Source organism: Aethalodelphis obliquidens, unplaced genomic scaffold, assembly GCF_003676395.1.
Source record: "Aethalodelphis obliquidens isolate GAN/ISIS:26980383/991018 unplaced genomic scaffold, ASM367639v1 scaffold16, whole genome shotgun sequence".
In the NCBI taxonomy this organism is placed as follows: Eukaryota; Metazoa; Chordata; class Mammalia; order Artiodactyla; family Delphinidae; genus Aethalodelphis; species Aethalodelphis obliquidens.
The window spans coordinates 10309865-10381953 of NW_020837960.1; the positions used below are offsets into that span (position 1 = coordinate 10309865).

The window sequence follows — 72089 nt, forward strand, 5'->3', positions numbered from 1 at the left end:
GGGCAGCAGAGATGAGTCTGCTGCCCAAACGATGCCTATTGCCTAATTCTGTGACAGAGGAAACATCAATTATAAACAACACACAGTCCCTGTCTGCCTTCAAGTAGCACAGCTGTCAAGTAGGTTGCATAGAGGCAAAGATAATGGGTGAAGCAGGAGCTAGGCAGAGTCAGTGTGGAGAAAAATTTATCCTATGGAGGCTTCCTGCCAAATGTCTTTTCAGGAGTTCTCAGGGGGAGTCAGACCTTTGGGGATAGGAGGTGATGCCACTTCCTCCAAGTGGACTAATTAGTCTTCTAGACACCAGATGGCAGTAGACATCTCAGCATTATGGGATTCTGCATCTTCTGTGTAGGGCAGTGACCAAAGACTCCAAATGACAAGCAGAGATGAGATGGTAGGCTCTCAGCTCTGGTCTTCTGCTTGTATACCATTTATCGAAGTACTGGAGTTTTTTCCAGTGCATCCAAGAATCTGGTATGACATGAACTACGTATTCCTAAATATCTTTTATTAGTGTGAAGGGTGGGACTTGAATTTGGCAGGATAAGGGAGAGGCTGTTAGATTTGAGAGTTGTAGAATTTGAGAGCATTTAGGAGCTGTAGTTGTAGGTCACCAATATGATAGGCTTAATGCTCAGAAGATGAGAAGGGTGCCATGTAGCTTTGTGAAAGGTTGTAAGGAGTGAAATTACCAGGATGTTATTGAGATTAGTAACATGCCAATAGGGTTGTCCCTGGGTACCACTGCTGACGTAACATTTGAAGGTCACTTTGGCTTCCCTGAGAAAGCTTGTCAGTTACCCTTTGTGGCTTAGAATTCCTCAACATATTCTATAGCTACAAACACTGACAAAGAGGAATAAATCCAAGAAGTACCTTGGTTAGAAAATGTAGTTCATGTATATTTGATATTCTGAGGTAAGTGTGGATGACATTTAAATAAACAATTTAGATGGTGGGAAGGAGAAATGACCAATTAGTTACCTTGGTAGTGGGAAGAGTGAGGCTGCAGATATAGCTTTAGGTCTGGCTGGTTATTTCTGTCTGGCTAGCAGTCTGGGGTGGTATCCGAGACAGGTCCATTTTGACCTGGCAGGTAAAAAAGGGTCTGTCTAAGGCAGGATATAAATAGGATGTCATTATAATTTAGTTTACGAACAGATTTTTTTGAGAAAGAAAAGAGGCATTAATAGCAGCAAAAACTGTGATTATACCAGGATTGTGTATGATTGTATCAGGCAAAAACAGGATGTAAAGTGACCCTGCATGTAAATACTGGGGCCTGGAGGGGAGGGAGTGGTCCTCAGACTGGAGCAATTTTGTTGATGCCTTTATAGAGGTAAAGCATGACCAATATGAGTATCCCAGTGGCTCCTGGCATAGGTGGAAGTGAGCCACTTGTTATTGGAACAGCCATGAAGTTGGTGTTATATCACTGAGAGGCAGGGTGTTTAATGAGGAAATCCATCATGAAGGTGGCCCAGGGAAACTGAATGCTTGGCATGGGGCACAGAAAGCCTTTGGCTTCCCCCAGCAGGTGTTTGTTCTTATGTATATCTTGTACATCATTACATCCTGTAACTTTCACTTTTTGACCTGCAGGTATTAGAAGTCATGAGTCAAGGAAAGTAGAACCCAAGTTGGCCGAGGTGGTGAACAAATGAACAGAGGGCAGGATTCATGACAATCTTCTATGGCTTGCAGGTAATTTGAGAGAGACTTCTCCCTGAGGGCAGGTGGAGGATTTGCTTGGTCTCTTCACATATTATTGCCATTTCAGGAGGAGGGACAGGAGGTGGAATACAGGCTGGATCAGAGGACGGAACATTGTGGTGTCACAAAACCCTGTCCCCAGGGGAGGTGGTGAATCAGATTGTTAAAAACAAGGAGAGGAAGCATTTGCCGCGTCCTGGCAGAAGGGACTGGTGTACAGATTCCGAATGGTATCTGAGAATCAATTATGTCTGCAGAAAGAGCTCTCTGTTTGCAAAATGGCATTGTCCGGTCGTGTTTTAATGAAGGGATGCTGTAGCAGAAAGCTGCATTGACTTTTTCGGTAGAGACCAGGTAGAAATGCAAGCACTTCAGAGGATGCTGGTGTGGAGAGGTAATAATGATCCAGAATCGAATAGGATGATGTATGTTTTGGCAGACATCAGCTGAGGACATTTTTCCCTCTTGGAACTTAGCTGAATTCTTAGAATCACGTAAAGTGAGCAAGAAATGTTCATGATAATTAAGAACAGTTATAAAAAATTCAGACTAATATTGAAGTTGGCAGGGCAGAGGGTTTGACACTAAAGCCCAAGTAGTACCTTGTAAAATGTTGACTTCTCTTTCCCATAAAAGAATGACATTTCCTCAAGCCATACACAAAAGGTGATGTGGTATTCTATCATATTTTATTTATTGCACATCTTATTTTCATCAAGAGTTTATACAGGAGTTTCAGAATAGCTACTGACCATCTGAAAAAGAGAGCAAGAATTACAGGTGGTTAGAGTGTAAAACAGGACCTCTGTAGGAATCTTGTTACACCCATTATGCCCTGCCTTTAGGCATGATGTTTCGAGATGACAAGATCTTTGTAAGAATCTTATTACAGCAACTGATAAGGATAGCAACCTGCACAATCAAATGTGAGGTAAGGACAGGCTTTAAAAAGGAAGAACTTTTAAATCAATTTAGAAATAAGAGCAAAATGTGACAAAGTCAGAGATTAGGCCCTTACCAATTTGGGCTCTAAAAAGCGTGTCTTAAAAATAAATTGCATGAGCATGAGGAAGTGAAGCTCAACGTGAGTACTTAGTCCAAAAAAGAAAAGAAAGAATACAAAAAAACAAGATATAAAAATAAAAAATTGCACATAGCTCAAGAAATTTGACATCCACGTTTATAAAGATAACCCATTGCATTCTAAGACACTGCTAATTATTTTCCGCTTTATATTTGAACTCAGATCTACTCCCTTCCCTCTGGAAGAACGGAAGTCTAAGACATTTCTTGTATGACAGTATTTCGACTTCAGTTTATTATATCCCTGTGAATCTTCCCTTTTCCAAGTGAAATACACAGGTGAAATTTTACCTATGACATATTTTCTTACCCCCTCACCTCTGGTCATATCTCACTGGTTAATGCAGGTGTGGACTGACTAACTTAGAGTAGAGTAGGGCCACCACCTCTTTTGTTCTGAGCATCATACTAGCATTCATGTAGCCTAAGGTTGCATTTTTATATTTCGGTAGCCACGTCCTTCAGAGGAAGAGGATAGTACTGACCATGAAGTGATGTAGGCCAGTAAAGCAGAGATGGTGGGTTGCTTTGAAGTTCATGAGAACTGACTATGAGGACTCCTAGTTATCCTCTGGAAGGTTGGCTGATTTCACAGGTTTCATTGCTGGGAAGAAGAGCAAATCTGTTCTAGGACAACCCCAGGGGATCCACAACAAATAGGGATCAAAACTAGTATGGGGGGGCTTCCCTGGTGGCGCAGTGGTTGGGAGTCCACCTGCCGATGCAGGGGGCGCGGGTTCGTGCCCCGGTCCGGGAAGATCTCACATGCCGCGGAGCGGCTGGGCCCGTGAGCCATGGCCGCTGAGCCTGCGCATCCGGAGCCTGTGCTCCGCAACGGGAGAGGCCACAACAGTGAGAGGCCCGCGTACCGCAAACGAACAAACAAAAAACTAGAATGGGGCTAGACTAGACATCTCTAGCACAATTTAATGGCTTAAAATCCCACAAAGAACAGGGATTTCTTAAAGCCTGGGAAGCATTCAGGGTATCTTAAAAGTTCTGTGATTTTTCAGCCTAGATTTTCACTACAGTGTTTAATGCTTCTGGGGCCAGAAGTAGGCATGCAGTATTCATATTTCGCATGTATGAGTATTACCTACTTTTAAAGATTTAATCACATAAGGATATTTCTGTTGAATTTCATGTGAGTTAACTAATGAATACGGATGCTCTTATCTCATGTTAAGTTAATGTTTCATTTGAAAAGCAAAGCAGCCAAGCAACAAGGAATGATAGTCCCAGGAACAACTTGTTCTAGGATCTGTTTTCTCTTGTCATAAGGTTATGACAATATTCAAAGGACTTCCCTTGCCCTTTAGATACCTAATCCAGGGTAAGTCATCTAATATCTTTTTTTATGTAGTAAACATATATGCTGTTGGCTCATATGAAGAGGAAGTCTATGTCACCTTTTGCAAACGACATTTTTGAAAAGTTGTACATAAATGTTTTTGTAAATTATCTTTCCATTTAATTATGCTAAATGCTTTAAAAATTCTTGATTACATTTGTGCTTCTCTGAATTAGAAAGGTCTGTAACATAAGTGTTTTATGAACCTTTGCTCTTCTATTTTATAATTAACTCTATACCAACTATTTAAAATCAGAAAGGCACTGATATTTTAAAAACTGTCTTATGAAGTAATTACATTTAGACATGATTATTTGTTTTTGAATTTCAAACAATACACATTATGTTTTCTTAAAAGATGGTATATCTGTATTTTACATATTGGAAGTTAAGTTAGTAATTTAGCTATACCTATGATGTTTTAAATCAGAAGAATTATTATATGTGAGTAGGATATATAATAGTACTCAAATTTATTTTGCTAATTCAAGATGTCTAATTTGGAGTGGCACTTCTGAATTATCACCTGTATTATTCACTAATATATATATATATGAAAACATTACTGGGATAAACCATAATGGAAAAGAATATTTTAAAAAGAATGTCTGTGTATAACTGAGTCACTTTGCTGTACAGCAGAGATTGGCACAGCATTGTAAATCAACTCTACTTCGATAAAAAAAAATTACTACGTATCATGTTATAAGAATGGTTAAGATGAGTTTTATCCTTCAAGAGACTCACTACAAAAGAGTAAAGTAAGTATAAGTTATAAACGATACAACAGACTGTGGTGTAATATACATGCTAGTAAAACAGTCATGAATGAGAAACTTCACCTTTTAAATTTAAAAAGCATTTTTGTTTTTAAATGGCTGATGAAATTATAATTTTCATATTTTCCCACTTTCCAAATGTTTTACATTGGTTTATTATTACTAAATAATGTTTGCAAAGCGACCACCGGAAAAGGTAGTCTGCTCGATTATCTTTTCCTGTATCCTTTGTAGTCAAAAGGTCATTAGGAGGATTACAATGAGTAGGTAGCTTTGTGCAGCATGCCTAGTTCTGTGGAAAGGTAGAACCAGATTGAACCAGCTAATTTTAGTCAGAACTATGACATTTAGTGCCCCCAGTGATCAAGAACAAATCATTCATCCGTGCTGGGCCATAATTCTTTCATGCGCTGATAAACCAAACGTCTTGGCTCCGTCAGGCTATGTAAACAAATGAAAGTAACATTTCCATTAAATAGCAAAATTGCTTTGGAGGAGACCCCACCAGCTACTAACTTGATTGCTAGAAATTAGCCCACTAGAATGTGTCCTGGGGACGTGTGAGGCTTTCCTAGGCATAATGTTAGGTGCACTTAGACACAGCCTGTGTTCTCTGACTTGTCACTCTGCTGCCTCAGCTTCACTGTACACCACTGGCCTTCCCCTCTCTACACCCCCTTCTGCAGGGAGCGTGGGCAGGGGACATGTGTGTCCCCTGCTACACCATCTCAAGCATGGGACAGGCTTTCTACTAATACCCTTTGCCACCGCACAGATTGAGCTTACAACATTTATCAAGACTTTACTGAAGATTCCTGGTGTTAAAAAAAAAGATTAAAGAAAACAATTTAGGTGATACAAATAAACTACCTCTTCATGAAGCAGACGGTCTCCATTCGGAGAACTGCCAAATGGAGTGGAAGCCAGGAAGCTTTTTATAGAATAAAGAATAAAGAACACGGAAAAGAAAAATAGAAAATATCTGATTGGGGGGCCACAGAGTTGATCTTGCTTGGGGAGAGAAGGAACAAGGAAATAAGTCCAGAGTTGGCTTGGCATTTGGGGATTGGCGGACTGGATATACTGTTTCTGGTCTAGTGGACAATGTACAGGGACATGAAAGTTCTCTAAGGTTTGGTTTGCTGAGGTGGCACCGTGGGCCCAAGAGCCTCCATCGTGAGCCTAAAATTTAGTTCAATTCTAGCAAAAGAGGTAAAACAGAACTCCTTTCCTTCCTTTCTTCCTTCCCTCCTTTCTCCCTTTCCTCTTCCTCCTCCCTGTTCCTTCCTTCTCTCCTCCTACTTCTCCCCTCCCTCCTCCCCCCTCTCCCCCTCCTCCTCCTTTTTCTCTCTCTCTTTCTCTCTCTTTCTTCCTCCCTCTCTCCCTCCCTTCCTTCCTTCCTTCCTTTGAATAGCTATTGAATAACTACTAACACCCTCTATGTACCAGGCATGTATAACTAAAAACAGATGTGGTTCTTGCTCAGGGATCCTACTATCTAGCGGAGGATAGAGACAGACATTAACCAAATAATTACTCCAATAGGAATCATTGTAAGTTGATGAATGCTTTGAAGAAAAAGTAGAGAGTCCTAGATAAGGAGGATCTTACTTAGTCTGGGGAGTTAGGACAAGAGTTCTTGAGGAAATGAGAGTAGAGCAGGATGCTGAAGGATTCATGGGCATTCAGAGGCTAAGGGGGGTTGGAGAGAGAAAGCACATTACTACCGAAGGAACAGCCTGTGGGAAGGCCCTGAAGCAGGGAGGGTCTGGCCCTATTTCAAGCAACCGAAAGGAAGACTTGTCCAAGAAGGAGAATGATATCAGAGCAGAGGAGAAAGTTAGGAAGACCATGGGCCGAGCCATAATAAGCCACTGAATGGTTTTAAACAGGGGAGTGACATGGTCAGATGTGAATTACCCAAGTAGAAATGCCAACCCTCTGGGGATAGAGTGTACATATTTCAAACAGCAGGCAAAAAAGACAAAGCTAGGAGAGAAGTAGCTGTGCTAGGAAAAAAAAAAAATATGGACTTTGTAAACTGGATATATTTTATTTTTTAAAGTATTAAAAAAGAACAAGCAACATCCACACAAAACTTGTACACAAATATTCAAAGCAGCATTAGTCAGATAGGCAAAAAGTGGAAACAATCCAATGCCTATTAACTGATAAGTTGATACATAAAATGTGCTATATCTATACAATGGAATCACGATTGGGCAATAAAAAGAAATGAAGTGCTGATAAATGCTACAACAGGGTTGACCTTTGAAAACATTATGTGAATGAAGTGAGACACAAAAGACCACATATTGGATAATTTTGTTAATATGAAATTTCCAGAATAGGCAAATTTATAAACGCATAAATAGATTAGTCATTGCTTAGGGCTGGGGACAAGGTGGAGGATTGACTGCTAATGGGTATGGGGGTTCTTTTGTGGGGGAAAATACTGTTCTACAATAAGATTTTGGTGATGATTACACAACTCTGGGACTATAACAAAACCACTGAACTGTACATTTTAACTGGGTGAATTGTATTGTATGTGGATTATAGCTCAATAAAGCTGTTAAAAAAGAAAATAAAAACAATCCAGGAACTAGGGACACCTGTAGAAATGGATTTCTACCCTAATTTCTTCTCACTTTACATGCGTTGGATTCAAAATAATGGTAGCTGGCAAGAGACACCACAGTGACTGTGTTGCTAGTGTGACTTGGGAGGATTTATGGCTGTTTTAATTTAGGTTAGAATGGTAGAGTTGAGCCCATTGTTCATCTAAATTAGCAGTAACAAGCAGCTGTTTCAGTTAATCATTATAAGGACTGCAAACAGCACTCAAAGGAGTACTCAGTTCCTTCAGCAGTTTAAAAGAATGATCTTAATGTGTTAAAATAATACCTTTTCTCATTCAGCACTTTTCATTTCAAAAAAAGATACAATGTTTCTTGAAATCTTATTTTCATTAAAACCAAGGTGTTAAGTTTAAAATATCGCTCCAGATCTTTTAAACATTTCTTTTCTAGTTCTTAAATCTTGATTAGGAAAAGGTGCATCATTATTCACTAAATACTACATAGGTTCAAAATAGCTACAGAGAAAGGGAGTATGAGGTTGAGCAGGTGGCAATGCTTCCGTTTTCACACTCTGAGAAGGCCAAGGTTTCTTAGGGAAACATTCCTGGTATCTGTATTAATCAGTTTCATAGTTCCTCAGCTGGTGTGTGTGTGTGTGTGTGTGTGTGTGTGTGTGTGTGTGTGTGCGCGCGCGCGCGCGCATTTCCAATTTCATTTGGCATGTGCTGACGACTCTGTTAGGTTTTTATAAAAATTCATTTCATTTCCCTTTTCAGCTTCCGTCTTGCTGGTGTGTGCATGCCAAAGTGTAATTCAGGCTTAACCACTTTGAGTGTAGGTTAGTTCATTGCCTTGTTTTATGTATGAGGAAGCTGAGATTCAAGGATGATAAGGTACTTTGATTTGGTTGAGTTAATGAGTTCTTCCAGTTGGAACTCAGGTCTCCTGATTTCTGTTTCTGTTAGTGAAACATCTTCATTTTCTAGCCTTCAACCGCTATCTTTTCAAATCTTATACTTAGGAATAAATATCTGCATTGAACATCATTTTATGTTGGTTTTTCTTAGAACTGACTTTTGGACAGAAGAGGTGGTTATCTGTGTGTTGTAAATGGAGGAAAACAAATCAAAGGTGACTTTCCTTTTGGGCCATTCATTTTCCCAAGTAACAAAATTTCCCATTTATTTCTCCAACTGTAATTAAACAGCAGTAACTGAAGGATATCTAGATGTTCTTAACAAAACAGGCAAACAGAACCAGGACTCTGACCTAATGGATTTTAGAATAGGAATGTCAAGGTCATTGGAAATTAAAAATTTTCAGGAGTCTCTCTTACATAGATTACAAATCTCCTAATCTCCCTGCTTCCTCTGTGGTCTCCTTAAGATCCATTCTCCGCAGCGAAGAGCTTTAAAAAAATTAAACCATAGGTGTCTCTCCCCTATTTAAAACTCTCCAGTGCTTTCCACTGCACTCAGAATAAACTCCCTAATTCCTTTATTGGCTTACAAAGCCCTACAGGATGTAACCAATGCTTGTTTACTTCTCCAAGCACATTTCCAAGCTTATTTCCTCTTACTTTCTCATACCTTCCCCCTCAAACCCTATTTAGGGCCTTTGAATTAGCTGTATCCTTTGCCTGGAATGCTCTTCCCTCTGATATTTGCATGCCTGTTAAGCCAACCACTTCTTAAATGTCTCCTCCTCAAAAGGGTCACCCCATCACAATCACCATCACATCATTCACTGTATTTCCTCTGCACAGAGCTTAACACTAACGACATTTTTCTCCCCTCCCCCCCATAAGCTCCCTAGAACCTAGATTTATCTGTCTTCGAGGCAGCTCAATCAAGAGCCTGGAGGAGTGCCTAACATATGTAGGAGCTCAACAAAAATTTGTTAAATGAAGAAATGAACATACGAATATACCCTTTCTTCCCTGCCCCTTTCTCCCAACCAGGGCAAAACTCATAATGAGGATACACTTAAAAACGTCTTTCTCATCTATCAGGTATTTCCACCCTTGAGGGATAGATGTCTTCGAGGAGACTGCAACATCATTGGATTCGCCCTTCTGATTCTACCTTGTTTCTACATATTAGCTTTTCATCTAGAGCTTGGTTTCTCCGTGACCAATGCTTTTACTTCCCGATTCCGATATCGCGTAACGACGGAAGGGTGAGCACTAGGGCCCGGAGATCCCTTGATGCTAATTGTTGAGGTTAGGATAGGGCAGTTGGCCTGGTGCGCTGTGAGTGATCCTCCCTAGAGATGCTGGGGAGAAGGGGCGGAGCTATCCCAAAGGATGAGCCTTTCTTGGGCCGTCCGATCTGGTGGGGCTGCCGCTATGAGAAGGGCCCCGGGAATCAGAAGAAAGCAAAGCTAGCCTGGGGCGAAGAGGGAGCCCAACTGACCCCAGGCGGTAAAACCAAGGGGACGAAGGAAAGGTGGCAGGGCCTTAAACCAAAACTGCAGAAAGAAAGCCAAGACTTGGGTATTTTGCCAGAGGAAAGGGTTAAACAGTTTCCAAGGTAACGGACCAGGAAGCGCGCAAGACGTCTGCAGCAGGTTCGAAGGTCAGCCTCGAGTTTAAAGCTCCCCTGGCCCAGCGGATTCTGGCCAATGGAGGGGCAGCTGGGCGTGGTCACATGATGCGCGGGGCGGTTCTGCTAGCTGCCCTGGAGCACGTGGGAAGGTTTTTCCTGTTCCTTTTTTCCTTTTTAAAAAAGCCCACCCACTTTTGCGCGGGCTTTGGCGCGGGGTTCTTCTCGCGAGAGGCGTGCCACCCTCTCGCGTGAGTGAGTGGGAGGCGTGAGGACTAGGAGGTGTTGCGGGCTGGAGTTGCTGCGGCGGAAGCCGGGGGTGGGCAGGCCGGGGGCGGGCCGCGGGGCGGGGAGGGGGGGGAGGGCTGGGGGGCCGCTGCGGGAGGGGGCGCCCGCCTGCTCTGCAGCTCGTGCGGCTGGTCGTTGCGGGCCGGTGACATGCCTGTGAGCTGCGGAGGCTGCGGCCCCCAGGTGAGCCGGGCGCGGATCCGCCCGCGGCGTGAGCAGCGCCGTTGGCTGGGGTGGAGGCGGGGTGTAGGGCCGCGGTGGATATAGCGGCCTGGCTCGGGCGCCGCAGCCCCTTCGTCTACCCGCAGTCCCTGCCCGACTTCGGAGCTGCCCCGAGCTGCGCCTTCGTACGGCGGTGGGAGGAGGGCGGGAGGAGCGGGGCGGAGGTAGGAAGCTCGAGGCACCGGGCCGTGGGGGAGGGGTGTCCTCGGGCTGGAGATGGGTCTTCCAGGGGTCCGAGTGTGGCGGCGGAGCAGCGTCCCCCTTGGATGACAAGCTTAGTTTCCATCCCCAGGGTGGTCTTCAGAGCCGGGTCCCCTCCGTGCGTGCTGCTGCGTATGCTTAGTTTGTGTTCGTGGTGCGCGCACAGGAGCATATGGAGGAGGAGGACATTGCACTTTGTCCTCGAACAGCATCCTTCACTGTCAGAACCCTTGAGCCCTGGAACCAGGCACAAACCAAATCTTGTGACAGAAACGGAAAGCGTCCAGCAGTTCCTCGGAGTGTTTTGATTTGGATTTGCTGTCAGATTTTCTTCAACGCTGTTACATGGCTCAAATGCTGGCCATCAATGTTCCGAATGGATTGGGTGTACTTACTCTTTTATTCCAGGCACTTAAACTGCTTTATTAAAAAAAGTGTATGTGACCAAAGTATTAAAAACGTTGGTAAAATGACAATGGCAGTAGAACCTAAACCACAGTGGTATGACGTGGTAGCAGTTCTGCTTTCCCTCCTCGGAGACCTTATTAAACTGGAAGTGGTTTAGCTTAAGATGCTAAGGAAATTTCAGGGTGAGAAATACTGCTGAGGTACATACCTAATGGCTTTAGTGCAGATTGTAGTTAAAAATTCTGGTTCTCTTTTCAGCTTCGTAATTATTCAGCCCCTTGCAAAACTCATAAGCTTTCCCTACCTTATTTCCACCTCGTTAAGGATGTTATATTGATTGATACTGATTTTGATATGTCTGGAAATAGAAAATATAGAGTACTCAGAAAATTTAGGGTACTCAGCAATGCAAAGAAGATTTTAATGTGTTATTATTATTTATGATTTTAGGATAAATGGCAGCACAGTTCCTAGCACAATCAGTGTTAGTTAAAATAGTGCCATTTAATGAATCATTTTATATACACAGTCACGTTTTTCAGTTAGTACGCTGGTTATGCATACTTTTTTATGGTCCTTCTGGCAGAACTGACCCAAAGGTTGACAGTGAATTTCACTGTTAGTTGCAGCTGTGACTAACAGTTTATAAGTGATCAGAGAATGTAAGGCAGTCAGAACAAATGGATTCCCAGGCTGAACTGGTAGTGATGAGTGTCTGTACCCACATAGCTGCACTACTAATAAGGGCCTAGTGGTTTACCTCCAGGCTAATGATATTGCCCAGCTGTTGAGGATATGGGACTTGCTGAAGTCCCTGAACCACAGTGAGAAATTCTCTGGCTCCTGAACTCCTGGGATAAGTCTAGAAGCTGAAGAAGTCTTCCTTTGCCTTTTGAGGCTGGTAAAAGGATAGTACGTTTAAATTGTCTTTCTTTTTTTAATTAAAAAAAATTCCAGGAACTTAATGTCTGGGAAAGTAAATCAAACCAAATCAGATGATACATTTTAGGTTATTCTTAGGAAAATTTCTAGTTATAAATAGGCAGTGGAGCTGTCTATACTTGGAGAAAATGTGAAAAACTTTAGCAGTGTCTTTTTGAGAATGGGCGAAAGAGACCTGTTACAGAGTTAAGAAGTTCTCTGCCATTTCATCTTGGCAAACTGATTCTCAGGGACAGAAAACGGGAATTTTTTGCTGGTCTTTATCACCGTTTGGCGAGGGTTTCAAGCTTAGGATGTAGATACTTGTTTCATAGTGCCTTTGAAAAGTAATTGAAGTCACTTCGGGAAGGATAAATATTTAGGTAAGCTGAATTATCCTTTTTCTGTTAAGTGGCCTGAATTTTAGTAGTAAAATCAGCCATTCGGAGGAAATGAGGGGTGGGACAGGTCAGGAAAAGATCTAAGCTGGCCTGGGCTTGAGTTAAGGGTGTATAAACTGGTAAAGCAAGGAGACAAAAACACTTTACCAATTTAAGAACAAACCAAACAGATCTGCCACTCATCTTTATACACAAGTTTATTTTATTATAAAATACTAGCATGAAGGCATTTGAAATGTATAGGTTAGAGACTGGACAGAAGAAAAGTTAACGTTTTTGGATTAATCTGAGAATGTTTCATGGGGAAAAAAATAAGATAAATGGCATAGAGGCTTGGAATGCATTGGATGTTATGTGAATGAAAATGAGGTACCGTGTAAAAGAGTTTGTGTTTGGGAGTCCAGCAGATCTGTTCATTGATGTTAGTGGAGCTCTTTTTCTTCATCCCTGATAGGAGAGCTAAAAACCTCAAAGTTACTGTGAAGCACATAGTGACTGCTTACCCAGTGTTTTTTCTTTGACCTCTTCTGATGTCTTGAGATTATTTGGCTGCAAGGAACAGAAACCATTTGAATTAACTTACTTAAAAAGGGCGTTTGTCCTACAGTTGCAGGACTGCCTCTGAAGCCCAGCTCAGCGTCCTGGAAACCAGAACATCTTGAGGCAGTTACTCTGCCAGTTTTTCTCTGGAAACACATGACATAGTCTTGTGTCCCTATGACTCTGTAATGTCTGTTACAGTTTCTTTCAGATTGACTCTCTTTAAAGCTCTTGGTTTCTGCTTCCCCATACCTTTGGTTTGCATGAAACTTTGGTTTGCTGTGGTGACAACACAAGATATTTTGATTTTGTAGCGTGGTTCTCAACAAATATCTCCATATCTTAATTCTGAAATTTCTGGAGAGATGCTTCAGTTGGTCAGGTACCTACCTGTAGTCCAGTTGGCTGAGGGTGGGGGAAGATGGAAATGGGAAAACGGGTGGGGGAGGAGATGTAGGTGTGTCTCACAGTTTGTACTTTTTCAGACTGGGTGCTGCAAGTTCTCTAGTGCAGGGGGTGTGAACAAGGGGAGAAAAGGTGGGTACTTCTGGTGTACTTCTAACATCCTGCAGTTTTGAGTTTTTCCCTAGTACTGCGCTAAATTTGCTCTCAGCAATGATCTCCTTCAGGACAGATTCTCCTAGGTGTGTGAGGGCAAATTATGTAAATGTTTTGTGCCTCAGTTTTCTTATGTGTAAAATGGGTGCAATAATAGCACCTTCTGTTGTGAAAAACATGGCGTGACTGTGACTGAGGGCAAGCTGTGTGGCGGGCACTGTGGCGTGGACTCCTGTAGTGTTTGGAGAAGGAAGGATATCATTCCTGCCCTCAGGAGTTTACAAGTTTACTGCTGACCACTCCATACTTAAAACTGTTTCTTGACTTAAGTAACACCTAAATTCTGAATCTCTGCCTCACCTGCTTTGACTGCCACTTACTTGTGGTTCTTTGTTTACCTGCCGGGAACCCTTTATCATGGTTGTCCTCTTAGATTCCCTCTTGATCCTCTGTTTTTTCCCTGTCTCTAGGATCAGCTTTCAAGCTCTGGATATGCGGATGATTCCTAGAGTAACATCTCTAGCTCTCACCGTGCCAACTGAATGTATTTTTTAGGTGCCCTTTGGATAGTACCTTGACATAAAATAATGCTGTCTGCCAGTTATTGCTTCTAGCTCCCCAAGCGTGAAACCTAGAAATTATCTTCCACACTCTTCCTGTTTTTATGCCTCATGTATTCTGTCGGTTAATAAGTTCTGCACAGGCTTTTAGAATGTCTCCTCTGTGCTGAGCACTGGACCATCTACAAAGCAGATCCGTTCACTCATTCCTGCTGCTGGCAGCTTAGGATAGAGCCTTATTACTATTTGCAAGAGCTGCTTAAATGCTTTTTCAGCCATATACTCTTAAGAGTCGTGGTGTCACAGATGTTACTGATAAGGAAAACTGTGTTCCTGAGTTAAAATTCTGAACATATTTTTTGTTAAAAATAATCTTGTAGGTGGGAGTTATGCATAAGGTTAAGAACATTATTGCTCTACCTTCTAGGAAGCATATTCACATTGAAAGCACAGCCTCAATATTTTAGGGTTTTTTTTTTAAAGTTGTGTTTATTGTTGGTGTACAGGAAACTATAGAGAAGCAAATATCTTAATAGATAATCAATTAGGTTACAGTCACATCTTTTTTACATGATTGACTATTGTTTTGAAAGACAAAGTAATAACTGATAGCTGTGGTATTTTTAGATTTTATAAGTTAAACAGCAGGTCTGTACCCAAGGAAGAAGCTAACATTTCAGTTCCTTCTATATGAGGTACTGTTTTTAAATGTATTATTTAATTGCATTCTCATAGCCATCCTAGGAAGATGAGCCTCAGCTTCCTTATCTGCAAAAAAGGGATAGCATCCCCTTCACACCACTGTTTGCTATTAGGTATTATTCTGGTTTTTTGTGATGGTTGCTCTGGCGTTTACAAGGTAACTTAGCAATGTCACTTCTTGTATAGTGTAGGGACAGTATTTTTTCAGTTCCAGCACACCATATGCTATGTGTTATTTTATCATACACTTTACTTCTAAACCCCATATTACATTGTTATTGTCAGTTTAAAGTTGTTCTTTAAGGAATTAAAAAAGGAGAAAATATTTTTTTATATTACCCTCATATTGACCCTTTGAGGTATTACCCTTAGTTTAGACCCAAATTTCCATCAGGTATTGTTTTTCTTTTGCCTGTGGAATTTTTTCTTTCTTGTTTTAAACAGTGATTCTAGTGATGGTTGGCTGGGGATGAATTCTCACAGCTTCTTTTAGTTCAAATTATTTTGCCTTAATTTTTGAAAGATATTTGGGTATGGATATCTGGGTTGACACTCTTTTTAGATGTTGCTCCATTGTCTTATTTTATGGTTTGGCATAGTTTCTGATAAGAAATTTGTTGTCTGTCTTTGTTCTTCTGTATGTAATGTGTACTTTTCTGTCTGGTTGCTTTTAAGATTTTTCTCTTTATCACTGGTTTTCAGAAACTTGGTTATGATGTATATTGGTGTGGTCTTCCTCGTGTTTATTTTTCTTAGGGTTTGTTAATCTTCCTTGCATCTATTAGTTTTTGGTTTTCATCAACTTTGGGAAGTTCTGAGCCATTTTGTCTTCATATATTGCCCCCTTGCCCCCCCCCCCCCACAAGTTTTAGGATTCCAGTTATTCACCTTTTACAGTGGGCCATCGATGCTGCTTTGCTTGTTTGTTTTTAAGTTTCTCTGTGCAGCATTTTGGACAGTTTCTATTGCTAGGTCTTTAAATTCACTGAACTTTTCTCTTGCAGTACCTAATCTGTTATTAATTGCATCTGGTATGTATTTTATTTTCATCTCTAGAAGTTCAATTTGAGTGTCTTCCCTCTTCTGTTTCTTTCCTTATCATGATCATGTTTTCCTCTCCCTTCTTAAGTGTATGGAACACATTTGTTCCAATAATATAGTTTTAACATCTTTTCTGTTCATTCCATCATCTCTTTCACTTCTGGATCTGCACTTAGTGACTTATTTCCTCCTGCTTATGGGTCATATTTTTCTCCTCTGTTGTATACCTGATAATTTTTGACTGTGTGCCAGTCACTGAATTTTATGCTGTTGCTCGCTCAGTTTTGTTGTAATCCTTAGGAGTGTTGGGTTTAGTTGGGGTTAATAGGTCGGTCATTTGGAATCTGTTGGGTTGTTTTGAGGCTCGCCTTTAAGCTTTGTTAGGGTGAGTCCAGAACAGCCTTCCGCGTAGTGCTGACTTAGTTCCTCAACTAAAGCAATTCCCTTCTGAGGAGTCCATCCATTACCTGATACATTACAAAGTTTTCCCACTCTGGTTGGTGGGAATGCGGACTGTTCCCAAGCCCTGTCTGGCTCCAGGTGTTGTTTGGCCTACTGCTCTCTAGTCTTTATTTCCCCAACCTCAGCTACTCGGCACAGATCAGCATTCGGTCAGGGACCCTAGGGAAGCCCACCTGCAGATCTCTAAAGCTCTCACTCTTTCTGAGCTCTCCCTCCAGTATATCTGCCCTGCAAGTTCTAACCACCTTGGCCTTCCCAAACTACGACCTCTGTTTCTGCAGCTCGGTGAGACTGCAGACTTGCTTAGCTTTCCTCTCCTTGTGTTGTGACCTGGAAGTGTTTCTCTTCTCTCAGGGATCATAGTCTTGCGTTGTCTCTCGTCTGATGTTTGAAAAGCAATGTTTCATATATTTTGCCCTATTTAGTTATATTCAACAGAATATTTTTAACACTTGGACATTTGGGATTTGGCCAAAATATATACTTGGAGCATTTATTATAAATATTATAAAAGTAGAAATTATTGGAAACTTTTAATTATATTTTCACAAATAATTCATTAAATGTAGAAGTGTCCATATTCCAACATTTAAAGGTCAGCTTTGCTCTTTAAAAATAATTGCTTTTTATTTATTCAGCGGACGTTTGAATGCTTACTGTGCTAGAATACAAATACAATAAAAAGCACTTGTCTTCAAAACTCACAAAAGGAGGGAAGCACGCAAACAATGGCATCAAAGGAATAAAGGACAAACCACTGTGGGGACATAAAGGAGGTGGCTACTTGTTCCGGCAAGGAGGGATACAGGAGATGAGCCAAGCGTTCTCAAGAAGGGAGGTCCTTGAACTGATGTGTGAAGAGTAAGTAGCAGTTCAGCTGATGGAGGAGAGGGTACATCTGAGGGAAGTTTAGGAGGATGATGGGTTAGGGTTTGGTTATTGACTAGATGTGATAGTCAGTAGTGACTGAGGGAAAGACCTACTGGCTTGACTGGTTTACTGGGTGTTACTGATACAGAGAAAACAGGAGGAGATTGTTTAGAGAGGAAAGTTTTATTCAGTTTTTGAACATGCTGATTTTGGAGTAACTGGGATATTTACTTGGAAGTATCTAATAAAAATTGGGTATAAGGAACTGAAACTCAGGTGCAAGAACTGAACTGGAGATATATGTTGGGGAGTTATTTGCATAGTTAAACCAGAGGTAGAAATAAAATATCCTTGGAAGACTAAATAAAATGAGTACCAAAGAGGAGGTTAGAATTATTAGTCATTGAGTAACGAGTTATGAAATAATTTTGGAAGGAGACTAATGTAATGGTAAAGAGATAGATAGCCGTTTCTCAGTCAGAAACCACATAGGGTACTTGTAAAAGATACAGATTTCTGGGTTCCATGTAGACTTCCTGAATTCAGATCTTGTTGGAGGGAGGTAATAGATTTAAGCTGATCCGTACAGGTACTGAAGTCAGAGAACTAGTGCAGGAGGAGGAGGGTCAAAATAGGACAGTATTGTCGATAGAGGGCTAGGAAGGAATTTCAGAGAGTCCTTGGCTCTGTTAGCTCATGGTAAAAAAAAAGATCAAGAAATATATGATGCTGACCTGAATACTTAGGCCAGAGGAGAGGAGAGGAAAGACTTTGGAAATATTTTTCTTATTATAAAAGAATTTATGCACATCTAGAAACACATAATTGCATCTACCCAGATAAAGCCAATGTTTATACCCATCTAGTGTATGTTCTCTTTTATATTGCATGTATTATATAAATGCACACATGTAGTCATAGAGGTTTTACACAAAATGGGATAATGTGAACATGCTGGAAGCTGCCTTATTTTATTTAATAATCTATCATCTTTCCATATTATAGGTATTTGACATTTTATGACGTTAAAAAACTCCTAGTTGTCACAAGTGGCCACTATCATGAGTTTAGTCTATATCTATCATAGTATTTCCTAGGCCTGTACAAACACACACATGAGTGTCAGTTGTGTGTGTATATCATTTTAAAAATAAAAAATCTCAAGTAGAGAGCACACTATTTACATTGTCCTGTAACTTGCTTTTTCCCTTAATATATTGTGGACATGCTGTCACATCAGTATGTGTTGCTCTCTTTCCAACAGCTGGGTAATACTCATATGAAAGTATTATAATTTATTTGAATTGATGGGCTTCTAGGTTATCTTTAGCTTTTCATCCTTTTTTGTTTTCGTGAATATTCTTTCACATATATCTTTGTGAATTTTGTGCAAGTACACATGTAGGATAAATTTTCAGAAGTGAAATCGCAGGATCAAAGGGGTAGGTGTAATATATTCAAAGTGTCCAATACCTGTTTACTGTTTATAATTGTTTCTCTATCTTTCATTTGTTTTCTTTTACGTTCTGTGATATTTCTTAAAACTTTCTTGGTTGTAATATCTATTCTGCTTTTTTGCTGCTTCTCAGGGGATTTCATTTATTTTATGGTGGTGTTTTTATATCCTGTGGCTTTCCTGAGCTCCAGCAGCTTACTTTTCAGTTGTCTGCGTTGCCCATCTGTACTTTGCCTCTGATCTGCTTTTTAAAAAATTATCCAGGTTCACTTTAATTTATTTGACTCTAGGGAAACACCCTTAGTTATTCCCTATTTAGGACTCTTGTTTACTCACCAAGAATGGGACACAAAACAAAAAAGCGTTAAGTGAAAAGTTTATTATTGTAACATAAAGGTGTTCCAAGGGAAAATACTCTATTTTTGCTCCATTTGTGAAATCTGTCTAAAACTACATTCTCTCTAATTATAAAAGATGGTGAGGGAACCCTACTGTGTTACTTTCTCCCCCCATCTGCCTTTGTATCTTTTCAAAGATGATTTTTGTTTCTTTGCTTTATCAGAAGTATGAGTCATGTCATCTCATGCCGGATCCACTTTTATGGACTGTTGCGTAGATATTCTCTCATAGGTTTTTTTTCTTTGTGAGGTTAATATTTTACTTATGTTTTAAGTTGAACACAAAGCTATGGAGTAGGATTCAGTAAGTGTATTTTTCTTCAATGAGTGAAGCGAGTGTAAACGTGGAATTAAATTTAGTTTCTTTTTTATTAATATAAATTCTGAGGTACTATTCTAAAAACAGATAATGTGAGTTTCAGGTGGCATGAGTATATTTGTCTGGAGTGTTTTTCTTTCTTTAGTATATCTCTTATGTGGTTTTTTGTTTTGTTTTGTTTTTAAATGATTCTTCATAGGTCCATACCGGATTCTTTAGTACTCAGCTTTGAAAAGGGTGTTCTATTAGGTCAGCTGTTCAGGAATATTGCAGGTAATGAACTGGGGTAGCTTGAGGTGTCAGATCCGGGATGTTGTATCAGAGCCCCTTGATCTTCCCCTACTTCCGTGTGACTGTTTCTTCCCTCAGGGGCTTGGCCTGTTGCACCTCCACCTTCAGGTGAGGTAATGGGTCAGTAGTTTCTTGCCTGGTGAAGCCTCCAGTGAGTTCGAGTTTAATCTTTGCTCTTGTTGACTTTAGTCAGCAGCTGCAAAGGTCATTGCTGTCTCTCATCTCTTTTCCCAACACCGCCCTCTCTGCAAGGTTAGGGGTCTGAGAAAGTAAAGATGCTCTGTGTGCTGGTCCTCTGTCCTTCCAAGTTGTGTGTAATGGCTGCCCTCCTGGCATTGTGGGACTGCACTCTAGGTAATTCAGTCTCCTGTTTCTGGCATCTAGAGTGCTTCTTTATTTCCCTCTATTACGAAGTGTGGTGAACAGCTTTTCAAGCCTATATACACTATAGAGAAGAGGGTAAGAGCCTGGGTGCTAGAATTTGAAGATTTGGATTTGCATCTCAGCCCTCTGCTGCTTACTGTGTGGGCCTGGTGAATTGTTAACCCCTTCCTCTTGCCTCTGTTTTTCTCATGGTAGAACTGGAGTACTGCTCTGCCAGTCCTAAGGATTAAATGAGATGTGCAAGGAAATCTCGTAGCACAGCAATTGGTGCATTATAAACTCTCCTTAGAACCCTCGCTGCTCCAGGAGCATCAGTTCCTTTGATGAATTCCCAGAAATAGAACGGTTGTGTCATAGGATAGGAATATTTTCAGGGTTCTGACATGCAGTACAAAATTGCCCTCCAGAAAGGTGGTGCCAGTTTTATGTGAAGTTTGAGGCAAGTCCACTTGCCCCTGAGGGTTTTTGGCAGCTGAAAAAAAAAGGAGAGTGACTTGGCCTGGGACAAAGAAAAGAATTATTTTCTTGCCTTGGTTACATAGACCTGTGTATTTACACCTTGTTTTGAGAATTTTGGTCCTTTTGATCATTTTGGTCCGTAAGTAAATATTTAATTTTTCTCTTACCTATGTTTTATGGTTTCCCAAGTGCCTCCCCTAAATTTTCCATTTGATTCTTACAATAAACTTGTCCAGTAAGTAGGGTAATATACATCGAGGTAATATACATCATACACACCTATGTAATATACATGGAGGAAACAGATGCAGAGATATTGCAATTTACCTAGAGGAAACAAAGCTAATGAGAGGTACAACAGGGACACAAATGCTACTTTTCTGCATCCTGGTGTATGGTTCTTTATCTTGTGCTATCGGGACCTCCCTTGCCTGACAATTTTGCTGCAATTCCAGTCATTAATCAAATTTTATTGTTAAAGAGACCACTAGGATTTTTCTTAGTTCAGAATAGAATAGGAATTTTTTGTCTAAAAAAGAATTCTTTGTGAAAAATCAGAATATAGAAATCTCTAAAGGGAGGTGCATGTGTGTGCCTGCCTGCACACACACTTAGTTTTATCTCTGTTGTGGAAGAATATAAAATTAGAACTCCACTAAAATTTAGGGTTTTTTTTTCTGAGTTCTGCAGGGGACTAGGTTGTGGTTTTGCCTATAAATGTTTTCATAGTATAAATTGATATTAAGTAAATGTCTTGAAAACCTCAACTAGGTAATTCTTGAGAAGACCAGTTTGATTGAAACTAATTAGCCATTTCTCAAATCTTTATTGATTCAATTTTTTTAGTGTTCAGTGATTTAGTATTCAGTTCTCACTCCTGCCCTTTACTGTAATAAAACATTTTCCTTGTAAGACTCTGATCCAAATGGGCTATATTTGCCTTGTTCTCCTCCGTATCTATAGCATGTAGTGCAAGTAGATTTTGAATGAAGGGACAAGTTACTGTGGTCAAATGTGGATATTGAGTGGTTAATGCCCAGGTTGATTTAAGCTCTAAAAGATACTTCATTAAAGCATTGATAAAAAGCTGAGACTTAGTTTCAGAGTTTCTCCCAAGGAGGATGTGTATGTGTGTGTGTATAAACACATGTCTGTGCATGTGTTTTAAATACTACAGTATTAATCATTTAAGTTGGATGTTTTTGAACTCTCGTCATTGGTATGCTGTTGAGATTCCTATATAAGGGCTTTGTTTTTATCTGATTTTATTTGATATGTACAGATTTCGTATTCTCATTTGTTTGTTATTAAACCTTTCTGCCCAAGAAATAAGAATGTTTAGAACATTCACAGTTGCTGTAGGGATAGAGTGACTTTTAGGAGGCAAGAAGGCTGAGATTCTTTTTGTGACGTTCTCTGCTTTAGATTTTTAAAAGGCTTTTGAAATATTTCTTATTGAGGCTTTCAAATATTTTCTTATTTGTAATAAAAAAGGGCAGTGAGATTGACTAGATATGGATAAACTAGTTTATAATCATTTTGAACCTAAAAAGATTTTTGTAATAATTTGGTATCTCGTTAAGGTGCCAATATTCGTATTTTTCAAATATTCATGTTGGATTGCTTAATAAATTTTTACGTCTCAGAATTCCTTTTTTTTTTTTTTTGTAAATGACTGAATTTAAAAAAGTTAGCACAAAATGCTTGCTTGAATCACTAAGATCAATAAAATAGTTATTTTCTTTTAATATTTTTTCTTTAGGTCTTTTGTGGACTAGCTCTTCACTGATTACCTACAACAGCAATATAGTTATGGCGACCTTCCAGACTTTCAGAAACAGTCACATGAAAACCAGAGCATCTGTCAGAAAAGTAAGTTCACTGTATTGGATTCCTTTTAGTGATAGTTTTAATAAAAATGTTGATCAGTTTTTTTGACGTCGAAGTCTTGTTAAGCAGCTATGCTATGGTATTCTTGTTTTTAAAATGAATCTTATTATTGAAATGAATAATGATAAAATACTGCAAAGATTGGCATATATGAAAATAGTGATATGAAATCATGAAGACAATGAACTTTATTTCCCAAAGATCACATCTCCCTATTTCTTCTCAGCCGATAGTTTCCTCTCTTCTTTTTAGCAGTATAAGCATCAGGTGTGACGTTTCTTATAAAGATGTATATTACCATCCATTAATTCACTCAGCAAATATAATATAAATTTGACTGCTGCTTATGCCCCAGGCCCCATGTTAGGTATTGGCTGGATAATCAGTAGTGAGCAAATTAAATGTGATTCCTGATCGTCTCTGCTTTCTAGTCTGAGGAAGAGCCCTCTCTCTTTTCCTCCCTTGAGACGATTTGGTTACCCTTTCATTTCTTGACATTTTTGTCTTTGCTAAAACTGTGTGTGGGGGGGTGTTACTTAAAGGCAGAAAGGAAGGATGAATACTGGGGGATGGTCAGCAGTCTTGGTGAACCCTTTTTTTAGCTTCATCTTCTGCATTATATGACACTCTTGACAAGTCCTTACATGTTAAGACGGCCTTTGACTTCTTTCGTTACAGCTTCTTTCTTTTCTTCTCTCTTATGATAACACTTGTCTCCTTTGCACATCTTCTTTCCAGCTTCTAATTGTTAGTGTTCTTGTAAGCTGCTAGGCCTGCCTTTTCATTTATTTCCTCGTTTCTTCAGAGATCTGAGAAATGTTTGGATTTGACTGCTAACTGGAAGAGAGTGGTTGTCAAATCGAAAGGTGCCGGCGGAGTTGGAAAACAGAAAGTAAACTTATTTTGGAACAGTGTAGTAATTACACTTTTAAGTAATATGCCCCATGTGTTTTCCAGGTACCTTTAAACTTAGTAGGTCCCCTTTTTAATTTGAAAAAAGTACAATAAAAACTATTTTCTCTATTTGTTCTTTCTGTAAGCTAGAGTATATTGTGACTTTTTTTCAGATTAGCAATTGGACCCGTAGCTTTAAATTAATATTTAAATTGTACTGATTGCTTTAAATTAATAATTAGAACTAAGAAATATATATATACAAAATATAGTAGTGAGCTAGTGATCTTGTTCTTCAGACATTATACTACCTGCCTACCTATTTGACTTGAATTTCCCAATATATTCCTGAGATAAGGAATTAGGCTGCAGCTGAAACTTTATGCTATTAATTTCATGTCTTTTTTATTCAGACCATTATTTATATTAGGCCCATGATAAAGATTTGGTTTGAATTCACTTGAATACTTGGAAACCCTTTTAGATAAAAATACATGAATGTAAATATTATATTATATACTGTTGATGTGTATGTGTGTTATGCACGGCCTCATAATTCTTTGATTGCTTCCTTGCTTTCTAGGACAAAATTGACCCAGTTTCAGTTTCTACTTTACCTTCCTCGGAATGGGCTATTTCTCCAAAGAACCCCTGAATAGTATTTAGAAATCAAGATCTGCCCTTTGTTCCTTCACTGTCATGAGTTTATAATGACTGCTCGTGTTCCGATTTCACATTTCATATTTTTTCCTTTTTTCAGTTCATGTTCATATCTTAGCCTGAAAACTTTCACTCATTAATGAATCACTTAAACTTTTGAATATTCAGATATTGGGGGAATAAACAGTGCAATAAACACCACATATACTCTTCACTTAGAATCACTCTCCGTTAACATTTTGCCACACCCATTCTGTGTGTGTACATATATACACACTTCCCTTTTGAAACCAAGTGAGAGTAGGCTACAGACATTATTTTACTTCTCTTCTTAATATATCAGCATGTGTCTCTTAAGAACATCATTATTACCACCCCTCAGGAAATCGTTAATTCAGTAACACTGTCTAACGTGCAATCCATGCACAGATTTCCCCAGTTGTCTCAAATATCCTTGTTACTTTTTCCTTGTCTCTCATCTAAGATCTAAGCGAAGTTGACACTCTGTGTTTGGGTATTGTGTTTCTTTGGTCTCCCCCAGTCTCCTCCAGTTCAATGGTCTAGATTCTTTTCTCATGATGGCAAATCTTTGGAAGAGTCTGTACCAGTTATCTTGCAGAACATTCCCATATTCTGAGTTCATTTGTTTTTCCCTGTGTTTCGGTTCAGCAGGAACACCTCAAAGATGATGTCATGGTCATTCCACTCTGTCAGATTAGGCGGTGCATATTGTTAGTGCCAGGCTTGACCAGGTAGATAAGTTGTAACCACCAGATATCTCCAATCTAAAGACACATAATCCCTTTGTAATTAACACTATTAATAAATAATCTGTAAGGTGATGTTGCAAAACAGTGTATCTTGTTCCCCAATAGCTTTTAACCCAGTGGATTAGGGTAATGGGTGATCCTTTCCTAAGTCAGTAATTACATTGGAGGGAGTTACAAACGGAGTTTTTAAATTTTGTCATTCTGTTCATATCTGTTAGCCAGCATTCTAATGTAAAGTAGCACACTCCCCCAATCCCCACCCTTTTTATCTGTCTCTTTTAATGGACTTGTAGTTTTTTTTTTTAATTCAGTTGTTATACTCCATTATCATTTTTATTTTTTGATGCTCAGATTATCCCAAATTTGGCCAATGGGAATTCCTTCAAGTTGGCTTCTGTGTTCTTTTGAAATAACCCAGTTAATCTGCATGTCCTTGCATTCTTTCACAATAAGATGTCCCAGCCACATTTCATACATTTCTGCCTCAGACCTGGAACCAGCCATTCTGTCAAGGGGGATCTAGTTCTTTTAATTGGTGAATGGTATTTAGAAATCAAAATCTGTGTGCTGGGTATGCTCATTGCTGCTGAGGGCCATTGCTTCTATGGTGTATCAGTGGGAAAAGGTAGGACATGTATCTGAAGAATCTTGAGTTCATATTGAAAGTTCAAATTTAACATTGCATTTTTTCTTAATTCTTTGATTTCATATTTGTATCCCTTCTCTTGGATAAGATTTCCACTAATTTTTAATTTATTAAAATTAGTGAACATTTATTGAGTTCATCTTGTATGTGAGGCACTGAAATCTGGGGAAATAAATAGAGTAAAAGACAATCTCTGACCTCAGTAATTTGGTTTAATGGGTAAGAAAGACAAATATATGAAAGCAGTTATTATAATATGTTGTGATATAGGTTAAATGATCTTAATGTGCAAACAATACAGTAGGAACTTAGAGATTTATTATGACTAAGGGATGGGAAAATCTTCACAAGTCTTGGGATGGGTAGGATTTCTACAGGGGAACATTGGGGAGTAAGGACATTTCTGATAGAAGAGCAGATCAACAAATCAGAAGGTAGAGAGAAATTAATGTTCTGTTTATGTCCAAATTTAATACCCATTTTTTAATGTAACTTTTTCCTCCCTCTGTTTCTTTGCACTTGTGACATCTTTCTCTTTCCAATCTGGAATGCCTTCCTTCATTTTCATCATACAGCTGCTTTAAGACCCCTGAAAAGCTGTGTTTTGAGTTACCATATCTTTCTTTTTTTCCATCTCCAACTTTGTTATGAGAGTCATCACGTTGTTAGCATACCTTACTGTTAGCTTCCACATCATCTCCTTATATAAATTGTTGCTCCTGTTCTGCCAATGACTTGGAAATCAGTTACGTGATCTGTTAGGTTTTAGTGCAGGGTGAGTGTGAGAGAACCTGGCTGAGGACCTCGTGGTCTCCAATAGGTTGAGTGACTGGGCTGTGGTATGTGTGTGTTGAACATGTGGAGCTCTACTTTAGCCTTTTGTTCTTTCTTCTCTCAGCTGAGTTGAGTTCTGTTACATCAAAAGGTTTCCAGTGAATATCCATTGGAAAGTTAGTGACGCTTCATTTAATCCATCACCAGGATTTTTTACCTTGTCTTAGAATTAAGTAAATTAAGAATATCTTTTATTTTCAGAGCTTCAGTGAAGATGTGTTCCAGTCCGTAAAGTCTTTATTGCAGAGTGAGAAGGAGCTATGCAGTGTATCAGCAGAGGACTGTTTAAAGCAGGATGAACATGCCAGTTTGACTGAGGTTTGACAGATTACACTAACCCTTTCCTAATACAGCACAATGTATTTTCATGTAGCTTTGTAGAACTGCATGGTCTATTTTTAGAATGCCTAAAATCTCTGCACATTAATACATGTGTGAGAAGTACCTGTTCTAAATATTAAATACCTGCTAACATTAGTGTATTACAATGAGCACATTTAATTCAGTGCACAGGCATTACCGACCACTCATTAGACACACAGCACTATATTAGATGATTTCTGCTATGTTCAGTAATTGGGACTTTCATTCTAAAATTTTCTATTCTGAAACAAAATGTATACTTATTTCTTATATTCATTTTTGGGTTATTGTTTTCTTGTTTAAATTCAGTGCCTTGGTTCAAAATGAAAAAGTAGTGGTACGTTTATTTTGAAATTAGGATATTTACCACTTAAGGATACGATAGACTACTTGCTCATCTATTTCTCTGTTGCATCAGCGTTTCCAGCCTTTGTTTGAATTTATTACTATAAAAAGGAGTAAAGTTTTTTCAACAATATTGCCATAGTCCATTAATACATTTATGTTACCAAAGAAGAGAGATAGGGTATTAGGCCATTGAAGCTCAAAACCAATAAATATGTGAATTAAAAAATTTTTTTGAAATCAGGGTTCTAATAAAAAATCTTGATTATTATTTTTGGGAATGATTTTCTTTCATATTCCTTGAGAAACTGTATTTGAAGTAGTTCTATAGGATGGTGAGCACACCTTTCAGACCCTGTAATGGTCTCTGACCTGTGCCTCTTCTTTTTGTATCAGCTCAGTGCTGTGGCACTTGGCTGTTCTCCTCTTTTTTATCCTTTTTTACTTTATTTTAGTAAAGCCAAGCCACTCCTAATATCCTCAGCCGTTGCCAAGCGTGACAAGTCTTCTGTGTCCTCTGCCCTCAAACAGTTTTCCAGCCGTCTCTCTCTAGTTGCTTACACAGTGCCCCTCTGAGCCCACATTCCTTAATCAATGGGAAATTCAAACTTCTACTGGCACCTTCAAAACCCTATGCCAGCTTATCTTCTCTTTTGTATTCAGTAAAAGGATACTTGAAAGAACAGAAGGATTTTTTCGTTTTAGGCTATAGATATCTCCAAGTATCTTTTTGAAGAAAGGAAGGAAACTCCTTATTTGAGTGTCTCTTCATTATCGAGTGCCTATGATGTGCTGCTAGGCACTTTCCTTCACATTATCTAATTAATCCTCACAACTGGGGGAGAGGAGGTGTGTTACCTTAAGTTTTATAGGTGAGGGGACAGCTCCTGCAGGTTAATAACTTACCTAGGCACCTGGAAATTAACTGTAACGTTAATTAACCTGTAACGTTAATTAACCTGTAACGTTAACGTTAACCTGTAACAGGTTAACGTTAAAATTAACCTGTAAAAAAAAAAATTAACCTGTAACAGGTTAACGTTAAAATTAACCTGTAACGTTTCTGTGAAGTAGTACCCATAATTAATGAGAATAAAGATTCTGGAATAATCTAAGATTCTGACTTGCTTTTTAATTATCAGAAAGAGATCAAAAGTATATTGAGTGTTGCTCTGTATTTCAACTATGCTGTTTTCCATTAATTCTTGAGAATTGATTATCCATATTGCTGCCATTTAAATGCTTCATATTTTTAGTCACAGTACTTGCTTAGTAGACAGTTTACTAGTCTATCTTCAAGTGGCCAGCATTTCTCCTTATGATGTCAAAGACATAAAGGGAATATAAATTTTTAAAATAATACTTTTTCAGGTTATAAAAGTGTACATCATCTATATAGAAAAATAAGAAATACTGAAAGCATAAGAAAGAAAATGACTATCATTAATCCTGTGAATTAAGAAAGAAAAAGCCATGGGGAAAAGAGTAGAGAAAAATAAGATCACTTATAATTCCATCAGTGAAAGTTAATCACTGCTTATAAGTTGGTATATTGTCGTCCAGTATTATTTTCCATGCATATGTTTTTAAAAATAAGGTTGAAATTGTGTGCATAGTCTGTATCATATTTCTGTAACTTGTCCTTTTTACTTAATAATGTGACATTTCCTCAGGCCATTAGATTTTCTTCAGTAACTTAATTTACATAAAATTTTGCAGAGAAATCTCTGTGTAAAGGCATTGAAGGAAAAAAGTGATGATATCCCAAAGAGTCAATCAGGAGGTAGCCTTGGGGTTGCCCAGGGAAGGCGTCTCTGAGGAGGCGACATTCAGGTTGGAACTTAAAGAATGAGGAGGAGCTAGGCATGTAAACAGCCAAGGAATAGAGATCCGGGTTGAAAGGGCACCACTCTGAAGCCCCTAGGCAAGAATGTCCTGGCGTGTTCTGGACCCAGAAAGGGGCCCATGTATATGACTGAAAGTGAGGGGAAGTTGAAGGCACCAGCTAAGCCAGAGCCTTGGGCCCTGTGTTAGGACTTTGCACTGAGAAGCCTGGAAAGGTTTCGACAGGGAAATGACAGGATAATTCCTGGGGCAGGTGGGAGAGGATTGGAGGTGCACAGGTGAGAAGTGGCATCAGGGGCTATGGAGAGAAGTGGGCACATGTGAGAGACGTTTGGGGACTAGAACTGGTTGAACTGGCCAATGAAGTGGCTGTGGGGGAGGTTTAGGAGCCTCAATTCTGGAGCCAAATCTTTGGTGAAAACACTTTGTGATCATCTTTGAAAAAATTAATCATCGTATTCACAACAGCAGCATTTTAATGCTTTGTGTGCTTTCTTTTTCTGTTTCTCAGCTCTGTCAACCGTCTAATTGAGATAAGACTTTAAAATTTTAATGGATCTTTATTCCTTTTTTATTCAGGTCACATTTCTAGGTTTTAATGAAGAAACAGATGCTGCTCATATACAGGTATGGTCAATTTATTGAACTGGAAAGGGCCCTGAGAGATTATGTGGAACAAATTTTAAGAGCATGGAAAATTTGCCTTATTAGCCCCAAATTTACATTAAACTCTTCTGTTTTCATTCCTATTTAAAGTTAAAAGATGACCTTTTGAGATCAATTTTTGAATGTGCCTTGGACATTTTCACTTTCAGTGTTTTCACCGAGCGTTCTTGTTATGACAGAAAGCAGTTTTAGGTTAAGAGACCACAAAAGTCACTTATCTGAGAAGGTTGCAAACCACAGGCTGACGTTTTCTCCATTGTCATAATGTAGAATGAAAGATTTATTTTTTTATTTTGATGTTTTTATAATCTAGCTCCAACAGTCATATTCTTACGTTTTTAATTGAGATAGAGTTAAATTTAAAAGATAAAATTTGTAAAAAGTTGTGATTAACCAGTGTAAAAATTTTAGCCTGTTTGATTTAGGCAGGTATTTATAAAGGGACTGACAGTTGAGATTAGGATCAGCAAAGGAAAGCTTCACAGTTACGTGAAGAGGAGTTGAAGCTCGTGTCGATGTGGTAGGCGTACTTTTTTTCACCTCGTACCGCTTCTTAAAATTTGTGATTGCCGTGCTCCCTTTTGTGGCAGTAAAGCATCTCCTAGTAGAAGAAGCAACACTGCATTATTTATAAAGACAATGCATATCAGGTGATGACGAATGAAAACTCTGCTGTGTGTCTTGATTGTGCTCTTGCCTGAAAGAAATAGTTTAGACAGAAGGCACAAGAGAAGATACAGTCCCAAGAACGTAAGGCTGAAAGAAGTATCCAGAATATTTCTTTCATACTCTACTTCCTCTTTAAGAATTACTGATAAAACCAGGAAAATACTCTGTGAAGGGTCAAAGATGTTAATTATTCTTTTCACTGGGCAAAACAGTTACATAAGAAGGGCAAATGAGAAGAAAAACAAAGGCAGTTCCTTTCCCTTTACATCTTCATAAAATTTTCAGTAAAGTCTGATATAATACCTTAGAGAGGAAAGGCAGAAAAATAGACTTGGATTTTATAAATATGTAACTTAAGCTCCAAGGAAGTATATTCTATAGGCAAGAATCCCATTTGAAAAATTCCATGGTTAAACTTTAGGACTTCAGGTTGACATTTGCAGCTAAAAACTATTAAATGCCTAAATTGTCGTGGATGTGTGAGATAACCATGTAAAATTTTGTTATAGCTTGGTATCATTATGTTTAAAAGGCTACAGAAATAGTCATTTTAAAATATTTTAGTACATTTTATTTTTGAGTTTTTAAAAAATTGTGGCCAGTAAACTGCGTATGTTAACTATTATGAAGTGGAAGATGTATTAACCAGTAGACCTTATGATTTTTTTGTCAGGCCGCGTTATAGGGACTTTAACAAAAGTGTTAGGCTGCAGTGTTATTTATTGTGTTATTGCTTTAAATTAGGATTCGGCTGCAGTTTCTTTGGAACTCCCAGATCTTCTGAATTCACTGCACTTCTGCAGTCTAAATGAAAATGAAATTATTTGTATGAAGGATATAAATAAATCATCAGATATAAACACTGGTCCTCTAAACCAGGTAACTTTTATATATTATTTCTAATGAGTTTTTGTTGGCAAATTTTACAGTGACATTTGATTTAGTGTATTAAACTTTTAAATGCTTGGGTGAAGTTTCTTTTTGTTTAATGCCATCTCAAGGAAATATGATTCATAAGAAATCTAACTCAAGAAGCTTTGAAATCACTGAAGGGTAAAATAATTTTGGTCATAGCTTTAAATTAGATTTTCCATGTGTGAAGCTCTGTAAGTGGTATGCAAGTACATATTAATTTTTTTTCTAAAATTTGATTATTTCTGGATTTCTTGATCTGCTACCTGTGTATAAGTCATAGGAATTTTTCCCTCTTATTTCCAGTTTCAAATTTGTAAATATTGTGCTGTATGTTTTAGAGAACATACTTTAACTCATTTTCTTGTTTAAAAAATTCCATGTAAAATGGATATCTGAAGATATGTTCTTTGTTTATAAACAAAAATGTCATCATTTCCGAGAGGTCATTAGTTTTGTGACATTGAGCTTTTAGTTCTTTATTAAGTGTTAACTTTGTTGTTAATACCTCAAAGAAAAATGAATTGCATGTTTTCCCTCCTGAAAATTGAATTATTAGTATATTTAAAATTTGAATTACTTATTCCTTGAAGTATAAAATACCACTGTGTTCATTATGAGATTTACAGATAAAAGTAGAACTGCTCTCCTCATTTCCTTAATTATATTTTTCATTTATATTTACTTTGTTTTATTTGCTAGGATACAAGAGGTGATTAGCTATTTTATCTAATTTCTAGTTTTTTGAGTAAGTCATTTGTCAATATTTACATTTTTAAAAATAATATGTGTGGAAAAATCTGGCAACTTTTATTTTTAATCAAAGCTATAAACATGATTGTAAACTGAAATACTAGGGGAATTTAGGTAAAAGGAGGGGACGATTCTTTTATGATAGGAGAGAATGTGGTATCGTACTAAAAGCTACAGGAAAATAGGATACAGAAAGACTAAGACCTGGTTCCTGTCCTCAAGCAGTTTACAGTGTAGTTGGTGAACTAGGTGAATGATTAAATAAAAATCACAGGACTGTACAATAATACAGGAAAACATAATTGTCAAAGGAATGGATAGCAAGTTCTCTAACATTTAAGGAGATAGAATAGGTAGAATTTGAATACCTGGATAAGAGAAAGAAGGGAGAAAAAGAGTGAGAAGTGAGAAGTATTGTAGAGAAAGAATGAGGAAAAGAATTAAACATTACAAAACTGGGGAGCCTTTCAGGATGCATGTGTTTCTTTTCTTCTTCTTTTTTTTTCTTTAAATGGAATCATGTTATTTCTAGGCTTCATTTCCAGGTAATATGTCTTATAAGTATAATATATTTTGAAATTAAAATTATTCTTATCATCTTTTATCTTTCCCAAGAGTCATCATCCTGGAATGCTTTGTGTCATGAGAGTGTCATCTACATTACCAAGACTCAGAATTGATTTTCTCTTTAGTCTCCTAAGTAAATATGCTATGGGTATAAGGTACACCCTGGACACATGTTTGCATCAGAAGTGCCAGCTTGAGGCCACTGATGAAGATGATGACGATACTAACCAGTCAGTATCTTCCATCGAAGATGACTTTGTCACTGCCTTTGAGCACTTAGAGGATGAAGAGGCTTCAAAGCCATATAATGATGGTTTGTTCTTTACTAGATTTATTTCTTGAAATAGAGAATTAAGGTGTAAAGTTCAGGTTTAAAAGTTTTAAGGCAGACTTGTTCAGTTAAAATTTATTTTGAAATTTGATCAAGTTTAAGCATCTAAATCTTTTTTTCTGATGGAGGAATTAATTTCCTTGTGATTTTAAGTTCATCGTTACCTGGTTTTTAGTTTTGTTCTTTCTCTTCTTATTTAGGTAGTACTGTTCAAGTACTGTTTCCCTTATTACATTAAGTGTTTGGAACATGCCTAAGTTCAAATTTGAGTAGACTTAGCTGGCAGAGTCACCTAAATATTAGTGTTTCTAACATGCGACAGTGTACTAGGCATTCTGTAGACCAGGTATTCCCAGATGTGGGGTAAAATAAAGCATGTACTTGCTTTTAAGTATGATTTGGGATGAATCTGTTAAACAACATAGTGTAGAAGACACAGTACAAACAAATATCTCATGCTTCAAGTCTACTTATTCCCATTGATTTACATTAATTAAAAAATTCTGTTCAAGAATAATCATTTTATTCTTTCCCTGTAGGAATAAACATTACTGCACTAAGGAGCCAGTGTGATGCTGCTTCACAGACTATTTCTGGTCACCGTTTAGAAACCCATGATTTCAGGGTTCTGGTTGGCTCTGGGTGGCAGAAGTCATTGGCTAAACCTTCTGCTTCTTTAATAAGTATTCTGGGACATAAAGAACTGCCTTCTGTGAAAGCTTCAGTCACGACATCAATTTCTGAGCCTTGGGTCCAAAGGAGTTTCTATAGGTCCTCTGCTGCTTCAGATAAAGATAGCGATGCTGATGTGCAGAAACAGTTGTTCTCTTCTTCTCCTGCCTACTCGTCTGAATCTGAATGCTCAAGTCCAAGTCCTGTTATTTTCTTGGATGAAGAGGGATATCAAAAAAGTTTAAAAGCAAAACTTGAGTTACCTAAAATTCCTGTGATGAAGGATGATATTGAGGATTCAGACTCAGAAGTAAGTGAGTTTTTCGATAGTTTTGATCAGTTTGATGAACTAGAACAAACTTTGGAGTCTGCTTGTCCATTTCTAAAAGATCCTGCCATAGGGAAGCTGTCACACAAAAAAGGGCACAAACATGAAAAATTGTGTTCTGTAACCACTACTATGAATCCTCAGAAATTCAAGTTTGATCGTCCAGCTCTCCCAGCTAATGTTAAGAAGCCAACTCCTCGTAAACCAGAATCCCCTTACAGTCACCTGTGTGATGCTCCAGATTCTCCCCGCCCAGTGAAGGCATCAGGGGAAGACAGTGGTTTGTTTAGCCCTATTCGATCCTCTGCTTTCAGTCCTCTTGGAGGCTGTACCCCTGCTGAATGTTTTTGCCAAACAGATATTGGTGAAGATAGGATTCATGAAAATCATGATTCTGTTTATTATACCTATGAAGATTATGCAGATAGCCTTTCATGTGACGTACTGGGCTCGGTTCTTTATACCCAACATACAAATGCAACATCCAACATTAATAGTATTAAAAAGGGAGAAAATAAGATGGTAGCTCTTAAGTGTGGAAGCCTTGATCAAAAAAGTAAATCTAAAAATAAATCCTCAGTGATTAAGGATAGCATTCAGAAGTTTGCAGCAGATCTTGTGGAGAAAAGTTTTGGCAGTGCATTTAAAGACTTACAGAAAGGAGTCTTTTCATGTACCAATGCTTTGTGCCAATTAGCCATGAAATTGACATCATCCGTTTTTCAGATGGCATTTAATGAACTGAGAAGGCAGCGTGCGTTTTCGTTGAAAGAACGTGCCATTAGTGGTCTGGCTAACTTTTTGGTGAGTGAAGCTTTTGCAAATGCTCTACAAGATTTACAATATGTAAAGAAGCAGATCTTCACAAACACTGTTGCTAGGTTTGCTGCAGATCTTGCTGAAGAACTTGTTTTTGAAGGCATCATGGAAGTGTGTCAGTTTTCGTATCCTCCAACACCTGCATCTCCACAGCGTCGGTCATTTGACTGTGAAGACAAAGTAGTGAAGTCCTATGCAAAAGATTTGTCTGAGTCTGTAATACAGGAAGCGTTCATTGAGCTGTCTCAAGTTGACGTGACCTTCACAACAAAGGCAGCAGTCAGTGTTTCCACAGATAACATTAAGTATGTGAGTGCAGAAAATGTAGTGCCACCGACACAGACTTCTACATTTTCCCCTACTTTTAATGGTCAAACAATTATGGTGACAAAACCAATACAGGAATATAAAAAGGAATACACAGTACAACAGGCCTTGTTTTGTACTTCTGGAGTTGTTACTTCTATACCAGTGCCCTTGGCAGGAGGTGCCCTTCTCCCATATCATATTTCATCTAATATGTATCAGGCAAAGTCTCATCCATCATCTGATGATAGTAGTTTGAATGGTGGTTCTACCCAAGCAGGGGTTGCCACAAAAAACAAGGAAGAGGAGGTAGCTTGTCTCAGGAATATTTGTTTACCTTCAGAACACCATCCGGGTAACCAGAATGATGTTAAGCCAACTAATGATGATATTGAAATGGAAAGCTCTTCAGAAGTAACAAGTGATCCTGTGATTATTAGCAATTTTTCTGTGGCAGTGGTGCATGCAATAGTAAATGAAACTTTAGATTCAGTGGCGTCATTCAAAGTTACAAAAACAATGGATAAACACAAAGATTGTTTAACTAAAACAGTAAAGGGAAAAACCCCTCCTTTTCACTGTGATCAAGCAACACTGCAACAGAGTGAGGCTAGCAAGAAGGACATGTTTGCTGACCGATTATCTAAATCTGTTGTTAAACATTCCATAGACAAAAGCAAATCAGTGATCCCAAATGCAGATAAAAATGGACTCCACAAGGAAGACTTGCCTGTTCCTGGAGATGAGTCACGGTTGACCTCGGAAAAGTTCCCCAAGTTTCTTGAAGCTCAAGATCATTTAACTCACTGTTCACTTTCAGAAAGAAAGGATTGTGTTCTGGAATGTAAAGGTTATATGGCTCATGGATTTTCTTTAGAGACACTACCACCTTGTCCAACTGCAGCAGGTCAGAAACCCGATTTGAAGGAAATTGCTAAGGACAGATCCGTGAAAAAGCATAGTTTGAATGATACAGCACTTGAGCCCTTGCCTTTGGGGCAGGAGAACCCTTTTGCCCATTCACATAGTTTCTCATCCCCAGTGCTCACATGTGCAGATGGTTTGCACGTGGAAGATAAACAGAAAATCAGAGACGGGAATGTGATACCTGATACTCCTCCATCAACTCCTCTAGTCCCATCCCAGGCTGCTTCTGAATGGGATATCAAGAAGTTAACCAAAAAGCTCAAGGGGGAATTAGCAAAAGAATTTGCACCTGCCACACCACCTTCTACACCTCACAACTCGTCTGTTGGCAGTTTGTCTGAAAATGAACAAAATACTATAGAAAAAGAAGAGTTCATGTTGAAACTCATGCGATCTCTCTCAGAAGAAGTTGAAAGTAGTGAAGATGAAGAGCAGCCACAAGTGGACGTGAAGTCAGAGCCCTCAGGGAAGAAAGTGCAGTTTGCAGATGCGTTAGCGATACACATCATTTCTCTTGCAACCGAGCTGGCAGCTTCCCATTTGGATAATAAAATAATTCAAGAACCCAAGGTTAAAAGCCCTTGCTTAAATGTGCAAAGTCAAAGAAGCGTATCACCTACTTTTTTAAATTGCTTAGATGAAAACTTACAAACATTATGCAATTTTGCAGGTGATATGGCAGCGGAAGTCATTACAGAAGCTGAAAGAATAGCAAAAGTTAGAAGTTGTATGCTTTTCAGGCAGAAGAGGAACAGTTATGTTGATAGTGACCAAGATTATAGATCAGAAGAGAAGACGGATATAGAGGCTGTAGCACACCCAGGAGAAGTAGATTCATTTATTCTTTCATTACCACCAAGTTGTTGTCTGTCAGGTCTGACATACAAGTATCCCAGCTGCGAAAGTGTGACAGATGAGTACGCAGGTCACGTTATCCAAATACTAAAACAGGAAGGTGGTGATAGTGAGTTAATAATGGACCAGTATGCCAATAGACTTGCTTATCGGTCTGTTAAGTCAGGATTACAAGAAGCATCTAAGACAGCCAAAATGAAGTGCAACTCAAAAACGTTCCCTGTGCAAAGCTCACAGGTGAAAACCAATGATGAACTGTTACTATTCTTAAGTAAAGAACACCAGCAAGGAGTAGATAAAAAAAGACAAAGTAAAATAAGTGGAGGTTACCTGCATAAAAACCCGACTTGTGAATGGACACAGGATACATGCAGAAATGAGTGCTTGGAACTGTATAGTTTTTCAGCCTCTCTCGCTCACAACATTACAAGAGATGTTAAAAAAGAGCTGACGGCATCTACAGTTGGCTTGCCAAAATCCTTAACAGATTCTTGCCTTTATGAAAAAAATGGATGCGACGAAGATGCCGAGTCTCACTTCGAGCCAGAATTTCCCGCGTCTCTTCAGCCTTCCTCACAAAATCACAGATTTTCCCACAGTACCGGCAGCTTGAGTGGGCGTGGTTATGGAGAGACTGTTGTTCCAGCTGTAGAACAGTACGCTAGCAAAGTAGTGGATGACGCTTTAGAGCTGAGTTCAGGATCTGCAGTCTTCCACGTGTCTGAGACCACAAAAGTGGCTGATAGGGTCACTTACGCAGAAAAGTTGTCACCTCGGGTGAGTCAGACTTGCAGGTATTGTGACGGGAAAGAGCTCCATGACTGCACTGGAAATTCATGTCCACACTTCCCCAGACCAAATTCACTTGCTGGTAGTAAGCCAGTTTCTAATTCAAAATTTAGCAACGTCTACCAGAAATCTAGGGTTTTTCGTCTCGACGTCCCTCAAATTCACATTGATCTTGATAAGAAGACAGTGCTTGCTGAGAAGATAGTTGCGGAAGCGATTGAAAAGGCAGAGAGAGAGCTGAGCAGTACCAGTTTGGCAGCTGAGAGTGGGATCGGACAGGACGGTGTCATCTTTGCTGAAAGCCTCACTACTGAGATAATGACGTCGGCGATGAGGAATGTTGGTCAGGCCGTTAGCAGGTAAGTTTCCGATTTCTTTCGGGTCTTAAGATGAGGGGAAAAGTTAACTTGATCATTTGTGTCTTAGGTCCTGTTCAGCAAGATATGATTATTTTTAATCCTAAATTAACAAAAAATATTCCCTATTACATGTGTGTATTGTTTTATAGCCTGCCTGTTACTTTCATAGACACTGTCTCATTATCCCACAACAGCCCCTTGAGGGAAGGAAGGTATGAACCGTTTACTGAGCTGGAAGGTGTGGCTTAGCGTGGATAATCACCTTGTGCCCAAGTTTACAAAGCTGTGAAGTAGGTAAAGCTGAATCAAAGAATCAGCTGGAGAATTTTGTACAGCAAATATTGAGCATCACCATGTTAATGTACTACTGTGAGATTAAATTTTTATTTCTGTTCACAAAGGTAAGTTTTCTTAAAAAGAGTGCTCTGAAGAAAGGAAAAATTGTCCAAATACTTCCACCCCTGCCATCACTCCTCTTGATAGGCCACCATCTAAGGGGACAGTTCTTTCTGATGGTCCTGCAGTGTTCTGCATTTCAGTAACCGTGTCTTGTGCTCAGCGATACTAATGCCTTAGTTAAAATATTCACTTCTAACCTTCTTTCTCCCTGGGAAAACATCAGGACCATCTTGTGTTATTAGTTTGTAGGATTATTTTTGTTAGTCTCACAGAAAGAGAACATTTCTTGAGGAGGAATTTAATTAAGCCACACGGTAATGCCGGATATTTTAGTAGCTTCTGTCAAAGCCATGACAAGCACTGCCTCTTTTCTTGGTCATCTTAAAATAGGGAGATGCGGGGAGTTAGTGCTGGGGGTGGCAGTGGGCAGCAGCCGGTGGGGTGCGGTGCAGTTTTCAGTAGGTAGCAGGGAAGCTGCTCTGACATAGTAACATTTGAGCAAAGAGCCGAAGGTGGAGAGAGAATAAGGTAAGTGGGAATCAGGCGGAACAGGGTTCCAGGCGCAGGAGTGGGACTGTGCATGTTGGGGAAGCAGCAGAGAAGCTTGTGTGGCTGAAGCAAGGGAGCCAGGGAGAGTGGGAGACCAGTGGAGGCTATGAGAGGTTGTCACACCTGATGTATGTTATAAGGACTTGGACCCTTATTTTGATTGACGAGAAGCCACTAGAAGATTTTGACCAGAAGACCAGCATTTCCCCTCTTCATGTTTAAAAATGTGGGGCAAGATAGGGGTATGGGGTTAAGAGATACCAACTACTATGTGTAAAATAAGCAACAGGGATAAATTGTACAGCACAGGGAAACAAATATAGCCATTATTTTGTAAAAGCTTTCAATGGAGTGTAATCTATGAAGATATTGAATCACTGTGTTGTACACCTGAAACTAATTTAATATTGTAAATCAACTATACTTCAATAAAAAATTAAAATACCACTTTAAACTGTTACTCCAGAATAAAACGCAGAAGGGACAAATACAGTAATTGAACAGTGACTGACATTTCTTGTGAAGATGGACTAAAAATATAAATGTCTTTTCATTGAGAAAAAATGAGAGAGGTTATGATCCAAGCTCAAAATCTTGAAGAGATTTGGCTAGTTTGATTATAGGCGTGACAGTACTAGAGTTTCTTGGACTACTTTTTTTTGTTCTTAAGCCAGAAAAGGGGTAATTTTTGGTACAAATAAAATACTGTCTTACAAAAACTTAGGAACTTGTGCTCCTTCATAGAGGTCCCAGTTGAAAATATGAACTGCTTTAAAGAGAATTTAAATAAATGGTGTGCTTGGGATGGATCCATAATAGATGAACAAGATGAGTTAGGGATGTTGTGTAGGTGCCTCAGCTAACTTTGAAGTTAGTATGCTCTCCTGCCGAGTGTCTTTATTAGCAGACACAAACCAAGGGTTAGATGGACCACTGGTCTAACTCCTGAATATCACTTCTTGTTTTTGTCATCTTTATCATCAAATGGATAGTCCTATAATTCAGAATCTGATGCTTTTGGACTTTCTTTCTTTCTTCCTTACTTTTTTTTTTTTTTTCCCCAGTCCAAAAGAAATAGAAGACTTTCGGTCAACTGAGTCTTTTGGTAGCCAGCAGATGAATCTCAGTATTGGTGATGACAGCACTGGTAGCTGGTCCAATTTAAGTTTTGAAGATGAACACCAGGATGAAAGCAGTAGTTTTCATCATCTAAGTGAAAGGTGACTATGATTTTGCATGTAATTACATAGTTCAGGTACTCAGACCTCAGAAGTAAGCTATAAATTTACATTGAGTTTGATTTTAAAATTCTGAATTTGAAAATCTGTTATTTTCAAAGTGTATTTTATTGCTGACAATATATTTCTAATGGTTTTGACATTTATTAAATACAATAACTAGCTGAGCTAATTTTCTTTGAACGTGCCAATAGTTGATTTGAAAAATACTTCATACATTTGAATTCTATACCCTTTAAGCTTTACTTGGACTTCTCATGAATTTTTGAGGAAAAAATTTTCTTTCTCACTTTAAAGAGGGTACTTTTTTTTTTCTCTAAAGGATAGGAAAAAGAACAGTTATCTGTAAAAGGCATCGAGATGGCCCTGTAATTTTCTTGACATGAAAGTAGTATCTTTTTGGGGGAAGGATTCCTTACTTGTCCTTTCAGGAACACTGTAACTTGAGCAATTTATACTTGAATGACTGAAAATATATAAACTCATTATAAAAACATGGTTTTGTACAGTAAAAGTCACTTCATATATCATTTTCTCAGTTAACTTTGTTCATTAAAATAGTTTTGGAATATTTTATTAATTATAACAGTTGTTTCTTATATTCTTAACTCTGTAAAGGCCTAAATGGCTTTTCACCTGTTAGAACAGCAGAGAAGCTGCTTAACTCTGTTAAGGCCTAAACGGCTTTTCACCTGTTAGAACACATCATCTCAGAGTATTTTGTTTGATGCTTGGATTAACCAGTAAGTATTAATATTTTTATAAAGTATCTATTTTGTCATAATTTCTTAAAATGTGATGTAAACCACCAGTATTTTACAAAATCTAAATCCAAAAAGGCAGTCTTTAAAACTGGTAGCAGGAAGTGGGGGTAATATCACAGATCATCATTTGGCCCTTCCCATAACTTTAGAGTAGAATATTAAACACTTAAATTCTTCTCTCATCTTTGAGAAGCAGGCTTCTAGAATTTCAGTTGGGGGTTAACATTGTTGCTTACAGAAACCTGGTGTTAAAGTGGGAGAACAAGGGTTAGAGGCTAGTGGCATTAAGAGGACTGTAGCTGGTTGAATGACTTGATATGGAATGTTATCTAATTTGATGAAAAGAGGGAGGCGCCTACCAAGGTCTGTCCTTGGTTCTTCCCCTTCAGCATTATTTTATTAGTGGTGTAGAGCACTTAGTATTTGTGAGTGACTCAAAACAAAGATGAAAAGGTAATCCCATTAACAGAACCAAGGTTCAAAAAGACCAAATCAGGCTGAGGCTAAACTAATAATGTTTAACCTAGGTAAATGCATTTAGGTTCAGAAAATTAATTATTTGAATTCAGGATGCGGAAAACCTGACTTGATAGCCTTTTGTCAGAAAAACACCTGTGGTTTTAATTGACTATAGAATTAATAAGAACTAATGATGCTGTGTGGCCTTAAGGTTCAGGCACAAAGAAAAACTTAGTGGGGCTCATCCAGGGTTGGTGGTGTGCTCGCCTCCCAGAGATTAAGATTCCCTGGGTCATTGGAGGGTCCCAAGATTCTGTAGGCTTGATAAATCCCTCAGAGTATTTTAAAGCAAGTGATTCAGAGACCACACTTAAGATACATGGCTTTAGTGTGGAAATGGGTAAGAATTTTAATTTTGTAATTTTTTCCTGTGCTTAGATAATCATTCTATTGATAGAAGTAAATATGGTGTTTGAGATCATTAATTTTCTCTTTCTCTTCGGCTCACAGCTGTCTATCCATTCTGTATTTCCATATTTTCTCATTTTTGGTTTGTCTGGGAACAGACTACATGGGCAAAAACTCTGGTTGGTTTAATAGTTTTATAATAGATCTATATTTGTTGGAACATAATGTCGAAAAGACACTGATCAGTTTTAACTTTTATTCTGTAATGCATTATGGTTTGTGACAATGTGATAGTGCTAGAGTTAATGTGGATATGTTAATTATTGAGATGGCCTGGAAGGTATTTAGAACTTTTAAATCGTCATTCCCTTTTTTGGTAACCTTGTCAACATTTACTGATGCATGAAAGATGATTTTATGTTAATTCATTTTTTAGAACCAAAATTTTGGTTTGTGTGACTATTAATTTTTATAATTGTCTAGCCTAATATGGGAAACTATAGCTGCTTATCACTGCAAACTAATGTGTGCTTACTAATTATTTTAATGATTAGAATTTTTTGAAATTGCATGTTTAGATTTTAATCTGAAAAACTGAATTTAGTTTTGTTTCTGAACGCAGTTGCTTTTTGTGTTGTAGCGCTTTGCCGCACTTGTAGAATGTAGTTGCTTTCTTCTTTTGATTAGGCAGCGCGAGAAGGTATCTGTGTGGCGTCAGTGACTGGCTGATCAGACAAGTGTAATGCTTGATTAGACCTTGGTTATTCAATATTCTGAAGAAAATGTATATTATTTGCCACCTACTGAATTATACATAATTAATGAAATGAAGGTAATTGACATAATAAGAGTATTTTAAAATCAGAAGACAGCTTTTCTCCCAGTAGTCAGAAAAGGTCTATTTGGGACTGTGTTTTGGTGTCTGCCATCCCATGCCTTTCCCCATCCTCCACCACCACCCTGGCCCATCACTATTTGCACTATCTAAAGACTTGAGAGAATGTTAACCTGTGGTTTTTTATCCAAACTGAAGAGCATTGGCTTTCTACAAATTATATCCTAAGCTTTGCCATAGACAGTAATTTCATTGTGAAACTTCTTAGTTCATGCATTCATTTACTGTCCTAAAAGTCATTGTCTTAATCTGTAAAATAAATACACATTTAGAATAATTTTCGTGAACTTTTGAGGACAAGTAAGAAAACTCCCAAATCTCTGAAGCTGTCAAATACCTTGTACAGTAGCAGCGATGGTCTTTACGTAACTGCACAGATGCTGCACCCACTGTGGCAGCTTCAGAACATCCGCTGTTACCACTGACGCATGCTGTTCCAAGGAAAACCAGGGTCGTCTTTACCATTCATTTGCTAGTTCAGCTGTGTTCTTTTCTTCCTCTGGCAGTAATGGTAACAGCAGTAGCTGGAGCAGTCTTGCTTTAGAAGGAGATTTGTATGAGGACAATTTATCCTTTCCAACATCAGACAGGTTGGTCCAGTCCAGAAACCTAAACACTGATGAGTCTTTCACCACTAATGCATGAAGTCATATTCTTTAAAAAATGTGGGTTACAGTGCCAATGTGTATCAACCTGCTTTTCTTCTATATTTTGACATGATTCTGCTTGATAAATTTACATCTAATGAAAAAATTCAACTATGCTAAGATGTGACTGACATCTAATTGCAAAATGTGTTAATTCTATGCATGTGTTGCACTGCTTGCTATTTTTCATTCTACCAATTACTGTTTCATTAAAAAGAGCTTGCTTCCTACAGGATTTCTGTTGTTTTGTTTTGGTTTTTTGTTTTTGTTTTATTTATAAGAGAGGTATAGAAAAAAATGATTTTTTACTATGTTAAAAAAATATACAAATGGCATCAGCAGAAGCATTAATAAATAATTATTCATGACATTCTGCAATATTCAGATGCTGTGTTATCTAAAACCAAATTAGAATATTTGGCTTTAAATTATTTTAAATTAAATTTTATTATGTAATTACTTGACGCTGTATAGATATCATGGTCAGGTAGAACTTCTCAGTTATTGATAACTTACCTTTAGGCATCATTTGCAATTGAGATTTTAACATGAAATGGTGTGAGAAGCAAAGCTTCCTTTTTATCGTCATTTCTCCCCTTTTTAAATATCATATGTCATATTGTATCATTCATTTTTTACCACGTTTTAAGAATTTGCTTTAGTACCATTATTAATTAAAGCTTTTTTTTTTTTTTAACTGCTTCTGCTACTTCATTCGATAAGTGATGGGCCAGATGATAAAGATGAAGAGCATGAGGATGATGTAGAAGGTAACTAACTGACAATTTTTTTTTCAAGTTTTTTGCATGTTTTTTTATAAGGTTCTTTAGAAAAGTCTTTAATGTTTGTGTTTGTACATTTTCATCAGAGAGGCGCTGGGTTGTTACAAATCAGGGTTTTTACATTACAAACCAGGGTATTCTTTTTTGTTTTGTTTAAATTCATTGATTTATTTGCTATAAGATTTTACTAGACTTGGAATATTAAGCAATACAGACATACAAAAATAAAAGACATTTATAATAACCTATATGAAGTCAGATTAAATGGGAAATACTAACTGAAGACTTCTAATAATAACTGAGAAAAAAATCATTTTACATTTCACAATGGTATTTTTCCCCTTCCCTTTTGGTTATTAATGTCTTTTGGGATCCCTTCAATACAATATTATTCATTTAAACTATTCAGTGTAACTTGAAATAATATTTGTTGGAACAAACTTTGATTTATTTTTAAATTGTTTTCCATTAAAATTACAAAAGTTTGTAACTAGAGTAGACCCAAGAGAAGTTCTTGTCCAAATTTCTTATTGTACAGATAATAAAATAAAGGAATTGAAAGATGAAGAAATATTCCAAATCAAGGTATTCTTGACTAATCTAACCAGCGTCAGATCCTTTGCTGAGCAGTTTGTGTTGTTTGATTGCTAAACTAAGGAAGTACTCAACAGTGTAAAGACCGAACTACTTTAAAAGAATTATTCAATTATTTGAGAGAGAAATTCATGATAATCTCTTCATATAATTATCTTTTTCAAAATAGAAAATTCTTACATTATGAGATATAATTTATTATATCACACGTCAGTTTGTTTTGCTGTCAACCTTACATAAATCAAGAAGTAAAAATAAAAAAGATATTTTAAAATGGATTCTTCCTTCCCTCAATTCCAGTCTTACACTCACACATATATTTGCAGAAAGTATTCGTTTCTTCCTTTGATGAACATGGTTCCAAAGATATAAATACTAGATACCATTGGTCACAGGCTGTTCAGTATTTTTTTTGTAACTAGGAATAAACTGGGAGGTTAATTATATGTAGATATGTCATTACTCAGCTTTAGAGATTATAGTCATCTCTCATTATATAGAAAATTGTAGCTAACTTTCAAATTTGTTAAATTAGAAATTGGTAAATTAGATGGATTGATGTATATTTATAAATGATTCAAAATTATGGAAATCCTAAGGCAACAAACTTCATTTTTTTGGTTATTGTTTGTAATTGCAGGATGTCAGTTCTTTCACTTTTCGCTAGGGTTGAGTAACCTCTCCAAAGACAAGTCACTCTTAGGCCAGGCAACCAGGAACCCTGAACTGAGAAGTCCAGTGGTACAGAAAACACTTCAACCCCATGACCTCTGCAGAATTTACAGAATGGCCCAAAGACTGTGTCTGGTACCGTCGTCTACCAGACCCATTTTTGACTGAAAGTCAGAGGGGAGAGAGGAGGGAAATGATAATACATTTATGCTAAGAGAATAGTGTGGACCAATTTTTTTTAAATGAAAAGTTTTAGGGGTCAATACGAATCCTAAAAATGATTGGTAGTGGCCTAGAATGCCCTGCAAACTGTAAAAAAAAGAATCAGGGACATTCACCAACAAATGTCCCATTACTGTTGCAAATTGGTGCCATGTCTGCCAGCATGCCCCGCTGCTGGCCTCTTGTGTGGGAGGCCCACCACTAAGCAGCAGTGTTAAACACACGATACTGGTCCACGGGCATTAGTTTTATAGTCAACAGGGATTCATCTTCTTTGTGTTGAAATCATAATTTTCATTAAAAAATAAACTTGAGAACAGTGTCTTACTTATAATAGGGGTGTATCAGAAAATTCCCTGGTTTAGCTTTTGGGAGGTAAGTGGTTGCATATGACTTTTTTTTTTTCGTATTTTGCCTAAAGAGTGAAGTGATTAAGAGCGTGGAGCCAGACCGCCTGTGTTTATTTCCTGGCTCAGCCATTTCTGGCTGTGAGACTCTGGATCTCTCTCTGCCTCAGATTCCTCACCTGTTAAATGAGATGATAGCAGTTCCCTCCTCACAGGGTGCTTGTGAGGATTAAAGGAGTTTGTATATGTAAAGAGATTAAAAACAATACTTAGGATGTAATATGTGCAATGCAGGCGTTCACTGCTGCTGCTATTTCTCTTAGTTCAGAAAGCTTTCTTAAAGTCCATTTAATATATTTATTTGAGGTTTTTATTTGTGTTTTATTTATATTTTAATTGTAGCATTTTAGTTTTTTTTTTTTTTTTTTCGGCTTTACCTATAGATTAGATTTTGACACAAATTATGGTATTCGTGAATTGGCTCTTGAATTCAATACCTCAGAATAGAGTTTTGCATTTGTGCTGTCACAAATGATCAAAGCTGTTCCTTTGTTTTAGCATTATTTTGCATTTTCAAAGTAATGCTTTATTTGATGTTATGGTACAATTAAGAAAAGATGAATTTTTTTCCAGAATTCCTTGGAATCTTAACAAATGGAAAATGCTTATATGTCCTTGGAGAGCAGAGCACTGAGAGTTGAATTGATGAGTTTCACTTCATATCGTTTCAATTTAAATATTAGGTTCAGAGCAAGATGGAAATACTCTGCTAATTACGAATGTTGACACGGAGCCATGCACAGTAGACCCCCAGCTAAGGATTATTCTTCAGTGGCTCGTTGCCTCTGAGGCCGAAGTTGCAGAACTTTATTTTCATGACTCTGCAAAGAAGGAGTTTATACAAGTAAGTGCCTACATTATAGGGTGCTTGTGAGGACACGGTATATGATGTTCTGTGTCACATGGTTGATAGAAAGTGGGTAAATGCTCAGGTAATACAGTCCAGTGGCTGGGCTCAGGTATCAGCTCCGCCACTCTCTAGCACTGTAACCTTGGGTAAGTTTACCAATCTCAGTTTCTTTATCTGTACCGTGGAAATGAGTATAGAATTTACCTTGCAGAGGTTTGTGAGGATTAAGTATAATACTGTAAAAAAAAAATGCTTAATCTACTGCCTGGCACATCCAAAATTTTCAGTTAGGTGCCTTTAATAAGCATTTCATGAGTTTCCTGTCTTATCAATTGGATGGACCTATGACTTCAGGTCAAATGCACTGGAAATAAGGAAATCAATCATAAAGAACTTGGGGGAAATAAGAGATTTACAAAATTATAGTTATTTCTGGGCAAGTGATAGTGTTTGTGGAAATAAACCATGGAAAGGATGAGTCATATGACTTATGGTCTTTACACTCTGTAATGCTTGGGTCACTGATGTAGAACTGAATGAATCAATCCATATTAGAAATAGGGTCTTACTGGCAGCAGAAGTTCTGGGAAGTACTCCTTGGTGTGAGCCCTCCCAGAGACCACCATTAGCCCCACCAAAGAGCCCGAGTAAGCTCCAGTGTTGGGTCGACTCAGGCCAAACAACCAACAGGGAGGGAACCCAGCCCCACCCATCAGCAGACAAGAAGATTAAAGTTTTACTGAGCTCTGCCCACCAGAGCAACAGCCAACTCTACCCACCACCAGTCCCTCCCATCAGGAAACTTGCACAAGCCTCTTAGATAGCCTCATCCACCAGAGCGCAGACAGCAGAAGAACTACAGTCCTGCGGCCTGTGGAACAAAAACCACATTCACAGAAAGATAGACAAGATGAAAAGGCAGAGGGCTATGTACCAGATGAAGGAACAAGATAAAACCCCAGAAAAACAACTAAATGAAGTGGAGATAGGCAACCTTCCAGAAAAAGAATTCAGAATAATGATAGTGAAGATGATCCAGGACCTCAGAAAAAGAATGGAGGCAAAGATCGAGGAGATGCAAGAAATGTTTAACACAGATCTAGAATTAAAGAACAAACAAACAGATGAACAATACAATAACTGAAATGAAAACTAACACTAGAAGGAATCAATAGCAGAATAACTGAGGCAGAAGAACAGGTAAGTGATCTGGAAGACAGAATGGTGGAATTCACTGCTGTGGAGCAGAATAAAGAAAAAAGAATGAAAAGAAATGAAGACAGCCTAAGAGACCTCTGGGACAACATTAAATGCAACAAGATTCACATTATAGGGGTCCCAGAAGGAGAAGAGAGAGAGAAAGGACCCGAGAAAATATTTGAAGAGATTATAGTCAAAAACTTCCCTAAGATGGGAAAGGAAATAGCCACCCAAGTCCAGGAAATGCAGAGAATCCCATACAGGATAAACCCAAGGAGAAACACACCAAGACACATAGTCATCAAATTGGCAAAAATTAAAGAAAAATTACTGAACGCAGCAAGGGAAAAACGACAAATAACATACAAGGGAACTCCCATAAGCTTAACAGCTGACTTCTCAGCAGAAACTCTACAAGCCAGAAGGGAGTGGCATGATATACTTAAAAGTGATGAAAGGGAAGAACCTACAACCAAGATTACTCTACCCAGCAAGGATCTCATTCAGATTCGAAGGAGAAATTAAAAGCTGTACAGACAAGCAAAAGCTAAGAGAATTCAGCACCACGAAACCAGCTCTACAACAAATGCTAAAGGAACTTCTGTAAGTGGGAAACACAAGAGAAGAAAACAAACCCAAAACAATTAAGAAAATGGTAATAGGAACATACCTATCGATAATTACCTTAAACCTGAATGGATTAAATGCTCCACCCAAAAGACACAGGCTCGCTGAATGGATACAAAAACAAAACCCATATATGTGCTGTCTACAAGAGACCCACTTCAGACCTAGGGACACATACAGACTAAAAGTGCGGGGATGGAAAAAGATATTCCATGCAGATGGAAATCAAAAGAAAGCTGGAGTAGCAATACTCATATCAGATAAAATAGACTTTAAAATAAAGAATGTTACAAGAGACAAGGAAGGACAGGACACTATGTAATGATCAAGGGATCAATCCAAGAAGAAGATATAACACTTATAAATATATATGCACCCAACATAGGGGCACCTCAATACATAAGGCAGCTGCTAACAGCTCTAAAAGAGGAAATCGACAGTAACACAATAATAGTGGGGGACTTTAACACCTCACTTACACCAATGGACAGATCATCCAAACAGAAAATTAATAAGGAAACAGAAGCTTTAAATGACACAATAGACCAGATTTAATTGATATTTATAGGACATTCCATCCAAAAACAGCAGATTACACTTTTCTCTCAAGTGCGCACGGAACATTCTCCAGGATAGATCACATCTTGGGTCACAAATCAAGCCTCAGTAAATTTAAGAAAATTGAAATCATGTCAAGTATCTTTTCTGACCACAATGCTATGAGATTAGAAATCAGTTACAGGGAAAAAAAACGTAAAAAACACAAACACATGGAGGCTAAACAATATGTTACTAAATAACCAAGAAATCACTGAAGAAATCAAAGAGGAAATCAAAAAATACCTGGAGACAAATGACAATGAAAACATGATGATCCAAAACCTATGGGATGCAGCAAAAGCAGTTCTAAGAGGGAAGTTTATAGCTATACAAGCCTACTTCACAAAACAAGAAAAATCTCAAATAAACAATCTCACGTTTCACCCAAAGGAACTAGAGAAAGAAGAACAAACAAAACCCAAAGTTAGCAGAAGGAAAGAACTCATAAAGATCAGAGCAGAAATAAATGAAATAGAAACAAAGAAAATAATAGCAAAGATCAGTAAAACTAAAAGCTGGTTCTTTGAGAAGATAGACAAAATTGATACGCCATTAGCCAGACTCATCAAGAAAAACAGGGAGAGAACTCAATAAAACTAGAAACGAAAAAGGAGGAAGTTACAACAGACACCGCAGAAATACAAAGCATCCTAAGAGACCGCTACAAGCAACTCTGTGCCAATAACATGGACAACCATGAAGAAATGGACAAATTCTTAGAAAGGTATAACCTTCTAAGACTGAACCAGGAAGAACTAGAAAATATGAATAAACCAATCACAAGTAATGAAATTGAAACTGTGATTAAAAATCTTCCAACAAACAAAAGTGCAGGACCTGAAGGCTTCACAGGTGAATTCTATCAAACATTTAGAGAAGAGCTAATACCGATCCTTCTCAAACTCGTCCAAAATACAGCAGAGGGATGAACACTCCCAAACTCATTCTATGAGGCCACCATCACCCTGATACCAAAACCAGACACAGCTACTACAAAAAAAGAAAATTGCAGACCAATATCATTGATGAATATAGATGCAAAAATCCTCAACAAAATACTAGCAAACAGAATCCAACAATACATTAAAAGGATCATACACCATGATCAAGTGGGATTTATCCCAGGGATGCAAGGATTCTTCAATATATGCAAATCAGTCAACGTGATACACCATATTAACAAACTGAAGAATAAAAACCATATCATCATCTCAATGCAGATGCAGAAAAAGTTTTTGACAAAATTCAACACCCATTTATGATAAAAACTCTCCAGAAAGTGGGCATAGAGGGAACCTACTTCAACATAATAAAGGCCATATATGACAAACCCACAGCAAACATCATTCTCAGTGGTGAAAAACTGAAAGCATTTCCTCTAAGATCAGGAACAAGACAAGGATGTCCACTCTCACCACTCTTATTCAACATAGTTTTGGAAGTCCTAGCCACGGCAGTCAGGGGAAAAAAAAGGAATACAGGTTGGAAAAGAAGAAGTAAAACTGTCACTGTTTGCAGATGATATGACACTATACATAGAGAATCCTAAACGTGCCACCAGAAAACTAGAGCTAATCAATGAATTTGGTAGAGTTGCAAGATACAAAATTAATGGACAGAAATCTCTTGCATTCCTATACACTAATGATGAAAAATCTGAAAGAGAAATTTAGGAAACATTTTCATTTACCATTGCAAGACAATAAAATACCTAGGAGTAAACCTACCGAGGGATACAAAAGACCTGTATGCCGAAAACTATAAGACACTGATGAAAGAAAGATGATACCAACAGATGGAGAGATATACCATGTTCTTGGATTGGAAGAATCAATATTTTGAAAATGACGGTACTAACCAAAGCAATCTACAGATTCAATGCAATCCCTATCAAATTACCAATGGTATTTTTTACAGAACTAGAACAACAAATCTTAAAGTTTGTTTGGAGACACAAAAGACCCTGAATAGCCAAAGCAGTCTTGAGGGAAAAAAATGGAGCTGGAGGAATCAGACTCCCTGACTTCAGACTATACTACAAAGCTACAGTAATCAAGACAATATGGTACTGGCCCCAAAACAGAAATATAGATCAACGGAACAGGATAGAAAGCCCAGAGATAAACCCACGCACCTATGGTCAACTAATCTATGACAAAGGAGGCAAAGATATACAATGGAGAAAAGACAGTCTCTTCAATAAGTGATGCTGGGAAAACTGGACAGCTCCATGTAAAAGAATGAAATTAGAACAATCCCTAACACCATATACAAAAATAAACTCAAAATGGATTAGAGACCTAAATGTGAGACTGGGCACTCTAAAACTCTTAGAGGAAAACATAGGAAGAACACTCTTTGACATAAATCACAGCAAGATCTTTTCTGTTCCACCTCCTAGAGTAACGGAAATAAAAAGAAAAATAAACAAATGGGACCTAATGAAACTTAAAAGCTTTTGCACAGCAAAGGAAACCATAAACAAGACCAAAAGACAACCCTCAGCATGGGAGAAAATATTTGCAAACGAATCAACGGACAAAGGATTAACCTCCAAAATATATAAACAGCTCATTCAGCTCAATATTAAAAAACCAAACAACCGAATCCAAAAATGGGCAGAAGACCTAAGTAGACATTTCTCCAAAGCAGACATACAGATGGCCAAGAAGCACATGAAAAGCTGCTCAGCACCACTAATTATTGGAGAAATACAAATCAAAACTACAATGAGGTGTCACCTCACACCAGTTAGAATAGGCAGCATCAGAAAATCTACAAACAACAAATGCTGGAGAGGGTCTGGAGAAAAGGGAACCCTCTTGCACTGTTGGTGGGAATGTAAATTGATACAGCCACTATGGAGAATAGTATGGAGGTTCCTTAAAGAACTAAAAATAGTATTACCATACGACCCAGCAATCCCACTACTGGGCACATACCCAGAGAAAACCATAATTCAGAAAGACACGTGCACCCCATTGTTCATTGTAGCACTATTTACAATAGCCAGGTCATGGAAACAACCTAAATGCCCATCGACAGACGAATGGATAAAGAAGATGTGGTACATGTATAGAATGGAATATTACTCAGCCATGAAAAGGAACGAAATCGGGTCATTTGTAGTGACGTGGATGGATCTAGAGACCGTCCTACGGAGTCAAGTAAGTCAGAAAGAGAAAAACAAATATTGTATATTAACGCATATATGCGGAACCTAGAAAATGGTACAGATGAACCGGTTTACAGAGCAGAAATTGAGACACAGATGTAGAGAACAAATGTGTGGACACCAAGCAGGGAAAGCGGTGGGGGTGGTGGTGGTGGTGGTGGGATGAATTGGGAGATTGGGATTGATATGTATACACTGATGTGTATAAAATTGATGTCTAATAAGAAAATTAATTTTTTAAAAAATAAGCATTTCATGTATTCATATGAAAAAATAGAGTTATTCTTTGTATTTAATTGCTTCATAATTGTGCCTAGTAATTAGTGTGTCTCTTCTGTTAATCCAGTTTCATTAGTGGCATAAGCACTAATGAATAAGCACTAAGCTGGCATAAGCAAAAGCCAGTAAACATTTAAACATTTAATAAGGGACAGTAGTTTACTTTAAGCATTTAATAGGGTTCTAATAATGGAACATTCAGGTTAGTTGCACTAATAGGATATTTTTATTGATAACTTACTGTGTGCCGAGTACCTTACTTTTTTTATATAAATTTATTTATTTATATACTTATTTATTTTTGGCTGTGTTGGGTCTTTGTTGCTGCGCATGGGCTTTCTCTAGTTGCAGCGAGCGGGGGCTACTCTTCATTGCGGTGCGCAGGCTTCTTGTTGTGGAGCATGGGTTCTAGGCACGTGGACTCAGTAGTTGTGGCTCACGGGCTCTAGAGCACAGGCTCAGTAGTTGAGGCGTATGGGCTTAGTTGTTCCGCGGCATGTGGGATCTTCCCAGACCATGGATCGAACCCGTGTCCCCTGCATTGGCAGGTAGATTCTTAATCAGTGTGCCACCAGGGAAGTCCCCAACTACCTTATCAGTCGAGATTTTTAGTTTACAGTCTTAAGGTTTTTGTCCAAGAATTTTCCTTATCAGAACTTTGGTTTAATCTTACTATGTAATATAGAGTAGTCCAAAGAATAAACAATGTAAGATGATCAATAACAACAAAAAAGGAAGAATCAAGTTACTCTTGATCCCTGGTTCAGAATTTACAAAGATACTGTTGAAAGAAGTATGTGAAAAAGATACTATGTAAAATCTTTTTTTTGTATTTTGTTGTCTTTATTTATACTTCTTGGATTTTTCCAGTATAGATTTCTGTTTTGAGGCAGAAGGAGAAAATAAGACAGAAAGGATGCTCAGGACGTGAATTGTCAAGGAGAAAGAATGGGCAGGGAAAGTATTAGAACTGACCTTAGGGAGGCAAACATTTTCAAGTTATTTAGTCTTGGATAAACTGAGGGCTAAGGAAGTCCCTAGGCAGAGCTGAGTGTAATGGTGCTGGGGTAAGGGAACCTCATCCCGACATAACCTAAGAAAACATTCTTGCAGTTCCTCAAAAAGTTAAACACAGCGTTATCATATGACCCAGCAATTCTACTCCCAGGTATATACCCAAGAGGAATGAAAACATATGTCCATGGTAATGTTATAATAGGCCAAAAGTGGAAATACCCTAAATGTCCATTAACTGATGAATGGATGAATAAAATGTGGAATATCCACGCAGTGGAATGTTATCTGTCAATAAAAAGGAATGAAGTAGAGACATGCTGTACCATGGAGGAAACTTGAAATCATTATGCTAAATGAAAGAAGCCAGGTCACAGAAGACCATATATTTTATGATTCCATTAAAAGGAAATGGCCAAAATAGGCAAGTCTGATCGACTGAAAGTAGATTAGTGATTGTCTAGAGTTGAGGGGGTTTGGAGGAGTGGGGAGTGATGATTAACAGGTAGGGCTTTTTTTTTGGTGTGATAAAAGTGTCCTAATATTGATTGTGATGGTGTTGCATTCAACTCTGTGAATATAATGAAAACCATTGACTGGTATATTTTAAATGAGTGATTGTATGGTATGTGAATTATATTGCAGTAAAGCTATTTTTAAAAAGGTTAAGCATATTTATATTACAAAAAATTAGTTTTTACAGAACTAAGTAGAAAAAAAATGAGTGAAGACATGTTCTGATTGGTGGTGATAGTTTATTTAAACGTGCATTTATTTACTTAAAAAAATTGGGCTATAATTGATATATAACATCATATTAGTTTCAGGTGTACAACATGATTCGATATTGGTATATATTGCAAAATGATCACCACAGTATTTAATATTTATTTACTTTTTTTTTTTTTGAAACATTAACATTTCTTAACTTAGAAAGCCATGTTTCCGTTGAGGCTAGAGTGCGTATTCCAGGGAAAAAAACACACTATGTGTTGTGGAAGGAAAATCCACATCCTTTTATTAAACTTGACATTGTCTTTATTATTTTATGTTCCTAATTGAGGGTATGGCAGATGTATTTAGTTAGGTTAAGAATTTCCTGTAGAAATGTAGCCTCTGTACGCCCACACAGAGGGCGTGTATCTGCTGGGTGAGGTTTGTGGGATTCTGGCTCCAGCAATCCCAAAGTGTCATTCTGTGGAGGAGAGTACTTATAAAAGCCAGGAAGGAAAAATGTTTAATTTGTGTAAAGAGTGGTGGTTTAGGGGAGAAGACCTTGTTCCAACTGGGAAACAGTATTTTACTGCGAACACCAGGGTTCTTAGTTTTATCTGATGTTTGACTTAACCTTTCTTTCTTACTAGCTTTCAAGACGATTACAAGAAAAAGGCTGGAAAGTGGGAGACCTCCTGCAGGCTGTGCTTAAATACTATGAGGCGGTGGAGAAGATGTCCAACGACGAGAGATCTGAGTCCCTGTTTGATTGGCTCTTGGAAAATGCATAGAACAAACTCCAAACCAGTATATTTTATTATTTGTTTTGAGAGAGGAAGGAACAGATAAAGATGCATAGGGTAAAATTTGAATAGTGAATATTAACATTTAAAGTGAATTGGGAGGAAGGTAAATATAGCTTTTTAAGTGCGTTGTGTCATCACATGGTATATATAGTTCAAACTTTTGTAATCTCTCAAATATTATCTTCGTTTATTCTTCTATGCACATGTGTAGTGTGTTAAGACCCTAAGAACATGTATTTGAAGGCTTTCAGGGACATTCACTGACAGCATTCTTTTTGCATCCAAATAGTGCTGCTAGAATTTGCACTGAGGTGGCTGAGGGTGGGTGACAGGGATAGGGAGTTATATTTTGCTCCTTTGCAAGCAAATGGTATCCTGTTAATAACAAATCTCACATCAAAAAATAGCATCGAGGCTAATTTTTTTTCTGACATCTTTTGTCCTATTTTTAAGGGTCAATTTTATTTTCATGGTTCACCTATTGGTAGCTTTTTGAATCCCCCAAGTTATTTAATTTCTTAGAAACATAAGTAGTTTAGGTTTCTATAAATATCATAAGTGGTAGTTTCCCCAGCCTTTCATCAAATGACATTATTTGCTAATGTTACCAATTGTTCTGGCATGAAGGCAAGTGTGTGTGTGTGTGTGTGTGTGTGTGTGTGTGTTGTGTGCGCGCGCGTGCGTGTGCGTAAAGGAGAACTTTACCTTGCTAGTGGTTGGTACCCTCTTTTATTTTACTCTTTTCTTGTTAGAAACCCACTGTTAACATTAAAAAGGTGCTTTAAAATAAAATGTCTATAAAGATTGTGCAGTAAGAATTTTTATTTCTTATTCACTCTTTTGGGTCCCCAACTTATCCTATAAATGAAAATAAAGGTGCAAAACATGTTGACATTTTAAAACTTAATGTGAATTTGGAAATGCATTTAGAAGCCCAATAATTATTTTCACTGTTGGGATTTTGGAAAAAAAACACCCCACTTTAGCAAAGATAAGCTTTTTCTAGAAAAAAATGGGACCCTCCCCTGAATCCCGTCCCCAGTGAAGTGTATCTGCACTGTTTTGTAAAGTCCTCTGATGCAGTCTTTCTGGGCTCTGCATTTTCTACTACTTGTCTTTAGTAACTGCGAGTTGACCTGCATGGAGGACCGGGATTGTGTTTTGTATGTGAGGGTATGTGTGTGTGAATTTTTGGTTCTTCCATTAGCAGATTTTGTAACCCTGGAGTAAATCATTTTTTGTGGGAGGCTTTGGTTTTGCTCTGTTACATTTTCTTTTTTCTTGAGCACTGACTGTTCTGGAAGCTGCACAAAGTATAGAAGACATAGCACCCACCAGGGGACAAGGAATAAGGGCACTTACATTAATTTGAATTATAATTACAGTAGAGAAATTTTATTGCTTTTTAAGAAAAATACCAAAATCTATTTAAATATTTCAAGGTTACACTGTGTAAGCTTTGTTTTTTTCTCAATTTAAGATAAAGAAATAGAGCAGGCCTTAAAAATAAATTTTCCTGAAGTTTCTTCAGGTATTTTTTTAAGGTGGAGAAATGCAGGAAATGCATATAACCAGAATTGATTCTGTCTTTAGCTTCTCAGAACTTGATATGCAGCAGCACTGGACTGGGTTTTTTAAAGTTAGGAACCAGGTTGTTATGACATAGATTGATTGGTTATTAAGCTTAGATTGAATTTTTACAAGTGTATAACTATCAAGTTGTGTTTGTTGACTTCGATGTATGTACGGGTTTTATTAACAGCAAAACTGAGTTCTGAATTTCTTTTAAGCTAAAATGACAATGTATTAGTTCTGTAAAACTTTCTGTACTTGAAAATGTTTGTTTATTTCTCTTATGGTAAGATTTTCCTCATATCTTTGTTTTCTTTGCATTATCTGGAGCTGTGATGGATTCAGAATTCCCTTATTCAGCCACTGCGGACTGACAGACCAGTCCTTAGACACTAGCATGCATAGTACTAATCACAGTGGAACTCCACACTTCTGTCAGTTCAGTGCAGGGGTGTAGAGAAAAATATTAAGTGTTGGCAGATGTGAAAAGAAACGGGAGTTAAGCTTCCATATATAGAGAGAAAACATTGGAGTTTATAACAGTATCTTAATCAAGAACAGTCTAAACTTACTTTGTTTAAAGGCACTTTGTGATTTTTCCAAAGACGTTGTAGATCTATTTGGTTGCTCAGCCTTCAGAACAGGTCTGTTCGTTGAGGACGACTCTGTCTTATTTTGTTAAAAATATACTTGGCATAAGTAGATTTATTATGACAGTGTAATACTGCCATTCTGCACACTTTGGCCCTTATGAAATATGATATTCAGAACTGTTAAAGCTGTGTTGTGCTTTGGGTTAAATTCTCTGTTTTATCAGTTTCAGAACCATCGAAGGATCTGTGGAAAGAAAGTGAAGGAGGCCTCTGACGGGGTTTTTAGAACATTGTTTCAGACTGAAATGGAGCACTTCTTTCATATTCTTCTTTTCCCAAGCCAAGATTAAATTACATTTATATTTTGGGTATTATTTTGATTTTGAAAATATTTCCTGATTTACACGAAAGGAATGACACGGAAGAAAATTACAGTATCTATTGGATGGTGTGACACAATTTAATGGAGTAATAAAATCTTTAAGAATATTCACTCAGTGAATATATGTGATAACATCTTCATATTTTGAAAAACGTTCCACTTACCCTTTCAGGTATTTGATGTGAATTAATTCAATTCATAATACTTTCATTTTGCTTAAATAAAGGTTTTATTTTACTGGTAGGAGAAGTTAATCACTTAATTAAATGCATCAGGTATAAAGTGGAAGCTAGTTTACCCACGTGACTTTGATATCATGCACGTTCCCCAAATGCAAAGTTTAACCTTGACTCATCATCAGAGTCTAGATGCAGATGTCTTCTTAGTTAATTATTTAGCAAATATTATTCTTCCACAATTGAAATGATCAACTTCCCATCAATCTATTGCTTTAAATTTTGTTTTTTCAAGGGAAACTTTCCACAGAATTTTTAAAAAGTAATGCATCCATATTCAGGGTGTAGGGAAAATACTTTCCACTTAAAACCCTGTCCACCTGTCACCAGCACATGCAAGTTAGAGCTTCCGTGGGAATTATGAAATTGTACTAAAATGAAATGCATTTTTTCTCATTTTCATTAGAAGACCCTGCACACACTTACTCACTCACTGTATTCCTGTTCTGAAGATGCAGATACAGTGTTGGTCACTCTTGTCACTTTATTTATTTATTTATTTTTTTAAACCATCCATGTACATTCCTTTCACATGGGTAGAATTATAGTTCTAGAAGTTCATTGTTTTGTTTTTGTTGAAATGTTTGAATACTATTTAATATCAGGTTTTAATATTTCTGGATTTACTACCTTTGGTTACTTGTGCAGTGTTAAAAGTAATTCACATTTTTGTTTAATATACCAGATATAGAGCAAAAGCAGCTTTGAGTAATTGTAGCTGTTTGTGTTGAATTACTACATTAAGATCTTGCATAACAGTAACTTTTTGTTTTTTTGCTTTTCAGTAATTTAATATGTTCATTTACCAGAATACGAACTAAAATTTTGTTTTAGCAGTGGCTCAGAATAAACATTTCAGAAATTACTTTTGTAATAATGTGCAATTAATTGTTCTTTTATCTTTTTCCAGTTGTTTAAGTCTGTGATCTTTCTCTCCCAACTAAGAATTCCCCAATAAACTTAAGAAATGCCTGGCCTTGGTTATCAATCTGTAGTATCTTGTTAACATACTCAGTATTGAACTAGAAAACAAAGGTATCTAAGTGGAATTGCTGTGACAGAAGGCACATTGAACAACCTCAGTGCTTCTAACATGGTTTTCAAGAAGAACGGAAGCTAGGAATATTTTTAATAGGACAGTGAATCCTAAGTTCTTACTCAGTTGCCTCTGAATGCTGACAGAATGACTTGGAAGCCTATTTGCTCAATTTGTTGTGGATTTTAGTGCAAAGTATCAATGGAATATTGTGATTGCCTTGAATGTGAGCATGTTAGGAAGCTCTCTGGCCTGGATTGAGCACTTCTTCCATAGGATATAGAGATCAGACCTTTGTCATGCTATGTAGCATCAGGCACTTGAAAGTTAGGTGCCGGTTGTTTATTACTAATGGAATTTGACTCCATTGTAAGTATTTTAAGCCTAGGAATTAGAGAATGATTTTCTAGCTTTTCATGAATGTTTCAGAATGCTAGGAAATAATGATAGCATATAATGGCTTGGGTACGAGTGCCTCCCAGTCACCAAGAAAACAATTAAAAAAATGCTTTGCAACAGTAAGCAAGATTCCTTAGACTGTAATTCTAAAAAGGAAAAAGATTTCAAAAGGAGTGGGAAGTTGTGACAAATGGCATTTAAACAATTTTGCACATTGCAAATTGGGATGATTTGTGATCTGTGTTTTAGCTGGGATAGAGAGGGGGGTGAGGGACAGGGCTTGAAGAATTACCTCACATTTTTTAAAGTATGAAAGACGGAAGAAGTCACTCTTGGTGCTACTATGCAAGAAGTAGAAAGCTGTGAGCCTTTTGCAGCATCGTTTACAGCAGGAACAATAAAGAGTGCAGGAAGGCTACTCCTTGGGAGTTATGGTTGCATTTTTTTCTCCATCCTTTGTAGTTTTGTACAAAGGAACAAAGGAAAAAAAAATTCCCCAATAAACTTCCTTCACAGGAGCACCCTAGTTTGTTTCCAGGGCAACCTGATCTGTGAAATTAGTACAACCGCTTTAGAAAATGATTATTACCTAGTTAAGTTGGACTTGTGTGTGCCCTATGACACAACAGTGTTAGATATAAACTCTAGAGAAAATCTTGCTTATGAAGATCAGGGGGCATGTACAATATTTATCAACAGTATAAACTGTGATATGTTCATTCAGTGGAATTTTATACAATGGTGAAGAAGAATGATAGCCACATGCTTCAACACAGATGCACTGCAAAAACGTAGCAAAAGAAGCAAGACACAGAAAAATAAAAAAGAGTGAGTCCATCTACAGAAAGTTCAAAAACAGGCAAAACCGTATAGTTGACCCTCCATATTTGTGGGTTCTGTGTCCCCGGATTCAACCAACTGTAGATTGAAAATATTTTTTAAAAAATCCAAAAAGTTCCAAAAAGCAATCTTGAATTTGTCACGTGTCCACAAATATTTATATAACATTTGCATTGTGTTTACAATAATTTACATAGAATTTACATGTATTAGGTATTATAAGTGATCTAGAGATGATTTAAAGTATACAGGAGGACGTGCATAGGTTAAATGCAAATACTATGCTATGTTATTTTATATAAGGGACTTGAGCATCTGTAGATATTGTAGATCCAGAGGGGTTCTGGAATCAGTCCCCCGTGATGACTGTGTTATATTGTTATATATACATACATGCACATATGTATAAATACATACATCCATTTACAGTCAAATATGTGTATATGTGTATAAAAATATAAGGGAATAATTAATACAAAATTCCGGATAGTGAATTACCTGTGGAGATGGGGGCCAGGGAGAGGATGCAATAGAGCCTTCCAAGGTACCAGTAATGTTCTGTTTATGAGGAGTAGGTCCCTGGATGTTCAGTTTATTGTTTTTCCTCAAATTATACACATTCTTTATATGACACTCTAAAATTTCACACTGAAAAAAAAATCATCCAAAACAGATTACCCAACAGAATTTGTTCAAAGGGGCTGTGGGGTGTATTAATTAGGTGTTTTCTGAAATGTTTCCAAAAACAGCTTTGAAGAAAAATGATGTTTAAGCACTACTGAAGATTAAGGGGAAAAAACAGTCAGAAAACTCTTCTGTGTCTCCTGAATTGTCCCCTGGAAAACATACACATTACCTAGGTTTTCTGCTTGTCAGCCTTTTAGAGTTGGGGTGGGTGAGGGTGAGGGAGGAGACTGCTATCCACGGAGAGTCAAAGAGAAGTTATTGCCATGGCCTCTCTTGTCTCTATGTCTGTGTTGAATCTCCTGGTCTGTATTCCTACATCTGGACTCCCACCCCACCTCCTGACACAGCTAGGTTATCCCCTCCTACCCTGGTGTTTTAACCAGAAGTGCCTGTTGCCCAGCAAAGCGACTGGATCTGAGGGAGAGGATGGAGGGAGGTGGGGCAGGGGAGGAGGGAAGGAGATGGAGGGAGAGGAGGCTTTAAGCCAGAACTAGAGCCATTAGCAGGAGTAAATGCCAGGAGATGAAAGGATACCATTTAGCCAGGGAATGCTGAAGAAGGGCACATCTGCAGCATGGCCAGTGTGGTCCTCAGCCGGGAGTGGGGAAATGCTGATCTCCTGAGAAGCTGCCTTGTGATTCAGTGTGAAGAAACAGGAACTGAGATGCTTGAGCTCTGGACTAAGGCGGTCATGTTGGCAGCTTGCTCTCGACAGTGGTACCCATGAACGCCCCAGCCAGGCTGGACTGGTCATAGAGCTGCAGGGCTAGAGGCACAGCCCTTCGGCAGATATCCTGCAGCCTCTCCCACGGGGTTCACAGGTAACCAACCCTGGAGCATATAGCGTTTTATTACAACAAGAGGTAGTCTTTGGGAAGGGACCACAGAAGCCCAAACTACCGGTCCAGAAACAAGGATGATCCCACTCTGCTCTCCTAAAGCTGCAATCTTACTTTGAGCCTCTAGGTGGTGCAGCAGCACAGTCTACCGCTTACAAAAAAGCCTAAAGAGAACTTTGCAAAATGCTTCCTGCGACAGTTAGCCTGACTGCTTGAACCATATCTTAGTCTCTTGCGGGCATTCCTTGTTTCAAATAAGCTGGTTTTTAGGGTCTTGCTGGTCTCTCCACTTCCATCCCCCCTCAGAATCTGGATCATTTCCTCAATTCTTTGGTCACTTCTGCTCAGGTTCACCCCTCAGTTTCAGGGACCTGTCATCAAGGGCACCCCCTGGAAGTACCAGGCACACGGGAGAGATAAGTGCAAGGGGTTCCTCATGCAGTCACATCCTGCTCGGGTGAGCAGCCTGCAGACTGTCACCGCCAGCATTCCTCGGGTGTTCAAGCCACCTTCTTCCTTCTTATTTTACCTGTTCCTACCTGCCTCCCCTCCAATACATCCTCGGTCACACCTCAGGAGCTTTTCTGGAATTTTCTGTTAGTATTTCACCATGTCCCTGCCATTTATAATTAGCTTTTATCCTAAGTGTACTCTGAATTTTACTCCAAATTCAGTCTCTGCTCAGTTTCACCTTATCAATATGGTTGTCCCTGACCTCGTGTGGGAAACAGCAACTACCTCCCAGCACTCTTTATCCCCTTATGTTGCTTTATTTTCCTTCTTAACCCCTTTTCCACCTGAGATAAGTATATATTTGTTCTTTTCATTCCCTAGAGAGGAAGCTCCCTGAGAGCTGGGGCTTGGCTGGTTTTGTTCTCTGTTGTGGTCCCAGCCCTAGAACAGTGTCTGGCATGTGGGGGGCACTTGTCAAATGTTTTTTGAATGAATGGGTGGATGGGTGGGTGGATGGATGGATAAGACAGATGGTTGGATGAATGGATAGAGAGTTCTGCCTTTCCCTAACAGACCAGTAGGAAAAGCAGTGTCCTGGGGGTTTGGAGCCTAGGGTTCTGGCTCCAGCTGAACCACTGGTGGACTTTGAACAAGTCACTGCATCTCCCAGGGTGGCCTGTTTCCTAATCTGTAACACGAGTGGGTTGGACTTCACGATCTGCAGCTCCTTCCTGCCCTGGCAGTTTTTGGTTTTATGATTACGTTTCCCAAAGGTGCCGAGGCTATAAGCCAGGTGACAGACAACATGCATTCTTGGCAAGAAACTGTTGCAATTAATAACTTGGCATCAAAAGATGCATTTATATATATAGATAAACACATAATTGCTCCATAATCTTTAAGGCTTTAAAAAACCATTTTCCTAAGAAAATCTTGTATTGGTCTTTGCTTATATTTCCATCTTGACCTCTGGTTCCATGTATTAATGATTCTGATTATTCTGACAAATAAAGGGATTTTTAAAAATAGTTATTGTTCTTCATTGGGGATCTTCCTGGGTTATTTCTTTATTTTTATAAGTTTATTTATTTATGGCTGCATTGGGTCTTCGTTGTTGGGTCTTCGTTGCTGCACGTGGGCTTTCTGTAGTTGCGACGAGCGGGGGCTACTCTTCGTTGTGGTGCGTGGGCTTCTCATTGCAGTGACTTCTCTTGTTGCAGAGATCGGGCTCTAGGCACGCAGGCTTCAGTAGTTGTGGCACGCAGGCTCTAGAGCGCAGGCTCAGTAGTTATGGCGCACGGGCTTAGTCGCTCCGTGGCATGTGGGCTCCTCCTGGACCAGCGCTCGAGCCTGTGTCCCCTGCATTGGCAAGCAGACTCCCAACCACTGTGCCACCAGGGAAGCTCTGGCTTATTTCTTTTAATTAGTAATTTATGATTATTTAAAGGGTTGAGAATATTTTATAGCAAACACACCTACAGGTTCCTCACTTTAGAAAATTAGTAACATTATTTTCAAAAAGATATCATGCTTCTAGTGTACTTCCAACAAGGTAAGTAGGTTTTGAAATAAAATAATAATAATTAAAAAACTCTTACCTTCGAAAAAGAATGATCACCATATACCATGATTTTCCCTTGCTATTTGGTTGTGATTGTTTTGTAGGATTGGCAGGTGTCTGGTATCTGGAAAACCTTCAAGTATTTTTTTGAGTGAATGGTCAGTGGCATGTGAGAGAAAAAACTCATCCTGAGATATAGGTAGAACTTCGTGAAAGTAGTTCTCTCTTTCTTTTCTGAGGGTGGAAATCTAAATGAGCTTGGGGGCAAAAGGAAAGATTTTCCTAAGTCCTCAGTTTTAAAAGTTTACTCTTCTCTAGAATAAGGAAAGAAAAACAAGAACAAAACTTGATACCTGTGGTAAGTAGAATAGTGACCCCTCAAGCCCACGTCCATATCCCCAGAAACTGTGACTATGTTACCTCACGTGGCAAAAGGGAGTTGGAAGATGTGATAAAGTTGATAGAGGGACATTATCTTGGATTATCCAGGTGGGCCAATTTAATCTTCTTAAATTGGGAGAGCCTTTCCCAGCAGTAGTCAGGGGAAGATGTGATTAGAGAGAGAGAGTTGGAGAGATATGACATTGTTGGCTTTGAAGATGGAGGAAGGGGCCGAGAGCCAGTTGAGTGCAGGAAGCTTCTAGAATCTGGAAAAGGCAAGGAAATGGATTCTCCCTTAGAGTCTCCAAAAGAAATGCAGCCCTGATGACACTTTGATGTTAGCCTAGTGAGACCCAAGTCAACTTCTGATCTGCAGAACCCTGAGACAGCGAAATTTGGGTTGTGTGAAGCCACTAAATTTGTAGTAATTTGTTACAGCAGCAATAGGAGAATAATACATTACCTTCTTGTTTGAACAAATGCTTCGAGCTCCCCAGAGTAAAAAAAAGAGAGGCCAGGCCAGGGATCTAAAGCTGTGCTGTACAATACGGTAGCCACTAGCCACTTAAAAGGGGACTGCTCCAAGTTCAGCTGTGCACTAAGTGGAGAATGTACATAGATTTCAAAGATTCAGTATGGAAAAAAATCTTAATAATCATTTATCCTTATTGATTAGGTGTTGATACTATTTTGGATATATTGATTTAAAAATTATTCAAGGGTTTCACCTGTTTTTTTTTAACTTAAAAAAATGTGACTATTAGAATATTTAAGCTACATACATGTCTTGCATTTGTGACTCACGCTGTACTTCCATTGATCAGCTCTGCTATAGAGTATCACTGAAGGATAAGAGATGGTCACTTCCATGGCGGACAGTTCTCCAACTAAGTGGTGAACTGTGACATTCAGGTATAGGCTTCCAAGAGGACAGGTCAGGCTTCCTTGCAACTTCCTGTCCTGGACTTCCTGTAAGAGAAGGTGTCGTGTGGGGCTTTACATCCTCAGCACCTAGCAGGGTGGCTGGCACACGCTGAGACTGTTTGCAGGGCATGCACAGATGCTGCTGACCCTAGAAGGTGCTTTGACCAGGCACAACAGGACGGTGTACTTGCCTTGAACAATTGTCCTGAAGGAACTAGACACTGTGGTCTAACAGAAAACAAGATGCAACAAACAGGTCTTTTCCCTTTTGGCCAGTATTTGTTGCCCTACCTTCCCCATCCTGGATGGGGTCTGTTAGCATTTCCAGGAAAGAAAGATGTCAAAAAGAGAAACCAACAGGCAGCCTCAGTTGTCTGAGCCCAAATACCAAGAAGCACTCCGTACAGTGATTTCTGCTCGGCCTATTTCTTATCTCTGTGGCAACTCCTCAGTAATGCAGAGACAAGTGGCTTGAGCCACTTTGACTCGGAAGACAAACGCTTCATGTGAAATTTTGGTTCTCCCCTGATGTGCCCCATGATCGTTCTAGTTCCGTGTAGTTCCCTTCATCATGCTTGCCTAAAGAGACAAATGTGTACATTGATCAGTACCGAGTGCTGTGAGAATTCATTAGTGACTCTGATTAGAAGCATTCCTTAAATCTCAGGAATCATTGGTGTCAGAATCAAATTATCTGGGAACAGGATGGGGGATTCTGATCGGTTGCTTTGCTGCAACCCTAACTTTGGCATTTGCAGAAGCTTTTGGGGTTCTGAAGCTGTTAGAGGTCCAAAATGCCATATTTGAAAGCGTCCACCATGGTAAATTGAAGCTAAATGTCGCTGGGTTTTTTTTCCTCTGTATAATGTCATTTGCTTAACTCAGATGAACTTTGTGCCATTAGAAATGGGGAAATACAATTGATTCTAATGCCATTTGAGTCTGTTTTGTGGTCTTGTGGACGGAAATATCCTGGTTACTTGGTTCAGATGATTCATGTAGTAGACCAGTCTGGGGAATAAACTTTATCTTGTCCTTGTCTTTATTTTTGTTTTCTATATGGAAACTCATCATTTGAGGTTGGCAACGTGGATTTGGACTAAAGTTCTTCAATGAATTTTTTTTCCATGGTTCTCTATTTCAGACCCCAGCTCTCCAACTCTAGGCTGTTCTCCAAAAGCAAACGCACTCACAAGCCCTCTGAAAGACCGCTGGCCTGTCAGATATTACAGTTAGTTCTCCTCTGAGGTTGGTTAGGCTCGGAATTCTTTGCCTTTTAGTCAAAACAGAGAGTGTTACAACTTATTCCCAGGAGTGAGAAAGCAAGTCAGTCATGAAGACGTTGTCGGGGGAGACTGTTGCTGGTACACAGGACAAGCTCATTAGTCAGATCCCCATGCTGGGGCATGGGACGGGTGACCAGTGATAAAGTGCTGATGGCCAGGTAATTGAAGAGAGTGTGTGTTCATATTCATTGCCCCTGCTCACAGGGCTGTCTCCAGCAAAGAGTATGGCTGGTCTGGTTAAATACACACACACACACACACACACACACACACACACACACACACGATGCTTTTCCTGATGCTTCAAGAAAGTCTGTAAGTTAAGACAAATGATATGGACTGGGAGTAACTGACCATCTGTCAAAATGAAAATGTCATATTCACAGGAAATGAATAACATGCCCAGCAAAAAAAAACAGCCTATATAAATGAAGAGATCAAGGCATTAACTATCCACGGAGAAAATAACAGAGACACAATCCAACGGATCCGTAGTAGACTCTAGCGACCTATTCCAATGTTACAGGTAAGATTTCTAATAGCCATATATGTGTATCCTCTTCAACTAAACAATTTTAATAGTCCCAAGGCTTTTATTTAAAGTTGAAGACCATTCATTAGTTAAAATTATATTTCTTTTAATTGACCAAATATAGAGTAAATATCCTAGGGCTTTGGAGAATACCATTAGACCACGTACAACTAAGCACCAGTTGGTCAAGCCTTGAAGATGTGCACAGAATACCCTCTCTCCTGGTCCCTCCCTGGTGAACCAGTAGCTTTTGTCCATGTAATGTTATGTTCAGTTTGAGTGCTGCTGGAAGCGATGTCTTTTATTTTTCCTTTTATTTTCTTTATTTTGCTAGCTCTCAGAGCTGGAGGACACAGGACAGTGTGTTATCACCATCAGAGTTTAAAGCTTATCTTTGTGAATGTGATCGTACTTGGGGGTTGTCAAAACCTGAGGAAACGTGGCCTCTGGTGAATGGCCATGGGATAATAGGACAATGTTTTCAGGGTGGCCAGGCACTGGGAACACCACTCAAGGGCCAGACAGGCATGAGCTGGTCATGTTCAACCTTGGAGCCTCTGGCACTCAAGTGTGGAGGGAAGTAGACATTTTGTTGGCCATTTGTTTCTCTGCTCAAATATATCTGGAAGGTAGCCTTTTAAAAGACAGCACCAAAAACTTATATAACTGTGCCTGGACTTCTAATGGGTGGAGCAGTTCTCAGAGCTTTCTGAGATCCTCTTTCTGGGTTCTAATCCTCAAATTTGGCTTAAATACAATTTTCCATTTATTTCATAAGTAAATAAAAGGCAACACAGGCATCTGCCGTGGCATCACCTGATTCGCTTCCTCTACCTGCCCGTTGGTGAGTCTTGCACCAGACCTACTGAATCATAGCCCCTCGGGATGGGGTGCCTAGGATTCCTAATTTCTCGAAATAAACTTTTAATTTTCGAATAGTTTTAGATTTACAGAGAAGTTGCAAAGATAGCACAGAGAGTTCCCATTTACACCACACCCAGATTTCTTTATTAATATCTTACACTAATATGGTACACGTGCTACAATGAATGAACCAATATTGATACGTGATTATTAACTAAAGTCCACATTTTGTTCACATTATGCCCTTTTTCCATAACAGGATACCCCATTACATTTGATTGTCAGGTAAATGTCTCCTTAGGCTTCTCTTGGCTGTGACAGTTTCTCAGACTTTCCTTGTTTCTGATAACCTTTCAGAGTTTTGAGGAGTCCTGGAGAGTATTTCACAGACCGTCTCTCAGTTGGGATCTGTTTGATGTTTTGCTCTTGGCTTGACTGACGCTATGGGTTTGGGGAAGGAAGACCACAGAGGTAAACTGCTCTTCCCATCACATCCCATCCGGGGTTCCTACTATCAACATGACTCACTCTTGATGTTTACCTTGATCATCTGGCTGAGATGCTTTTGACAGTTTTCTCCACTGTAAAGTTATTCTTTTTTCCCACCTTTTCATACTGTATTTTTTGCAAGGTAGTCATTGTGGGTAACCCACACTTAAGGAGCGGGGAGTTATATATAGTCTACCTCCTTGGTGGGGGAGTAGCATTGGAGATTCTTCTGCATGGTAAGTTTGTCTGTTCTCCCTCCTTTATCTATTCAATCATTTATTTATATCAGTATGGACTCATGGATGTTGGGATATAATCCAATACCAGTTTGTTAATCAAATTACTCCAGCTTTGTCCATTGGGAACTCTTTGACTCCTGTATCACTTTGGTGTATCCCCATTGTTGTGGTTTTGTGGGTGCACTTCTGGGACTTTCTGCCACTAAAGGATGTTCCAAGAATCCACATTTAAAATTTATTTTATTTTTATTGAAGTATAGTTAATTTACAGTGTTGTGTTAGTTTCAGGTGCACAGCACAGTGACTCAGTTATATGTATGTATATAAGTATGTGTGTGTGTATATATATATATATATATCCACATTTAACATCTTTTTAACATCTTTATTGGAGTATAATTGCTTTACAATGGTGTGTTAGTTTCTGCTTTATAACAAAGTAAATCAGTTATACATATACATATATCCCCATCTCTCTTCCCTCTTGCGTCTCCCTCCCTCCCACCCTTCTAGCTGGTCACAAAGCACTGAGCTGATCTCCCTGTGCTGTGTGGCTGCTTCCCACTAGCTATCTATTTTACGTTTGGTAGTGTATATATGTCCATGCCACTCTCTCACTTCGTCCCAGCTTACCCTTCCCCCTCCCCGTGTCCTCAATATATCCACATTTTTAATAGGCACCAACGCACTCTAAAATTCAAGATTTATCATTTCCAGCCATGGAAACCAGAAATTTCCAAATGGCCTTCTTATTGATGAATGTGGGACCAGGCAGTTAAAAAAAAAAGTTACAGAATAATTTGTGTCTTCAGAATCTCTCTAAGTTTATTCTGTAACATACAAAGCCAAGGCATGTAGAGAGAGGCACATATTGAAATCCAATCAAGAGACTAGGAAACACCTGAGACATCATCAGTGAAGTGTTTTCCTGGGAGTCGCAGGGCTTCTGGGCAACGGGCACATCTGAGCTATCTAAGTCCCTAGCAAAGAGGATCTGGAGCCATCTCAGCTGCTTCCTTGGGACTTGCTGGTGACTTCCCTGAGCGAGGGTCAGAGAAGACCCATGGACAGCAAAGCTGAGGGTTGGCTGTGGGGTTGGGCTGGGTGTCCTTCAGAGAAGGGTTGTACAGGGAAGGCCTGGATTGTAGGGGAAGAAAGTGGCTCGTGTTTGCACAGGATACTGAGGGTGTGTCTGTGTGTGTGTGTCCGCGCAGACTTGCAGAGGGGTGAACACTTCTTCCATCTTCCTTGATCACAACCATCTACCCTTTATAACTGGATTAGACCAAGAGCTTGTTACTGAAGCACGTGCATGCCGTGTCAACGCACTGAATGCATGGGGGCACATCTAGTGCCCATTTCCGGATCTTGTTGAACAGCCTACAGTGATGATGAAAACGCAGCCGCAGTACCCAGAACCGCTCCAGCATGGAGGCAACTGGCTCCCGCTTTTCCTGGCTCTTCCTTGGTTTCCATAGTTGCCTTGGTCCCTCTGCCATTGCCGAACACCTGTTTACCTTTTCAGAATGCATCTGGCAGTGTTTCTAATTAGTGATAACAACAAATTACATATACTCCTAGACATCACAGCATTTTTTTTTTTTTTTTTTTTTTGCGGTACGCGGGCCTCTCACTGTTGTGGCCTCTCCCGTTGCGGAGCACAGGCTCCGGACGCGCAGGCTCAGCGGCCATGGCTCACGGGCCCAGCCGCTCCGCGGCATGTGGGATCTTCCCAGACCGGGGCACGAACCCGCGTCCCCTGCATCGGCAGGCGGACTCTCAAACACTGCGCAACCAGGGAAGCCCAATCATCACAGCATTTTTAAGCTGCTGAATGTCTGGTCTCCCGGCCAGGAATCACTAGTTATTATTATGTGTAGCCCCACATTATCCATTTTGATGATTCTTCTCCTCTCTACCCCGTGTCACTCTTCCTGCCCCCATTATCCTCCTTCCAACACATATATCGTCTCTCGATTCTGCAGAAGGCGTGTAAGGACTCTCTCCAGGTAATCTTCCCCTGGCGGGGTACCTTGTCTGCAGCAACTATCTTCCAGGTATGATTCCTGGCACACTCTGTAGCATTCTGGAAGCACTTGTGGTGTCTTTTTTTTTTTTTAGCTCTTTAGCCTCTGTTGATTATTTTTATTGGGGATTGCGGGTGGTGTGTTTTGTCTCACTGGGCTTTTTTCCATCTGTTGCTGGGCTTGAGTTTATGGCAAAGATTCATTTGAAATGGGCTTGCTCTCTCTCTCTCTCTCTTTTTTTTTCATTTGAGGCATGAGTGCAGATGGGCTGTGCTTTTAGTTCCCTTGCTGCCACCTGGGAGGAATTTGTCATTTCATTCCTAAAGTAAAGAAGAAAAAAAAAACACATCTGAAATAATCTGATGCCAGTATGTGCCAACCAACTTCAACAACTCCAGTACAGCAATTCTAACAACTTGTGTGATTATCTATGTCTAGAAAGATCCGTCAGTGGGAAGACTTCCTTCGAGTTTCCACTCAAGGTCTGTAATAAAGATGATAAAAGTAATGTTAACAGCAGCAATAAAAATGTTCATTGAATGCTGTCTAGTTTGATAAAAACCCTTTCACCTAGTTCAGTTTTCACAATAATAGCTTTATGAGGTAGATATACCACCCCATTTTATGCCTGAGGAAACTGATGTTGAAGAGTGTTTTTTTTCTCCTTTAATCTCATACAGCTCCTAAAAGTGTATAAGGATAATTTGGCTGGAGAATCCACGTAAATAAACCAAGCAACTGACTTACAAGAGGGCTGGTGTCAAATGGATGGAGACACAAATAAGGAAGAAAGAGCCTCAAGTATCTTTCTGGATTGAACAAAGCATTTGGCGGAGCTGGGGTCTTACCTCTAGGATGGCGACCCAGGGCTCCTGCACAGGATCTGCCTCTTTGCCTGTTTCTCCTGGGCCCTCCCTCCCTCCTGGCCTCAGGCTGCTCTGTACTGCCTGCCAGTTCCTCTCCAGATCTACCCCCCACAGAGGAGGTACTTTCCTGTCTGCTCCCCAAGGAGGCTCCTCTGGGCTTCCAGCCACCCAGCACTGACCTTGCAGTCACCTCCTTCATTCTCTTCCTCTGGGAGGTCTCAGTGGGGTTCTGCACTAACCCCTCACCCATTTCTTCTTCCCAAACTGTCAGAGAGCATCTAGAGTGCTACTCAACTGCTAAGCATTAAACGCTGAGACCTGGCTCTCGGGTCTTAGCCTGCAGTGGTTGCCAAGGCTCGTGGGCTGGCTTGGTCCATCATCAAAGCGTCTTTTCTTCCTCATGGGCAACTAGGAGCACACCCCGAGGCAGAGCGTGGTTCAGGCGTTTCTTTAAGGGGCGGTCCTCTCAAGGTTTCTTTGGACAAAGGAAGCTGACCTTGCACAGGCTTCCAGAAGCCCCCTTCCCTCTTGACCTTTTGCCCACTTGCCCTTTCTACCTCTCTCCTTCAGGGTTCTGCTTCATCCTGTAGTGAGGATGGCTTCTCTTCTTGTTTAGATGTGGATGAGCTCTGTTAACTCTGGATCCTTAACATACTTCAGAGCCAAGTACCCGTAAGATAAAACAACAGCAACCACCAAAACTCCTCTTGCTAATATCAAGTCGATATGTATTACACCAAGACCTTCCCACCCAGAACACACACAATGCAAAACCTGGGGTGAGGTTGAGAGGGTGGGGGTGAGCAGAAGCTCACTTAAGCCATTAGCAATTCCCCAGTAGCCTGGA

The 72089-nt window shown here is 38.8% G+C and overlaps 1 protein-coding gene across 5 annotated transcripts; it reads left to right on the top strand.

The window, feature by feature from the left end:
- Positions 1 to 9888: 9888 nt before the first annotated feature.
- AKAP11 (A-kinase anchoring protein 11) lies at positions 9889 to 58795 on the top strand. Of its 5 annotated transcripts, XR_003434723.1 has the most exons (14): positions 10433 to 10525; positions 17069 to 17219; positions 22298 to 22407; positions 26431 to 26547; positions 29362 to 29409; positions 30862 to 30996; positions 32398 to 32662; positions 33220 to 37735; positions 39748 to 39903; positions 42954 to 43037; positions 43818 to 43864; positions 46455 to 46615; positions 54881 to 55090; positions 57426 to 58795. XR_003434723.1 is itself a non-coding variant. In XM_027116176.1 (13 exons), exons 3-13 carry the CDS (start codon positions 22348 to 22350, stop codon positions 55019 to 55021), a joined length of 5730 nt encoding a protein of 1909 aa, XP_026971977.1. In that variant the 5' UTR covers positions 10433 to 10525; positions 17069 to 17219; positions 22298 to 22347; the 3' UTR covers positions 55022 to 58795. The 5 variants fall into 5 exon arrangements, 4 of the variants coding, with proteins under 4 accessions (XP_026971979.1, XP_026971977.1, XP_026971980.1 ...); XM_027116176.1 differs by having other exon boundaries at positions 54881 to 58795; XM_027116178.1 differs by lacking the exons at positions 10433 to 10525; positions 17069 to 17219 and adding an exon at positions 9889 to 10087 and having other exon boundaries at positions 54881 to 58795.
- Positions 58796 to 72089: the final 13294 nt, after the last annotated feature.

Coding starts and splice junctions, on each gene's coding strand:
- AKAP11 (XM_027116178.1), top strand. CDS start 22,348: ATGGCGACCTTCCAGACTTTCAGAAACAGTCACATGAAAACCAGAGCA. Junction 39,904..42,953: donor TTTCATCATCTAAGTGAAAG/GTGACTATGATT, acceptor TTCCTCTGGCAG/TAATGGTAACAGCAGTAGCT. Junction 43,865..46,454: donor GCATGAGGATGATGTAGAAG/GTAACTAACTGA, acceptor TTTAAATATTAG/GTTCAGAGCAAGATGGAAAT.